This window comes from Triticum aestivum, chromosome 5B, assembly GCF_018294505.1.
Source record: "Triticum aestivum cultivar Chinese Spring chromosome 5B, IWGSC CS RefSeq v2.1, whole genome shotgun sequence".
NCBI classification, from domain to species: Eukaryota; Viridiplantae; Streptophyta; class Magnoliopsida; order Poales; family Poaceae; genus Triticum; species Triticum aestivum.
In genome coordinates, this window is record NC_057807.1 from 346,020,370 (window position 1) to 346,092,458 (window position 72,089).

The 72,089-nt window shown below is 44.8% G+C and overlaps 1 protein-coding gene across 1 annotated transcript; it reads left to right on the forward strand.

Moving 5' to 3' along the window:
* The first annotated feature begins 12,048 nt into the window (after nucleotides 1–12,048).
* On the forward strand, nucleotides 12,049–25,053 carry LOC123111784 (uncharacterized). Its single transcript, XM_044532661.1, has 14 exons — nucleotides 12,049–12,298; nucleotides 14,226–14,320; nucleotides 14,435–14,489; nucleotides 20,981–21,075; nucleotides 21,193–21,250; nucleotides 22,195–22,226; nucleotides 22,570–22,638; nucleotides 22,825–22,890; nucleotides 23,000–23,137; nucleotides 23,221–23,333; nucleotides 23,410–23,685; nucleotides 23,854–23,983; nucleotides 24,606–24,647; nucleotides 24,741–25,053. The coding sequence occupies exons 1-12, from the start codon at nucleotides 12,237–12,239 to the stop codon at nucleotides 23,962–23,964; spliced, it is 1,170 nt and encodes a 389-aa protein (XP_044388596.1). The 5' UTR covers nucleotides 12,049–12,236; the 3' UTR covers nucleotides 23,965–23,983; nucleotides 24,606–24,647; nucleotides 24,741–25,053.
* The last annotated feature ends 47,036 nt before the right edge of the window (nucleotides 25,054–72,089 follow it).

A 72,089-nucleotide genomic window follows, 5' to 3' on the forward strand; every position in this document is an offset into this window, starting at 1 on the left:
ACTACGTTTGCTTTCCCTGGATGGTAATGGATACCAACATCATAATCCTTTACCAATTCCAACCAGCGGCGTTGCCGTAAATTTAGTTCTGGCTGCGTAAAAATGTATTTGAGGCTTTTGTGATCCGTATATATCTCACATCGATTCCCAAGTAGAAAATGCCTCCATTCCTTGAGTGCATGAATAACTGCTGCCATTTCTAAATCATGAGTGGGATAATTTTCCTCGTGTTTGCGAAGTTGCCTTGAAGCGTAGGCGACAACCTTGCCTTCTTGCATCAACACGCATCCGAGACCCTTTCTGGATGCGTCACAAAATACTTCAAAATTCTTGTGTATATCGGGTACAATTAATACTGGTGCTGTTGTTAATTTCCGCTTTAGCTCTTGGAAACTTTTCTCGCAGGCTTCTGTCCATTCAAACTTCTTATCTTTCTTGAGTAACTGTGTCATAGGCTTGGATATGGTGGAAAATCCTTCAATAAATCTGCGGTAATATCCTGCCATTCCCAAGAAACTTCGTATGTCTGTTACGCTGGCTGGTGACTTCCAGTCAAGTACGGCCTTGACTTTCTCTGGGTCCACTGCTATACCGTCTTGAGTCAGCACGTGGCCTAGAAAACCTACTTGTCTTAGCCAAAATTCGCACTTGCTGAACTTGGCATACAATTGGTGTTTCCTTAGCTCTCCTAGTACAATCCTGAGATGTTCTGCGTGCTCTTCTGGTGTTTTGGAGTATACCAGAATATCGTCGATGAATACTACGACGAATTTGTCCATAAACTTCATAAATACTTTGTTCATGAGGTGAACAAAATATGCCGGGGCGTTAGTTAATCCAAATGGCATCACTGTGAACTCGTACAGTCCATATCTGGAGGTGAAGGCTGTTTTGGGGATATCTTCCGTTCGTACCTTCAATTGATGGTATCCTGACCTTAAGTCAATTTTTGAGAATACCTTGGCCTGAGCAAGTTGATCAAACAAATCGTTTATCCTTGGCATCGGGTATTTGTTTTTGACTGTGACCATGTTAAGTGCTCGATAGTCGATACACAATCTCAGCGTTCCATCCTTCTTCTTGGCAAATAAAATTGGTGATCCCCAAGGTGAGGAGCTGGCCCGAATGTATCCTTTATCCAGTAATTCCTTTATTTGCTTCTTCAATTCGATCAACTCGGATGGTGCCATTCTGTATGGTTTCTTGTATATGGGGGTGGTTCCTGGTGCTAGCTCAATGCGGAATTCTATTTCTCGATCTGGTGGCATGCCTGGCAGCTCTTCAGGGAATACATCTGGAAATTCACACACTACTGGAACCTTGTTTAGCTCAGAAACGTCCACCTTATTTAATCTCGGTTGCCGGGGTCTTTTTCCTTCCTTGGCTGATACTCTTATTGTCTTCCCTTGGTGGTGTGTGAGAATCACGGTCCTGTTGAAACAGTCGATAAAACCTTTATTGGTGGTTAGCCAATCCATCCCTAGGATGACATCCAGTCCTTTATTTTCCAATACAATAAGATTTGCGTAAAACTCCAATCCTTCAAACTCAATGACCACATTCTGACAGTAATTCTGAGAAACTTGCTGAATCCCGGGGGACTTGATTATTATGGATTTCTCCAAAGGAAGCATCGAAAAATTATTTTGCAAAGCAAAACTTTTCGAGATGAAAGAGTGAGAAGCTCCAGAATCAAACAAAACCATTGCAGGTATTGTGTTGACAGGAAACGTACCGAGTACGATATCCGGAGCATTTTGTGCCTCCTCTTTGGTTACGTGGTTCAGATGACCCTTCCTGTGGTTATTGTTGGGATTGAAATTGTTTCGTTTGGGCGCTGAATTATTGCCGCCGTTGTTCGGCTTTGGGGTTGAGTTCCTTGGCTTGGGGCACTGTTTGGCATAATGCCCTTCTTCTCCACAAGCGTAACAAGTAACGCCGGGGCGATAGGTGAATTCCTTGTCCCTTGCATGAAAATTCTTGATTGGGCGTGAGACATTGGATGAGAATTTGGGTGTCCCACCCTTTTTAAAATCTATCTTGCTTCGGTGATTGCGAGTGTGATTAGTCTGGTCCCTTTTTCGCTTGCGGATATCTTCCAGACTGCGTCTCTCATTTTCCAGAGTAATGGCCTTGTCCACCAGCGTTTTAAAATCAGGAAAAGTGTGCACGACCAGTTGGCATTTAAGTGCGGGCGCCAGACCGTCAAGGAATTTCTCCATCTTCTTGATTTCAGTCATACGCTCCTCATTGGCGTAGCGGGATAATAGGGTAAATTGACTGTTGTAATCTGACACTGTCATGTTCCTTTGTTTGAGGTCATCAAATTCTCTCTTCTTGATTTTCATAATACTCTTAGGAATATGTGCACCACGGAAACCTTCCTTGAAATCATCCCAGGTTATGTCATTTTCGTTGGGATGCATGTGCAGAAAATTCTCCCACCACGATGCGGCTGCTCCTGTGAGATAGTGTGGAGCATATAGTACTTTCTCGAGATCTGAACACTTTGCAATAATTAATTTCCTCTCCATATCTCGAAGCCAGTCCTCGGCTTCAAGAGGCTTGTCAGTGTGAGAAAATGTTTGAGGACGTGTCTTCTGTAGCTCAGATAACTTGGAATGTTGCTGATACTGTCCATGATGATTCCCCATGTTGATGACTTGGTTCATCATCTCGCGATGTTGTTGCTGACTCTGTTCATAAAGGCGGCACATTTGTGAAAGTGCCGATTCACTGCCTTGTTGGCTTGACTGTCCCTGAGTGAACTCATTGTTGGGTTGAGTATCATGAATTTCCTCTGGTGGAGTTGGCATGGAACGTGTCCAAGGACGAGACATTTTTCACTCTGGGAAAAATATTTTTGTAAAACTCTTAAGAAAAGCGGAAAGAGTCGCAAAAATAAAACCATAAATGCATAAAGCTGGCAGATATTATTAAATACCCAAGCTTACTTAAGAAAAACAAATCGACTTGCGCACGGAGAAGGACTGCTCATTACATATCTTACACGCGGGCGGTAATTATACAGTACATCACTCAGGATATGCGTACATAATCCTGACATGTTATTAAGGCTAGTGCACTTCTCCAGATCCTACATGATGCGCAAACAGGCTACTTCTCACAACCTATGCACATATCTTACAAAGCGGTACAATACATGGCAGCTAAGCGTACTCAGGCAGAGATGTTGACGACCTCCTTTGCCCTGCCGAGGGCGAGGCGTAGCGAGGTTGGGGACTCGACTTCCTCCTCGCTAATGGGCTCCATACGTGTAGTGTTGCGCAGAGCGGACGGAGCGGTTGCCAGGGGCGGAGCAACACGTACAGGAGTGGGCGCGAAGGTTGGTGTAGTGCGCGCTGGAGTGGGTGCAATGACTTGGTTAAATTCTTCGGTAGAAGGCAGGCGACGAGTAGGCGTAAAAGATGCTGATGACGAGACAAAAGTCGGTGGCGGAGCGATGGGTAGGAGCTCCCTCCTGTTGGCAGCACAGCCATGGACTGAGTCCATGCGGGTAGCTACGAAGTCGTCCACCAGGTTGTCGAAGGCTGCCTCCAGGGCCCGGAGATACTCAATGAGCATCTCAAAAGCCTCGTCTCGTTCTCCTCTGGGGCAGGAGTATGCGTAGTGACAGGTGTAAGGCACATGGCACGGAAGATAACGGTAACGACGAGTCTTCATCACGGGAAGGACATCCCTGAGACGAGCTATCGCCTCGCGGGCTGCCATCTGCATAGCATGCCTCTCCGTAGGCATGGCTCTTCCCACGAACCGGAAGCGGCGTAACTCACCACGCCCTCCCCTGAACTGCACCGCGGCCTGGTGCATGGTCAGACTGTCGTTGACTCGGTGCTGGTAGAGTGTGAAGACTGGGCGCACGGATGGCCCCATCGCGACCTGAACGATGGAAGAAAGAAGCTTGACGAACCCATCGGGCACGTTGGCGAAGGTCTGAGACTCGCAGCTGACGTCGGCCATCTACAAAAGTAGGCAAAATTCTGCAGGGTCAGATCATAAATTTATGCTGACTGACAGAAAATGACTACAATTGCAAAAGCATAAAATAGCCCTGTCATGCTAATAACTAATTAGCGATCGCACCTAGTGGCTTCCTACAGTCAGCCTGGCTCTGGTACCAAGCTTGTCACGGCCGGTTTTCCAATAAAAATATTTATTGATAAACCAGTCTTTTGAGTCCAGTATGAGAGAAATCCTCCTCACTGGTAGACAATTTCTTGATACAATAAGCCAGTAGCATAAAATATATTACAGGGTTGAACTGCGGTCGCTCAACCAAATTATTACAAGCACGCCAATAATCATACATAATGGCGGACAGGACACAGTGGTGTGGAGACATACTACTGACTCATGGATAGGTTGGTGGTGGAAAAGCACAGCGGGAAGGGAAATACAAGACTCTAAGAATATCATTTCATCGAACGTCGAGGTGAGGCTCGATAAATTTATTTGGTAGCGGAAGCGGATATAAAACAGTGACCAAATCCAGGGTCGCACGAGACTGACTGGGACTCCTCTAAGTGTCGGACTCGCTATCGAACTCTTCATCCATGAGATCGCCTTCGTCAGCATCTGGCCAAATCAACAAGCCAGTGAGTACTTTGAAAGTACTCGCAAGACAGTTCAGACGTAAGATATAACAAATGCGTGCATGGATGCAACATGATTAATTCCTTAATGCACAATAAATAAAATTGGCATAACGGGTAAGTAAAAAGGGAAACGGCGGTAGTCCGCCTGAAATTCCACAGAGCATAAATAAGGACCGATCGGGTGTCTGAAGCGACGCCTCGAAAGGTGAACAAATAAAAATAAGGAAATGATGCCACAGTCGGGCATCTTAGCGACACCACATAAAGGGCTTTAAAAGAAATGCCACGGTCGGACGTCTGAGCGACATCGCAGAAAGGGCTTTAAAAGAAATGCCACAGTCGGACGTCTGAGCGACATCGCAGAAAGGGCTTTAAAAGAAATGCCACAGTCGGACGTCTGAGCGACATCGCAGAAAGGGCTTTAAAAGAAATGCCACAGTCGGACGTCTGAGCGACATCGCAGAAAGGGCTTTAAAAGAAATGCCACAGTCGGACGTCTGAGCGACATCGCAGAAAGGGCTTTAAATGAAATGCCACAGTCGGACGTCTGAGCGACATCGCAGAAAGGGCTTTAAATTCACCAGTAAACAATACTCATAATAAACATTCAATCCATGAGAATAAACGGGTTAGTCCATCCACAGGGATAATCATTCAATCGGACTTAGCACTCATGCGATTCACCGGAGTCTCTGTCATCAAAGCTGACAATTGATTAGGATAAGATGGAACGAAACTTGACATGGAAGAGATGATTCGGAGGAATATATGACTCTGCAGAGTTTGTACAAAATTTTCCCACAGCCAACGGATTTCCGTAGTCACGAAGGACTAGTTCCGTTTATGGTATTTCGGAAGAAAACACAGCTAACCGGTACACACCCATCCTACCTCTCGATGCTAGGAATCACCCTAGTCATCGTCCAAGAAAAACTTTTGAGACGGGGAGATCACAATCTCGAATAGCATGGGATCAAATTTATATACGCGCGCTCTAAGGGGTGCCCCCCTCTCGGTCCCAACCGGAAACACCCATGCCCCCTGACCGGATGACTGGCTTTAATCCAGGGCCATGGAACCATCATCACGGCCTCTCCTCTTTGGTGTGTACCATGAAAGCGGTTTGCAACTTACTAAACCATATTCCTTGCGGAAAACATGTGGTAGTACAAGGAAGGAAATGATAGGTACTGGACCGATATGGTTTGACACTGAAGTCACATAGTCTGGCGTAAGACTGGCATGCTACAACACTGCCATCGTACCCATCCTCATGCCAACACATGGCCATTCATATTCACATTCATCCACGTATGGATCATTGAACTCACTCACCTTATTATCACATAAAATAACGTTCATCGGTATGCTCACCAACATGCCATGAAACTAACTAAATGCAAAACATGCCAAGACACTCATCATATCAAAAGTTCAAACATGCTTGCCTGGTTCAGAGTAGTCGGAGCCTAGCTCGGTGAAGTTCGCGGCTCCGTCACCTCCTTCGGTATCTACGGTTTAAAGAAAATATATGCGCTAACGTAAATACCAAGGAGTGCACAGAAGGTAAACCAAATATTTTTCAAATAAATCTGATAAAAAACTAGACAAAATTTTAAAGAGAACAGAAAAAGAATCAATCAAAAATACTTTTCTGATTAAAAGTTATAAGGGTTTTTGTCCAGGGACTTATCTGTAATGAAACAGAAGATTTCCAGGGGCTAGTTTATAAAAACAGAAAACGCTTCGGTAGCGACTACGCCAGCCCGAAGAGAAAACGCATTCTGCCCGAAGGCGCTTCCAGAAAACGATTCGAAAGAGAGAGCAGAGAGGCTGACGGTGGGGTCCCACCCGTCAGGTTCAAATGTTCAAACGGGGCGGCAGAGTTCGCCGGCGCCCGAGAGCCGCGGTGGTCGCCGGCGGCGATCCACGGCGAGGCAGAGAGATCGGGGAGTACCTCCGTGCTCAGGGCACCCTTCCGCGTCAGTTGATGGTGGTGGAGTCGGTCGGCGAGCACCACGTCGACGGCGAGCTTTGCTCCGGCGGACGGCGGCTCGGGTGGTCGAGGGGCTCGTCGGAGAGGGCTGCAAAGGTTAAATTGAAGAGGGGGTCATGCTCCTGGCAGCTAGAGAGGGTAACGAACGGGGTTTGAGCGCCGGAGATGGCCTCACCAGAACGAATCGGGCTGGAGGCCGAGGCGGGGCGAGGCGGCCGGAGCTGGGGGAGGAGACCTCCTCGAGGTCCCCCTAGTGGCCTGGCGGGGTGTTGGTGAGTAGTGGGGGTGCTGCGTGCACGAGAGTGAGCTCGGGACCCCTTTATATAGGCGGTCCGAGGCGGTTGCCGTGAACGAGGATCACCGGCGAGCGATTACGGTGGCGCAGTGCTCGGTCGGGGTGGTTAGGGGGTCGAGCGTCATCACGGAGGTTCAATGGGTCCGTTTTGGTGTTAAACTGGCCGGGGTTTGGGTGTTAAGGGCGAGCTCGACGGAACGGTGATGGCGCGGGCCCGTCGGCGGCGGAGAGCGCGTTCCGTGCTTGCCGGCCACGGTGGCTGTGCTACGGTCGTGCGCTGGCGTGCATGAGGCCACGCGGAGAGCCAGGGAGCGATGGGCGGCGCGGAACGGCGTTCTGCCGTGGTGTGCCTCCTGTCGGCCGCCACGGGAGGTCCCGACGCCGCAGAAGACGCCGGCGAGGGCGAGCCAGCGCGCTACCGACGCCAGGAAGGCTCCACGCACGTGTGTGCAGCTTCGGACAAGAGGAATAGGCGGCGAGGAACGTGCCAAGGGCACTGTGGCCGCGTGACTGAAACTGACGGACGGAAGATGACACTGAAACTGAATTTTCTGAACTTTGAACAGTAACAGTGCCCACCAGGTGTTCGACCGAATGAAATTGGCCTCTGGTGATTTTTCCTTGAGCTGATTTTTGGTGGAGTGGCTTCTCCTTGCTCAAGTAGGCTGCATGATTTTTGTTGGAATTTTTGGAGCAGTGTGGATATGAATTTCACCAAATTTGGCAAATCTGGTCCAAACTTGCAGAGACTGTATTTTGAAAAATTTGAGAAGAGGAGGAGTGGATCAAGATGGTTCTGGGTTGTGGGTTCAAAGGACAATCCAGGAGAATTGGTTTGAGTTCAAAACTCAAATGAAAAAGTGTACTTGCTTTGAAAATCCCTCAGGCTCCAAATAATTTTCAGAATTGAATTGAGGGGAAAAATAATTAGAATAAAAATCCAAAACCAGTCTGGATTAGTTGGGACAGAGAATTTAGGTTGATCACAAGGGGGAGGGGAGGTTTTGGAGGGGTTTTATCTCATGGGCAAAAATACAAAGCCAAGGGTGGCTTCAAAGATAAGAAAAACCCAAATTTTCATAGAGCTTCACTTAAAAAAAATCTCTCCTCAAAACCACAAAGTTTTTGATAAAAACCAAATAAAATTTTTGGAGTGTCACAATATTTTTTGGGTGAAATTCCAATTTCAAGCGATTGCAGTTCCAAGATCCAATATCATCGCATAGCCTATAACATGTCAATGATTTTCCCTTCAAAGATAAAGGGAAAACTTTCTTCTTAACTTCATCTCCGGGTAAACCTGCAAGCTTAAATTGTCCACGAATATCATCCACATGTATAAGATGCATGTCAGGATGTTCAGTTCCATCTCCTGCATAAGGATTAGCTAACAATTTCTTTATCATACCCGAAGGACCTTCATAACCAATATTTTCAGTAGGTGCAGTAGGTTGAGAAGCAACTAATTGTGCTTCTGGTCGAGGTGAAGATACCCCGAACAAACCCCTCAAAGGATTGTTTTCCATAGTAACAAGTGACAATAAATTTCAGCATGTAATAGAAATTTTTCCTTACCGATTTCCACTTACCAAGAGCGCTTCACTCCCCGGCAACGGCGCCAGAAAAGAGTCTTGATGATCCACAAGTATAGGGGATCAATCGTAGTCCTTTCAATAAGTAAAAGTGTCGAACCCAACGAGGAGCAGAAGGAAATGACAAGCGGTTTTTAGCAAGGTAATTTCTGCAAGCACTGAAATTGTCGGTAACAAGTAGTTTGATAGCAAGATAATTTGTAACGAGCAAGTAGTGGTAATGGTAAATAAAGTGCAGCAAGGTAGCCCAATCCTTTTGTGGCAAAGGACAGGCCAAAACGGTCTCTTATAATAAGCAAAGCGTTCTCGATGGCACACGGGAATTTCATCTAGTCGCTTTCATCATGTTGGTTTGATTTGTGTTCGCTACTTTGATGATTTGATATGTGGGTGGACCGGTGCTTGGGTGCTGTTCTTACTTGAACAAACCTCCTACTTATGATTAACCCCCTCACAAGCATCCATAACTACGAGAAAAGTATTAAGACATAAATCTAACCACATCATTGAACATATGAATCCAAATCAAGTCCCTTACGAAGTAGCGCATAAACTACGGTTTAAGCTTCTATCACTCTAGCAACCAATCATCTAATAACTACTCCACAATGCATTCCCTTAGGCCCAAAGATGGTGAAGTGCCATGTAGTCGACGTTCACATGACACCAGTAAAAGGGAATCACGACATACATATCATCAAAATATTGAACACATATCAACTTCACATGATTACTTGCAACATGATTTCCCCCGTGGCCTCAAGAACAAAAGTAACTACTCACAAATGATATTCACGCTCAAGATCATATGGGTATTAAATAGCATAATGGATCTGAACATATAATCTTCCACAAATAATGAAATATACCATATAGTAATCAACTACAAGATGTAATCAACACTACTAGTCACCCACATGTACCAATCTGAGGTTCCGCTATAAAGATTGAACACAAGAGATGAACTAGGGTTTGAGATGAGATGGTGCCATTGAAGATGTTGATGGAGATTGGCCTCCCAAAGATTAGAGGGTTGTTGGTGATGATGATAACTTCGATTTCCCCCTTCGGGAGGGAAGTTCCCCCGGCGGAATCGCTCCGCCGGAGGGCAAAAGTGCTCCTGCCCAAGTTCCGCCTTGAGATAGTGACACTCCGTCCCGAAAGTCCCCTCCTTACTTTTTTCTAGGTCAAAAGACCTTAAGTACCAGAAGATGGGCACCGGAGGTGGGTCGGGCTGGCTACAACCCACCAGGATGCGCCTGGGGGCCTGGCACGCCCTAGTGTTAGTTATTTGCTCCAGTATTTTTTTATATATTCCAAATTAATTCTCCGTGAAGTTTCAGCTCATTTGGAGATGTGCACAATAGGTATCTCTGACGTAGCTTTTTCAGGTCCAGAATTCCAGCTGTCGGCATTCTCCCTCTTTGTGTAAACCTTGCATATTATGAGAGAAAAGGCATTAGAATTACTCCATAAAGCATTATTATGCATAAAAACAATAGAAATAACAATAAAAAAACATGATGCAAAATGGACGTATGACATGTCATGCATCCCAACGATTTTAGTTAGTCACATAGTAGATGTACTAGTGCTGCTACCATTTGCATATGTAGTGCTTCTTGTGGCCATGAGATCATCCATTTTTGGCAATTGTGACACCAGAATGGGCCATGATGTGGTGTCCTTCTCACTGGTTCAGTTCCTTTGTTAGGGTGAAAGCTACTTACTTTCAAAATTATCAATTTTGTATAGAGAATTCAATCTGTTACCTTCATCTTAACTTTAATAGTGTAGAATTGATCTTGTTGCTACTATTTGTTTTCATGAGATATGAAGTACTAAAAAATGTTGTTGTTATTTCCTACTTAACAAATAAGCTGCACCAGTCCCATTCAAAAAATAGGAGACTAATGCAGGGCTAATGACGAATCTACTTCTCTTATCTATTTGTCATGTGGTGTGAATGCCTGCCCTATGTTATAGAAGATACTTTTGGTATAACATGTTTGTTGGCCTATTGAAACCTGGTAATCTTCCGGGTGCGGGCATGACTTTTGGTCGTTTGTCCATCTTTCTGTATTTGTATATTGTAATTCGTTGAGCGAACTGTTGTGAGTACAGGGTACTGGAACATAATTAACGTATTTATGTTTCTAGTACCAGTCATCTTTCTGGCTTGTTGGCCTACTGAAAAATCTCATCTCCTTTTGTTTTATTAGGTTCTCACACAACCAGAGAAGAAAGATTAAACAAGCTGGACACATTTTTGGACATTCAAAAACTGGATGATCATGACATCATAAGAACAAATTCACCTGTATGACAACACCATTTTCGGCCTTGCTTGGTCTGTAAAAATATAACTAATTGTGAGCTATTACACAAGTACCATGTATTGCATTATATTTGTTGCTGTGAAAAATCATGTTGCTATGAGATACTATTGGTCCAAGTCATGCTGCTGTGAGAGATTATGTTGTTGTGATGCAACTGCAAAATTATGTGATGATATATTTATTCCAATTCAAGAAAAAAATATGTTGTTGATGTGAAGAACTGCTGCAAAATTATTTTCATATAGCAAGTTTCATCACGTCACATTTTTTAAGGTGATATTTACAATTTTTTTGAGGGTTAAGACAGTAGGAAAGGCTCCTACTACATGTATATATAAACAAACAAAAGAACAGTTACATGGTGATTTTTACAATGAAGTATATGGGGGGGGGGTAAGGGTTAGAACCAAGACACAATCCTAACTATGTTGAGGCAGACTTTGCAAGAAGGAGGAGACAACATGTCTCTTTTCACTAGGCAGCCTTCTAATATTGCCAAAGTCTTCCTTGAATCTGTTGAACCAAGAAGGGATAGAGGGTGACACATGTGTAAAGTAATTATTATTGCGTTCCTTCCAAAGGCTCCAAGCAGCAGTGAGGAAAATTTCCATGATCATTTTCCTTGGGTGTTGTGTCTTTAGGTTTTCCACTAGCTGCAATCTATCTCCATGTGTAGCCCAAGACATGCGTAGCAAGCCCCAACATTCCTTACTGAAGGTACAATGAAAGAAGAGATGCTCCACCGTTTCTTCTATGTGCTGCCCGCAAAGAAGACAGTCAAAATTGTTACCAATATTGTAGTGACGCCGTTTGAGCATATTTCTCGTGTTGAGCCGGTCCGAGAGTAGAAACCAACCAAAGACTTTGATTTTGGGTATGCATTTAGTCTTCCAGAGCCACTTGAATGCCACGTGTGCAACCACATCACGGAAACAAACTGATAGTATGCTGTGGTTTTGAACAAAGTTGATCCCCAACAATAGGACCAAACATCGTCACGATTAACTTGTAGTAAGGTTGTCTTCCTATGATGCTATTTTAACTTGTGAAGATTGGATTTTTAAACCTTTTTTTACACCATTTTAATTTAACATGACAATCACACCTTGTCAAACGGTGTTTGTATGGAGGGGTGGAGGGGGGCGTCGTTTGAGGTTTCAAGGGTATCTAAGGAAATTTACTTCAAAAGAAAAAGGGTATGTAAGGAAATTGTTTGGAAGAGGGGAATTTGATGAATCCCCCGAAATCCCCACCTCCCAAAACCTCCTCAATCCACTTCGAGGCCTCAAAAAGAATCCTCGTCTCTCCCCTACATATAAAAAAAAAAGCTTCTCCGCCGCTTGCCGTAGTCAGCGAGGTCGTCCCAAGGCCAGTCCTTCTCGATCCTCGGGACTCCTGATGAAGCTCGCGCCGTCCCCGGTGTCACCCGGCTTGGCCGCCGACGGAAAGCCTTTCCCTAGGTGCGTCCCCACCTCCACTCCGGGTTTCGCGGATCCCTTGTTTGGATCTAGGTTTTGTTGCTGCCGCGTTTGTTGTCTGGGACCTGGGACTCTTAGAATTTTCTTAGTGTTGGTTTGATGCTGTTTAATTTGTATCGATGCCATGTCTTGAGCTTGGTTTCGGCAGTTTTTAGGTAAATCGGGGCAAAACACTTGCTATGTACCTAAAGGATGATAATTACAACTCAGTAAGTACCCAAATTTCTCTTCATGCCATCGCTGGTAATCATCACGCACCCGAGACGCTAGATGCCTGGCACCAGAAGATGACGAGAGACCTTCTCATCTGTCTCCATACATAATGAGTTTCTTCAGATTCTGGCGGTTTTCCTCTCTTTCGCGCGGCTGGTAATAAGCTTAGCTTTTCCTCATTCGCGGGAGGCCTGATTGCATCGAATCCAACTCAGATCACCTGACTTCTTGGCTTATGCAGATTTGTAAAAATGCTGCTCTGCAGATTTGTAAAAATGCTGTTCTGCTTGGGATGGGGTGTTATGCCTTTTGATTCATGCTCTTCTACCTTTCAGTGTTGTCCTGAGTAATCGTCCCTTTTGGTTGCTACTAGACATGGGTGCTTTCGTTCAGGGTTAATCTGCCCTATTGGTTATTTTGGGTCTTTTTAGTGTCGGATAGTTCATTTCGATTGATGATTTTGATGGAATCACTGTCAATTTTAAGCCTGTAAAGCAAGGTGCGGGTATAAACCTGTAGTCACGTTTCTTAGAGAAGCCACATTTGCGGCAACTGCTAAACACTTCAACGTATTTTTTGAATTGGCACCAAGTTTGTTTAGTCTAAAGTGTATAGACAACTATCCCTACTTTGCTAGAAAAAATCATCTTGCAAAACGTGAGTTAACGGAAAATAATTGGGCCTAAGCTGCTGTCCATAAAGGACAGACCCAGTGCATAGAAGCTCCCACACAAGGTGGAGTCTGGGGAGGGATTATAGGAACCTAGTCTTACCCCTGCAAAGTGCAATGCAGAGAGGCTGGTTCGAACCCAGGACCTCTTGGCACAAGTGGGGAGGACTTCACCACTGCGCCAGGCCTGCCCTCTCCTAAGCTGCTGTCCATGTCTTACCAAATAGACCTGAATTGTGCAACTCTCTTGTGGTGAGGATGCCGCAATGAAGTGGCTCTCAATCTGTCTAAAAATGATAATAGTATTCAACTTCATGCATGTTTGACATAATGTACAATCAACTGTACTCCTGATCACTTTAGTTGGTCCATCTGTTGCCACTTCAGATAAGGCCTTGATGATGTATGAGCATCTGCCAAACATTGTTTTTGGTGCCATAAAATCACTTATACCTTTGCGCTACAGAGTCCTCATTTAAACAGAACAAGAACTCATGGTTAAATCACCAAATATCCAATACTCTTTAAAATGTTAAATATTATTTAAATCCAGATTGATTTACTTGAGTCAACTTTTAAATTTCCTTGTCTCTTTCACCCATCCAATTATTCAGTTTTGTAGTCTTATCCTTGCTTGCACAACCCTGTTTTTAACACATACTAGCCAATTGGAATTCACTACACTATTCATGTGTTATGCACTCTTTCTTCATTGTAACTAATGCACAAAATGCCATCAGGAAACTACTTGCCTGTAATCTCCTTGCAAGGTTAGAGCAGAGCACTCTGCCACTTTACATTGTTTCACACTGAGTTGTAGACTTGCTGCCCATTTTGTGTTGACATTGGCCACCCTTAGTTTCTTTCCTTTCAGGAGCAAACACACTGCTTGAGGTTTCTTTTACAGGACCAATTAAGTTTGTCTTGTATTCTTGCCCTCTGACATATCGGTGTGTCTGATATTCCATACAACCTTTGGCTTGCTGGTTATGATATGAAAATTGCATATTGTTTGTTATGCTGCAGGTCGGGGAAGGAGCTGAAGCGAAAGCAAGAACATGATAGCACAACAGCAAGTAGTGAGAGTAGCAAGCTAAAACATTTCATAACAGGAAGTCCAGGTGAGTCACTGTTAACTTTGTCACTCTCCTACTTCCTTTCCATGTATTGTATTCTTCCTCGGTGCTTTGTTATATAGCACTCACAATTGTGCTATATCATGCTTGTTTCTCTAGGGCACGATGATTTGAATGATAGTTTTGATGAGCAATTTGGCTTGAAGACTTCTGGGTATGTATCCTACTACTTTATGAGCTAAAGCTTCTCTATCTGCTTACCCATGCATCCTTGTGAGTAGATTGATTTACTTGAGTTAACCTTTTGTTTGATTTAAATTTCCTTGCCTCTCTCAGCCATCCAAGTATTCAGTTTTGCAGTCTTATCCTTTTTTTTTTGAACCTCTGGACCGTAGAACAATTGTTCTACGGTATTTTCATTAATAAAGAATATTTACAAAAGTGTCAAGCTACATATGAGGCATGAAGTCCTCAGCCAATTCATGTTCTAGGGAATAACAACATAATATCACAGTTTAAAGATTATTCTCTATCCAATTCTTGATCTTGTCGGCGGTACTGGCATTAGCTCTGATCATAGCCATATCTAGGCAGTCCTTAAGATAACATGTCCAGCTTTGAAGGTGAGGTACAACACTTCTGAAAATCTTGTCATTGTGAACCGACCAAATGCCCCAGCAGCTTGCAATAAGAATAGTCAAGCCAATGTCTCCTGGTAAATGGTTTAATGATAAGCTGAGCTCATCGAAGCGAGAACTTCCTCTTGGTTTCTGTGGCAAGATGTATTTCCAACAAGAGAGTGCAAAAGGGCCATCCCAAAACAGACGGAGGAGAGTTTCCTCAGAGTTCTCTGAACACAATGCGCAGCTGTAGCTCGCCAAATACATGGATTTCCTGTGGAGAAGATTCCTGGTGTTGATTCCATCATACAGATGGAGCCAAAAGAAGATTTTGTGCCTGAGTCTGGTAGGGCTTTTCCATATAAGGTTGAATATGTAGTGCGCAGAATTCTCCTCCCTTAGGCACTTATACATCTTAATTGAAGAATATTGATTGGATCCCCAACTGTATCTCCATGAACCCCTTTGATGTTGTAGTTCTTTGTCAGCAAGAGTGCATTGAGATGGGTGTACTGCTGATAAGCTTGCAAGGAGAGGGGTGTATGAAATAACTGGGCCAGATCATCAGTCAACAGAACCTCAATGAGATTGTAGAAGTCTTGTGCAACAATATCCCAGCAAGATTTCAGGAAAGCTGCATTAAAACCATCAGGCCCTGGTGCTTTTTCAGAAGGCATATTATGGACCACTGCATCAGTCTCTTGTCTAGTGAAAGGAATTTTCAAATCAGCTAGATCCTCATGAAGACGAAGGAGCTGGTGGAGGATTCTGTGAGTCAGATCTTGTGCCCATTCTCTCCTTAAATGCTCTATAAAGAATAGCTGCTTTAGCATTATGTTCCTGGTGCTCCACACCCAGTTCATCTTGGAGGATGGCAATTTTGTTATTCCTGAATTTGATAGTAGCCTTGGCCTGAAAGTATTTTGTGTTGGCCTCACCCATCTTAATGTTTCTGATGGTGGCCCTTCGCCTCCAAATAGATTCTTTGCTAAGATAGGATTTTTTGAAGATGCTCTTTGATTATGGTCCTTCCATTGGCCTCAGCAGTGGTGAGGGATCTGTATTCCTCCAGGGTGTCATAGAAGTGGATCATATAATTTGTGTCCATAATGATCTGTTTCAAATCAGAGAACTTACTTGCCCAAATCTTGAGACCCTTTCTGAGTCTCTTGAATTTGGGTGCAATAACTTTGGCACTGTCAACCTCCTGTACTTGTTGGTCCCAAACATTCTTAACAACTTCTTTGAAATCATGGCGTTCTAACCATAAATTTTCAAATCTGAAGATAGTAGCTCTGGGGATACTAGTCCCAATCTTGATCATCACAGGTACGTGATAAGAAGTGGTTTTAGCAAGTGGGATAGCAGTAGTGTCAGGGAAAGCAAGTGTCCAGAATTCTGAAGTGAAGAACCAATCCAATTTCTCTAATACAGGTGCTTCCTGCATGTTACTCCATGTAAAATTTCTGCCTTTTAGTGGGATCTCAACTAAAGCAAGTTGACTGATGGCTTCATGGAAAGCAAACATGTCCTGAATATTCCCTCCCTCTCTGTTCCTGCTCTGTGGGTATCTGCTGTAATTAAAATCCCCTAAAATCAGCCATTTATCTTCATCCTGCATGTGAAGGATCTGAAACCAGTTGATGAAAATTACTCTTTCTGCTTGCTGGCATGGCCCATAGACATTAGTTAAATACCATTGCTCTCCATTATGCTTTGATGTGAAAGAGATCGTAATCGAAAAATCATTTTTGGAGACAGTGTGACCAGAAAATAGATGATCATTCAATGCAACTAAGAGGCCCGCTGATGCTCCAACAGATGGCACGAAATCAAATTTGTTAAAACTTTTGGGGCAGAAATTCTTGATATAGAAATTGTCAAAATGTTCTCTTTTAGTCTCCTGAAGGCATAGGATAGAGCAATTTGATTCCTCAATCTTATTGTGCAGGGCAGTCCATTTCTTAGGATCATTCAGTCCTCTAATATTCCAGTTTAATACATTCCAAGTGCTTGCCATAATAAAGAAAGAGCAGAACAGGAAAATAGGAAGTCTGGAATAACTTATGCATGATACTGTTTATTTCCACCAGATCAGGAGAGCAGCTAGGTACTATTACATCCAAAATAACCACCACATACTCAGGACAGTACCAGGTACTATTACAGCCAAAATACCACATCATGTCAACAGATAGGATCTACTATGAAGAGTTGTGATACAGATCTGGAGCATCACTTCTGGGGCTGACCCAAGCCCTTGCTTGCCTTGATATTCTTGTTGGAGATGTGGTGCTCTTTTGTTTTTTTGGGCTTTGCAGTGATCTTCTCCTCAGAGGTATCTTGTGCATTGACCTTGCAAAGTTAGATATTCAGATTCTTAACCACTTTGGATGGAATAGGTGGAGGTAATGCATGACAGGCCAAGCAGTTCTTATACAAACTTTTTGCTTAAATCCATTGTTCAAAGACTGTAATCTACAGCTCCTTCTTACCTCAGTCTCCACTAATGGGGCCTTCTCCTTTCTTTTCCTCTTGATATGGATCAGAGGTGGATGAAGCAGAGTGTTCCCCCTCAGTACTAGCCTCACCAATAGGTGTGGTGGCATTTTCCCGATCCAGAAGTTTCTGTTGATATGATTTCAAAGTACAAGGAGCATGATCAAAGGGACATAAGACAGGGATAGCAAAAGGCTTGAAACTAGCAGTAGATCCTTGAACAATGACATCCCACACTTTAGATTTAAGAAATTTCTTGGCCCAGGAAAACTTATCAGGGGACAGGAGAGCAACAGATAAAAATTGACCCAATCAATAGGAACTTGTATTACCTCCAGATTTTCCTGTTTAGGTGCACAGCGTGTTTCCCAAATTTGGGCCCCTTCTGCCCCTAATTGCTCAATATTCTCATCAATGTTCGGGTCCGTCACCACGTGCCCATGCTTTACAAGGGTGGCATTATCATAGACTTGATCATATTTAGCATAGATAGGACCAGGAAAACCAGGTGGGGCAATGTAGTCAGACTGAGAATTTTCACCTGTTTGAGAAGTGAGTGCTTTGTCTATCACGGCAGAAGTTTCATTACCCATCTTGTCCACTGCAGGGTGTGTCATAAGCTTATCATGAGTAGGCCCATCAGGGGCAGGTGGCATCAGAGTGATGTCATGTTCCTTTGCTGCAATTTTGCTTACAGGTTCAATCAGTTTGCAAACAGAGACTGGGAGATTATACTGGCTCGTTTCAAACTGCATAGGGTCCTGATAAACTTCCTCAGATGGATGTTGTTGGTGTTGCAAGATTGCCACCAAATTCCAGTCTTCCATGATATGTGCATGCTGTACTGTAAGATGGGCCTGATTGGGAGGCCCATTAAGTGGCAAATCCGGGCCCAGCAGAGGGGCTCCATCATTTGGCAACTCTAGCCCAGCAGCTTGGTTCAAATCAGGCACTGTCTGAACAATTGGCGCCAAAGGCCCATTAGCAGATGCTCCAGTAGCAATACTGTTTTGAGAGGGAACCATAGATAGAGTTAAGTTGCTGTTAATATCTCCCTCCTGCAATTCCTCAGTATTGTCAGCATTATCATCCACCATCATGGGTTCCATGAGCTCATGTAACTGAAGAAACTCCCCTGGATGAAGTTCTTGATCAATCTCTTCATTGCCCCCAGCCAGGTAGGTCCCCCTCCTCCTCCTCCATATCCAAAGGAAGGTCCAGATTTGGTACTTGCTGTTGAGCCACCTCCAGCTGAAGATTCAAATTGTTTAACTCCTGATTATCTGCATTATTTGGTTGCTCTTGCTCTGCTTCATGCTGTTGCACAGGACCAAGGAAATGGTTGTGCTGGTTGGGGTGGAAGTGAGGCTGGTGTGGCCTAGGATGTGAGTTACCATCAATAGGGATTGGATCAACATCCGGTGGTTCAACCCCAAGCATTTCCTGTTGCACAATCACTATTGGTACAGTCAGAGAGTGTTTGGAATTGTGTCCTTCACCAATCGCCACACTAGCTGGAATGTCCTTAAGCTCCTCCACCCTCACCTTGACCATCTGAATTAGCCCGGGTGCTCTTGTTCCTATCCTAGTGTAAAAAGGTCCCAAATCCTTTGACTGCATTATTGATTTCATGGAAACATCTTCTGTCAAAAGGGAAACTGCAGAGTAAAATCCATGCCTCTCTATTCATAATAACCTCCTCCTATTCATACCCTCATTGTGTTTTCCAAAGATAACATGGACATCTGTGAATGCATGAGGGCTCTGAAGAACTAGCTCATCTCTGTCAAATACACTGTCTAACTTGACATACGCTTGACCGACATGGCGAAGTTTCAGAAAAACCCTTGTGCTTGATTTCAGAAAGGAACTCAGCCAGTACCTCGCGGATCATGGAGAAAGCCACTGGAAGATTTGGCATGGGCACAATGGTAGCGATAGCCCATTCCTCGTGAACTGGAGTCACCGCCCCGGCCAGAGCATGAACCCTAGTCGGTCTGCCTTCCACTTCGATGGCTTGGTGATTTGGGGGAGGAAACGGGGTCGGATCGAATTGGGAATGTCGCCATCGTAGCACGCGAGGTTGAGAGAGTGGGGTACAACAAGTTGCCGGGTGGCAATCCAAGGCGGGCGGCGACAGAGTGGATGAGTGGGAAGGTGGAAGAAGCTGGAGCGGCAGCGTGATGAGGGTCACCTACCAAAGGTGGTAAGACAGAGGCATTGATGCTGTTGCCAAGGTGAATATCGGTATCAACGGCTGAGTGGCCTGATACGCGGGAACAGTGGATTCCTGCCTTGGAATAAGACTAGGGATGCCGCTTGTGGTGGGCTGTGGGCTAACATTGGGCCTATTAGGCCTATTAGTGAAGTAACAGTCCCTAGCAATGTGACCCCATCGGTTGCATGCTCTGCACCTGATACAATTTTTGCAATCGGGCCGAAAGTGACCCTTGAGTAGGCAACGAACATAGAAAGGCTCCTGGCCCAATTGGTGATTTTGAACCTGCCGAGATCCCGCTCTTGATTTAAGATGAGTATTGCCTTGAATGCTCCCAGGATTGAGCCACGATCCATCCAGCCATGATCCATCCGGGTTTGAATTGGATGGAAATCGGGGGATAGATCCCGATTGATCTTGGTAGATACGAGGAGATTGCAGAGCTTGCGCATAGGATCTATGTGGGTGTCGAGCAAAGATATGAGTCCAGACATCTGCTTTTTCTTTGAGATACTGATCAAGTTCCCAGGAGGAGCTGGGATCTCCATCTCCCCATAGAAGGAAATTCATATTGTACTCAGGCTACAAAACATTACCTTCCTTGATGATAGAAATCCCAACTTCTTTGGATGAAACGGTGAACTTGTATGGCCAGTTTTGCAAATGACGAACTTGGAACAGAGAAGCTCTTCCACCAAATCGCAAGAGAAGGATCATACCCACAGAGTCTTCGTTGAGGCGAATCTTGGATCTGGTGAACTCCGCCACGAGATGAAATTCCTCTAGATCCTTTCCTCCTTCAGTTGATTGGGACCCCCCACCTCTTCCAGATCTCATCTTCGAAAGGGACATGATGGAGCTGGACGGTGATCGCCGGGAAAGAAATGATTTTTGAGTGGCCGGCGGCGAGAGGCGGAGGGGCTTGTTAAGATGTGTCACCTTTGTAGCTTGTCCCACTATCAGGTAGTCTTATATTTGCTTGCACAATCCTGCTTTTAACACATACTAACCAATTGGAATTCACTACACTAGTCATGTGTTATGCACTCTTTCTTCATTGTAACTAATGCACAAAATGCCATCAGGAAACTACTTACCTGTAATCTCCTTGCAAAGTTAGAGCAGAGCACTCTGCCACTTTACATTGTTTCACACTGAGTTGACTTGCTGCCCATTTTGTGTTGACATTGACCACCCTTAGTTTCTTTCCTTTCAGGAGCATACACACTGCTTGAGGTTTCTTTTACGGGACCAATTAAGTTTGTCTTGTATTCTTGCCCTCTGACATATCGGTGTGTCTGATATTCCATACAACCTTTGGCTTGCTGGTTATGACACGAAAATTGCATATTGTTTGTTATGCTGCAGGTCTGGAAAGGAGCTGAAGCGAAAGCAAGAACATGATAGCACAACAGCAAGTAGTGAGAGTAGCAAGCTAAAACATTTCATAATAGGAAGTCCAAGTGAGTCACTGTTTGTAACTTTGTCACTCTCTTACTTCCTTTGCATGTATTGTATTCTTCCTCGGTGCTTTGTTATATAGCACTCACAATTGTGCTATACCATGCTTGTTTCTCTAGGGCATGATGATTTGAATGATAGTTTTGATGAGCAATTTGGCTACTTGAAGACTTCTGGGTATGTCTTGTCTCCTACTACTTTATGAGCTAAAGCTTCTCTATCTGCTTACCCATGCATCCTTGTGAGTCTGACGAGTTCGCCACCACAATGATTTAGCAGGCTTGTCTCAGTTGCTTCAGCCTGTCCGAACACATCATATAGTATATCAATGATAGGTCTTCTTCTTCTTCTTCTTCTTCTAAGCCTTTTGTCCCAAACAAGTTGGGGTAGGCTAGATGAAACCCTTTCACGAGGACTTCCCAGGAGGTCACCCATCCTAGTACTACTCTCGCCCAAATGGGTTTCATACCCAAAGGACTGGTTAGTTTTTACGTTGGCTCGCCAAGCCTATCACAACCCTTATATATGAAACCCTTTCACGAGGACTTCCCAAGAGGTCGCCCATCCTAGTACTACTCTCGCTCAAATGGGTCTCATACCCATGGGACTGGCTAGTTTTTACGTTGGCTCGCCAAGCCTATCACAACCCTCCTCCTTTACCCGGGCTTGGGACCGGCTATGCCTAAAAGACATAGGCGGAGTTTATATCAATGATAGGTGTTACTGAAGGTTAATCTACTCAATTGTTGTGGCAGTCGAGACTTTTTCTGATTCAGCATAGGCTCTTCATACAAGGAAAAGAGAACTCAAAATTTGCATGCGTTGGGGTATTTGTTCAAATTTGTTGGTGTGTTAGGTTATGTGTGAAACTACATATAGGGAGATATAGTTTTGGCATTTGTAGTTTCTTTGCACTCCCTTTAAAACATTTCTTGATAATAATTGGGTTATTTGCTAGTGTGTGCTCACATCACCTATCCCGTAAGCATGCACTTCCATTGTTGTACAGCTCTTCAAGCCTCTTATTCGTATAATAATGTTTGTTTGAACAAATATATGAACATACTTAAGTTTATGAGTTCTGTAGGTCTGCGGTGATTCTTTCTCTCCGTTTTATGCAGGTCTCATAATGAGCAAGGAGGTGGTTGTGCAAGTAAGGATAAAACTGCACCATCACTCACCTAGAACTTTCATTTTTGCATTATCACATGATCCGTGTTTATGAATCCTAACTGTAGTGCAAGGATGGTTTTACAATTTACTTACCAATGGCATGCTAAGTTGCATCTGTCTATGTGCTAATCAGTTCACCTTGTTCCTTGATGATATAAACCACTTTACGTTGTTTCCTAAAATAAGCCACTTCACCTTGTTAAAAAGACCACTTTCACCCTACTCACTTAGTTCGTTTGTATGCTGCATGAGAATATACTACTGCATGAGCTGGTGTATCATTGTTAGTTTGGCCAGTTCTTCACCCAACTTTTCCATCGTAGGTGGCATATTGGTGAGAAGCACAAACAATGATGTGAATCTCTTGAAAGATTCTTGCTTTGACCCACAAGGTGAATCTTTAATGACCGCTAAAATGTAAATTAATATGGAAGTTGCTGCAGCATCCAAATGTTACCTATTGATCATTCTTGTTCACAATAGTTACTAGTAAGCCAGACTGTTGATTTTATATTGGTGCTTGGGACCCTAGTTTTAATATATCAGCAATGCTAATTGGTTGAACCTTTGTTGCCTAGTATCTGTTGAAAGGATACATGAAAATCTGCGCTCACTTGGTTATCCCTTGCCAACAAAATATTGCCGTGAGTTGCTGCTTTCCTGTTTTGCTGATTCTCCCCCTCTTGTTTGCACCATCTGTTTCATCTTTGCTCTGGTTCTTACTGCTGTGTCGTGTAATATTTCTTTAACCAGGAGGCATGCGTTTGATTAATCATTGTGATGAGAAATTTGAGTATGTGGATGGTACTTGGCGAAATGTCCAGAAGGAGCTCAGTAAAGAAGTTGCTTTAAATTTGTCCTGCAGTGTTGTCTCACTTGCTTCATTCAATGGTGAAAATACTTTAATAATACATGGTTCTCCTAATTTGTATTTGATCATCGGCAGTTGATGATCTGAAATATGCCATGTGCAGGGACTACAAGGGTATTTGCATGCACAGGCATACTTATAGAATGCACGCGTGTTCTGACATCAGCAAGCTTAGTCAGATCTGATGATGAAAATAAGATCGATGATAACTTGAGGGTTAATATTGCTAATCTTCCTTATTCGTGCTGCTTATTGGTTAACGTATTACTTAGGGCTAACTTTACTGTTTCAGATTAAAGTATACCTTCCCAACAAACAATATGTCGAAGGAAATCTGAAGCATTATAATTTACACTATAATGTCGCTGTAGTAGACATCATGCCCTGCCCTGGTGTCCATACAGCAAATCTCTACCATGAAGTACAATTTGAGCCCTCTTGTAAGGTGGTGGCTCTAGGGCGCACTTTTGTAGGTGGCGCATTAACGGCCGCATGTGGAATGTTGACTGACGAGCCGAGCAAATTTGATTGCACAGAGCTTTTGACCTCCACATGTAAAATTAAAAAGGTACACGGGTGATTTCTCTTACTTCATTATTTGGCATTTTGGCAGATAAATAGTTGCATCAGTCTGTGAGTGCCTTAAAATGTCCTTTCTGGAAGAGAGCTCCTTAATCTGCTGGTGTGTCATCTTCTGATATAATCATTGTTCACTGTCACTAAATTTTTGTGTTAGGTTGGGATTGGAGGCCCCCTTGTTGATTTTGATGGGCACTTTATTGGCATGAACTTTTATGACGAGGGAAAACTCCATTCATACCTAGGAATACCATTCTTGAATGCCTGAGGCATTTTAAGACAGACAGGTATATGTCTTACAGTGTTAATTAATGTAGATTTTGCATGGCATGCGATTATTTTTTTCTTTGCATAAGTACTCAAGTTTCGGTGAACTCCACTTGCTAAAAACATCGGACAATCTAAATATTGTGGAAGCTAGTTCTGTTATAACTATCTTGGACCTCTGAACTACGTTAACTTGAAACTTGAGTCCTTGGGTTCTACACTTTCACGAACCATTTCGAAATTATATACGACTCATCTTGTTTGGAGATTTCACACTGTTTATGAACTGATGCTGTATGATTGCAATGATGTCCCTGTCATCCTTGGCTTGTTAAGTTGGCACTGCGGTGGAGAATAGAGCATATATATCTTGTAGCTCCAGCGCTCAACTTTAGGATCACTCCTAGGGTGAAATATGGGCTGCAGTTGCTTTGATGAGCTTTTCCTTGATCTCCATACCATTTCCGCTCCTACTGTTTTCACGACATGAATTCCACCCCTGTCCTATATTTTGTTTCTGTGACAAGTCCATACATTCATGCTAGGGGCTATCTTGCAAGTCAAATAGCTGAGCTTGCAAACTATGCATTGTAAATGCAATTATTTCGGATACTAAAGCTGTAATTTGGTGGTGTTTGACAGGAGCATTGATGCCAGTAGTACAATAAACTGCAAATTAAACAGGTCACTTTTTGAGAACGTCTCGGAGTTATTGTGGTTAGAGTGTTTTACATGAATTTACTCATTGGCTAACTTTGAAGGATCACTTTTTGACAGATGGCCAGTGCCGAAACCACAATGGGTTTATCCGGCGGGCGATTTGTTTTTCCTGAACGACCAGGCGGAATTGAAAGCATACCCTCCACTGTTGCTTTAACTTGCCTTGGCTCTCCTGGCCTATCGGCCCATAGTGTGATAACCACCATGCGACCCTTATGTTACGCTGGACCTGTTACTGCCTTGCCTAGCAAGCGTTTAAACTATTGATACACAAGGACTTGTTTTGCTGCTAACTAGCTGGCGGAAGCGCGGAAAGTATGAATGAGCCTGTTGGCTAAATTGTGCCTTAATTTATTGTTTTTTGTGTTTACTTTATTTGTTTTACTAAGTAGCGTGGGAAGATTACAAACTATCGAAAAGAGTATAAATTGCTGGGTTGATTAGATAATCTGTTGGATTCATACAAAGGTGACCTGCCAAAAAAAAAAGGATTCATACAAACGTGAACGGAGGAGTACAATGAAGCGAGCATTGGACTAAAAGGTTACACACTTCATAAAGTGAAAATGACCAAATTTTCTAGCTTTATAGCTTTCAGCGCATATTATCCTCGTGTGATTGCTCCCTCCCCTTTTCCTTATCCACTTCACTCATGATGTTGAATGCCGAAAGTATGATAGATGCCAATAATCTGAATGCTATCTATCATTTATTCCCCATTCATAATGCATCTTGAACAACACAAAGAAAAAGCAAATTTCATCAGGATTAGCATAGTATAGACTTATTCAGCACAAGCAAATAGAATTACTCGGTGTAGTAAGAAAAGAGCTGAAGGCTTTGAATATAAAGAAGATAATGCAAAAGCAATTCACTAACCTCAACTAAAGCTGACATGCAAGTATTTCTCATATTTTTAGCATTGGTGATAAGGTAGCGCGGTAACAATTAGCGGAACATGCATAGTAAAGCTACCAAGCATCGATAGTGAACCTCTTAGAACATCAAATCATGAACCTAACTTTCACTTGAATTTCTACATTGAGATTATGAGCATTCACGCATTTGAACTATAATACAATACCTTTACTACATTGTGTAGAGTCTCAAGTAGTCAAAACTTCTTTCGTTGCATATTATAAGGTTTGCTTTGCTGTATGCGGCAATGAAATGGGGCTTGCATACTCATCCTAATCCTTAATGAAATAGAGTTCGCATTCTCATCTACTCATCCTAATCCTTAATGAAATAGAGTTTGCATTCTCATCCCAGACAATTTGTCAATACCATAAGAAGTACTACCAAAGTTTGCTCATGGGCTTACGAGTTAGCGCAATATTTGACAACCTTTTTAAAATGATAGAACTATTATGTTAGCCAAGCAAGTCTATATGCTAACTATAAACTATCAATACTCATTCCACAAGGGATAAGTATCAAATTCAATGCACCTTTTTAAAATGATAAAACTATTATGTTAGCCAAGCAAGTCTATATGCTAACTATAAACTATCAATACTCATTCCACAAGGGATAAGCATCAAATTCAACATCTGTGCACGCCTTCTTTCTTAGGAAAGCAACATATTTAAATGTATATCCTACAAAACCTAAAAATTTGCAGCCTCTGAAGCTGACCAAACGTTACTTGCATTAGAACACATAGGAGGTGGGGTCGTAGGTCTTAGTGAGAAAAGAACCCGCATGTGGTCGAATAGGAGGAAGAGGTATCCGGAGTTGAAGTCCGGGACACATCCATCACGATGTAGTGGAGGCGGTCTGCAAGGTGGAAGCTGCCCATGCAAAGTGTTGGAGCCGGGGAGTCAGGGAGGTGACGAGGTAAGGTTGGTGTGGTAGGCGAAATTGGTGGGAGTCGGCGAAGGGGTTTCCAGAGTTGAAGTACTGGAGGATGGTGAGGCTTCCGAGTCCGTGGCGCTGGCTCCTACGACCAGCGAGGAGAGGCGTTGGCAGAGAGAGCGTGATGGTGAGGTCGGGTGTGAGGATGCCATGATGCTACACGACCCATCCCAAGAAATCCACGCAGGAGACCGCTGGCTCCCATAGCCAGCTAGGGTAGGCGCGATGGAGTGGGCGGGTCGGGGCATGCAGTGCTTTGTTGCCATGAGGAGAGGTAGGGCATCGTTGTCACATCCCTAGTCTGGTAATGACCTAGGTTAGCCTTTCATGTTTCCATCATGTCTAAATTCATTTTAATTTGAAATGGGTATTGAATAAACCCCAGCACCACATAAACAAACTAGGTTCTACTAAAATTAATTTCAGCGAACCCAAAACGTCCTTAAAAAATGTTCATAATTTCTGGGAAAAGGTGGAAACCTCTACAAAAAATGATGCACATTTTCCCATGGCATAAGTGGGATTTGAATGAACTCAACAAGTATTTGAATTGGAGTTATTAAATCATTTTTTTTGAAACTTGGTGAGGGCCACTGGAATAATTCATAGAGTGCCACACAAAGTTTCATAATTTTATAAAATGGTTTAGTGCCTAAACTAAATCAAAATGGAAAAATGAAAAATAGAAAACAGAAACAAAAGAAAGGAAAAGGGGTAATCCACTTTTGAGCCCAGGCTCAGCTGCACCGGCCCTGACAGAAAAAATCAAAACAAATACTAAAAAAATTCAAAAAATTCCAATTTTTCTGGTGTGGTAGATAATTTGATGCATGAGGTCCGCTCCAATTTTCAAATCATTTGGGCATCTGAGCAACTCTAAAAAAAGACAAATTCGACGTTTGTAAAAATGTTAACTGTTCACGCACTGTTCTGACCCGATTTGTCTTTTTTCCGAGAGCTAGTCAAATGTCCAAATGATCTAAAAATTGAAGCGGACTTCATGCAATAAGATTTCTAGCATGCATTTTTATGGAATTATTGGAATTATTTTGAATTATTTATTGTTTTTACTGACCGGGTGTAGATGAGCATGGGCACCGAAACGCCACACTCAAGCTTACCTGGGCCATTTACCTGGCAGCCCACCTGAAAGGATCGATATGGTTGACTAGAGAGAGGGAGGGGGGTGAATAGGCAACTACCATTTTTTTAGCTTTTCTTAACAAATTAAGTTTAGCAACAAATATGTTGTCTAGATGTGCAACTAGGTGAACAACCTATATGATGCTAACACAAAAGATAACACAATCAAGCAAGAGATAAGAACACAAGTAAACTTGCACAGAGTAAAGGTAAGAAGTAACCATAAGTGGAGCCGGTGAAGGCGAGGATGTGTTACCGGAATTTCTTTCCTTTGAGGGAAGTACGGCTCCGTTGGAGCAGTGTGGAGGTAAAATGCTCCCCAAGAAGCCACTAGGGCCACCGTATTCTCTTCAGGCCCTTGCATAATGCAAGATGCCGTGATTCCACTAGTGGTGCCCTTGAAGGCAACGATGAAACCTTTACAAACAAGGTTAGGGAAATCTCCACAACTGAATTGAAGGTTCCTGACACCACCATGGGGCTTCACCACAATGGAATGTGGCTCCGAGGTGACCTTAACCGTCTAGGGTGCTCAAACACCCAAGAGTAATAAGATCCGCAAGGGATTAGTGCGGGGAATCAAATTTCTCTTGGTGGAAGTGTAGATCAGGGCCTTCTCAACCAATCCCTAGAAAATCAACAAGTTTGATTGGTTAGCGAGAGAGATCGGGCGAAAATAAGCTTTTGGAGCAACAGTGGAGTTTGGGGAGCAAGAGGTAGTCTTCTTGGAGAAGAATACCCCCTTTATATAGTGTGGGAACAAATCCAACCGTTACCTAGTTTTCAACCTGCAACAAGCGGTACTACAGCTCATGGGAGAGTCAGTGCACATAGTGCAGTGCAACAGTGCAAGACCACGAGCCGGTAGTGCCACCGGGGCGGTACTACCGCTAGGGTTGCAGCACACGACGCTAAGGAAGCGGAGCAGAACAGGTGGGGAGAGTCAGTGCCACACCAGTGGTAGTACCATTGGGGACAACGGTACTACTGCCTACAGGCGGTACTACAGCTCACTCACTGCCGCTCTACTACCGCTTACGAGACAAGGAAGGATGAGAGAGCATAAGGGTAAGAAGAAGTGGTAGTGGTGGTAGGCGCGGTATAACCGCTTACAAGCGGTAATACCGCTCCTACTACCGCTGCTACTGCCGCTTGTCCAGCTGGATCAAAAGGGGATCAATAGTAGTGAGCCAGTGGGACTACTACTGGACTACCGTTGAGTCTGACACAAAAAGTCGAGACCCGAGCCAGAGCGGTAGTAAGCACAGAACTGGGAGCGGTACTACCGCTGCCCGCCGCAGTACTACCGCTGGCAGCTCTCCAATCCCCCTTCTAAATAACAAAAGGAGAAACTCCGATGAAGCGAAAAGATACAGGGGGTGCAAATGAAAGCGTGTACATGTTGATTCCACCCAAACCTTTCCGAGGCGGAACCCCTCTAATAATACAGTTCTCCTACGACTCAAATCCATTGAAAATGAAACAAAGGAAAAATAACCGTCTTCTCTTAGAACTCCGAGGGCTCAAATCGTCTTGTGCCATTTGATCAATTATCTGAAACACTCAATATGCACGATTAGTTTGCAAAAGCATTGTCATGAATCACCAAAACCTCCGAGGGAGAAATATTACCTAACAATATCCCCTTTTTGGTGGATCGATGACAATGCAGGATTTGCACAAGAATAACACAAGGTAATATGCAAACCCAAAACCTACAAAATATAGACGCCCCCTAGATGTGTGCACTATTTAAGTATGCTTTTGGAATGCAAAGCACACACACACTAGGATCAACACCCACCCCCCACATTTTATAGGTCGGCAACACTTGTATCAACAATATAAGAGAGATAATCAAGGATGCAAGGAATATCACAATAAAAAAACACTTCCGTGATGATACGTGTTTGTCACAGTAGGTCGTGTTTTCTGTCATGCGTGTACATCCATGAAGATTTTATGACAGAATCAAGATAGTCATACCTGTGCTGTCGTAGAAGTGTTCCATGACAATACTGAAATTATCATCACAGAAGTGTCCACTTCCATGACAATAAATTACGCGTCATGGAAGTGTTTTTGTCAAGGGTAACCGACACGTGGCATCCACCATAACGGGTCATCGTTAAGCTATCATGTCCGGTTTTGGATTCGATAACCCGTTAATAGCAATGATCAATGGCGATTTTCCATGTGTAAAATTCTCATTGGCCGACAGAACCATGTGTCAGCTCCGCGCCGCGACAGATGTCAGCCGTCCAATGGACAGCATGCGCGTATGATACGTCGACACGTAGCATGGCCCAACAGTGGCCCGTTTAGGTTAAAAGGCCGGGCCTGTCAAAATAAGCGGGGCCGACCCATTAGCAGGCTACTTGCGTTAGGCCCATTCACAACCATGACCCATACGAGTTACACAAAATCATCCCGCCAAAGGCCCATTCTAGATTTGACAATTTCCAGCCCATCGTCGGTTCCAGCCCGTTAACAGCCCGCTACGTCTTTGGGCTCAATTATGGCCCTACCTTTTTTGGCCTGTTAGCAGCCCATTATAGATTTGGAACATAATCCCGCCGGTACGTCTTTCACCCTTTTCTCGGCCCATTCTGTAGTTGGGCCAACTTGTAGCCCGTTGTGACTTTCGGCCTTTTCTCGGCCCATTTTGTACATGGGCCAAATTCTAGCCCGTTGTGTCTTTTGGCCTGTTAATGGACCGCACGACAGTTGGGCCACCTGATTTTGGGTCCATTAGCGGCCCACGATCTCCAGGGCACACTTTTGTACACTGGGCCTCTTTTGGCCCAAGACACTTTCGGCCCCTTACAGGCCCGTAAAGTAAATGTGCCGAGACAAAATTGACGTTTATTTCGGCCTGCTAGAGGCCCGCGAGCCGTTTCCATTTTATACGACCCTATCAAGCTTTCGGCCTGTTAACGGCCTGCTAAGAGCCCTTGTTACGATGGGCCACACGGGTGGGCCGGAATTCACTAATTGTAACGGGCCTTGTTGATTGGGCTGCCTGAGGAATTATGAGACCACATTGATTAGGATATACTAAATATTAGTTGACCAGCCTAATTAAGGCCTGCTTTGACTACACATGGCATCGAGGTAATGATTGGGCGTGTTGGCCCCCGTTTCAACGATATAGCACATACAAAGAATTATCCTACTCTATACTATCGCCTCTAAAAAACCTACACTACACAATAAAGAGACTAAGGCATAGAAACGAAGAATAATCCTATACTATACAATAAAGAAATTACATCAGATTATATTCACTGGGCATTATAGTTCGGCACCAGTGATAATAAACCGTACACAAACAACAAATTACATACACTGGGCAAATAAAGCTCATACATCATGGACACGTATCAACAGAACTTACAATTTGAACTATAATCTCTTCAGAAAATAGGATTGGCCAGATTCAGATAGCACAAATTTTAGTCTGCAAAATCTCCATTCCTTTGTGGTTACCTCAGTGTCTTGTTTCCTTTTTTGGACTCTTGCATCTAATACCCGCAACTCCAGTCTCAACATGTTGATTACATGTTGAGACTCATATACACATTGTCTTGCCACCTCTAGTTGATGCTCTAGAAAATCATCACATTCCAATTCCAGTCTGTCACATCCTAGCTAGTCCATGCATTAGAGTGTTGCATCATGTTTACCTTTCATCAGAAATTTGAAATGGGGAAGATAGAACCCCCAGAACCCTTTGAATCCAACTAGGGTTTACTAAAAATATTTTCAATGAACCTGAAATGCCCTTCTAAAATGTTCATCACCTTTGCCTTGGTCCTAAACCACTGTCAGAAGTGATGCACAGATTTCTAGGTCACTCTAAGGTCACTGGATTAAATCTCTAACTATTTGAATTTGGTCATTTAAATTATATAAAATATTTCAAATGCTCAAATAATCCCAAACTAAAATGTTCCATGCTGGAAATATTCCATCTAAGGACCAGGTGCAGTTTGGTGATTTTTGGAGTTGCCTAGGTATTTTTAGAAATGCAACAACCTACAGAATATTAAAAAAAACAGAAACAAAAGAGAAAGTCTTACCTGGCGCCACCCAGCAGGCCCACCTACCGGCCCAGCCCAGCCACCGCTCCAGCGAGCTGCTTGACTTGGCCAGGCAGGCAGGCAGCTGCTCGACGACGAGCACAGCATGCGTGCCATGCAGCCGCCCGCCGCCTCGCTGCTCCCCTTGTCCAGCTGTTGACGTGGGACGAACCCTCTCCCTCTCCCCGACCCCGCAGACACCCGCTCCTCCCCCTGGCTCCTCTCTCTCGCTCTCCCCGACGTCGCCCGAGACGTCGTTGTCGCCGCCGCTCGCCACAGCCGCGTCCAACGCCGTCCCCGCGCCCTCTCACCGTGTCCGGACGGTTCGTCGTCGTCGGCTATGTCGACTAGCCAAGCCGCACGACGTCGGAGCCCCTGCATCATCCCCGCCGCCGTCGTATTCAACCTCGGGCCGCCCAGATCGCCGTCGCCGTTCCGACCGCACCGAGCCCTCCCCGAGCATGCTGACCATCCCTGCGGTTTCTCTGTGAGCTGCTGAACCTCCCCGTGCTTTCCGTTTCGCCCCTAGAGTACCGTAGACGCCGCGTCTCCTGTGCCCGAACGCGCTGCCGCCTGACCTCGTCGCCGGTGCTGCTCCGGTGACCATTTGGTCGCGGGCTTGTGCCCGTCACACTCCTCGCGCCGCGTAGAGGCCGTAGGTGTTAGCGCCACACCGCCTAGGCCACTGCAGCCTCGCGCACGAGCTGGCCCGAGCTTCGGCCTCCGCCAAACTCGTCGCCGACGATGCTCCGGCCACTCCCCGGTCAAGCCATCACCACGGCTGGATGCGGGCGAGCACCGGCTGCCCATAGCTGCTCTCCGCGTAGCAAATGGAGCCCTGTGGGCAAAACCCGTAGCACGCCGCCGCGTCTGGCCTCGCCGGCGGCTAAACGCCGGCAGGCTTTGACCCGTTGACCGGCGGGTTTGACCCCGCTGACTTAGTTGACGAGGTGGGGCCCTCTGCTAATTAACCTAGTTTAGGTTTAATCAAAATTAGTTAGTCTAATTAGCTACTAACAAGCGGGACCCACTGGTCAGGTTGACCTGGACGCCCCCGTTGACCCCCTGACGTCACCCTGACGTAGTGCCGATGCATTAATTCAATTACTGGAATTATTCTTATACAGGAAATTCCAGAAAATAACCAAAACTTCTAAAATTCATAGAAATTCAACCGTAACTCCAAATGAAATAAATTATATATGAAAAATGATCAGAAAAATCCAATCTATCCATCTGTACCATTTTCATGCATGTTAGAACAACTTATAGCTGCTGTTTAGCACAAATCATATAAATGGCATTTAAATATCCACATATGGAGTTTGAATTTGAATCTTGGATTCAAACCAACTTCATTTAATATGGTTGCTAGTTGCATTAGCTCAATCAACAACATATTGCCATGACGTTATCATGCATCATATTTGTTGCATTGCATTGATTGTGTCCCTCTTTGTTTGCCGGTAATTGTCCCCTCTCGATAGACGTGGTTTCGACAACGAGTTCGATGACACCGATGAAGAACTATAATATCTTCAGAAGTGCCAGGCAAGCAAAACCCCCTTGTTCATTCCGATACAATCCTACTCTCTCGCTCCTGCTCTCTTTTACTGCATTAGGACAACAACGATTCATCTGTTATTTGCTGCGGTAGCTGAACCCCTTTATCCTCTGCATGACCTGTCATTGCCACAGTAAATAGATGAAACCCACTAGCATGAGTAGGAGTTGTTTGAGCCCTGTTGTGCCTACTCATTCATGTTTGTTTGTCATGCCTGCTATTGCTTAGAGTTGAGTCGGGTCTGATTCATCGAGAATGAATCAGAGGTGTGTGAACATGTCCTACTGTGTGTGAGCTAAGTGTGTGAATACGATTTGGTAAAGGTATCGGTGAGAGGCCATGTAGGAGTACATGGTGGGTTGTCTCATTGAAGCCGTCCTCAGGAACTGAGTTCTGTGTTTATGATCCATGATTCAGCTACTACCATGCATTGGCCCTGAAATATGACCCCGCTCGACTTCTTAATCACCCTTGTCCTCTGTCCAGGAGTTGCAAGTAGTTTCTGGTGTTTGTAGTATGCTGGAGGCCGTGCACAGCGCTGACCGAAGGGGTGGGCTGTGATGCGGTAGGCACGTGGCACGGTGTACCGGGCGCCCGTTTGGTGTCTCAGGAACCCTGCACACATCGTTTGGGGCTGTGAGCGAAACTCCGGCCGGATCTCCTCATGGATGGAACCCGAATAGGCGATAAACCTGGACTAGAGACTTGAGTGTTTAGGTAGGTCGTGGTCTACACCCACGTCGGCTTTCGCTTGAAGTCTGCCGAGCACATGTCGTGTGCAGACGCTAAGTGGTGGAAACATGTATGAAGAAGTACACCCCTGCAGGGTTAACATCATCTATTCGAATAGCCGTGTCCGCGGTAAAGGACTTCTGGGTTGCCTATAACAGTTCATAGACAAGTGAAAGTGGATACTCTAAAATACGCAAGATAAGCGTGAGTGCTATGGATGGCGTTCTCGTAGGGAGACGGGAGCGGATCCATAGTGGTGTATTGATATGGTGAATATGTGGACTCGTGTGCGCCACCTCAAAAGAGTTACTTGCAGTCGTAGTTCAGGATAGCCACCGAGTCAAAGCTGGCTTGCTGCAGTTAAACCCCACCATCCCCTTTGTTGATAATGATGCATATGTAGTTAGTTCTGATGTAAGTCTTGCTGGGTACATTTGTACTCACATTTGCCTATTTTATGTTTTTGCAGAGAGACTTCGGTCTCGCTAGTAGTTCCGCGTGGACTTCGACGTTTAGCTTGTTACCTCAGCTACGATCTTGTGCCCTCGGCAGGATCTGGTAGATAGTCAGGCTTCTAGCCTTTTTCATTTGTAGATGTCTGTACTCAGACATGTTAAGCTTCCGCTTGTGCTTTGACTTGTATGCTCTGAATGTTGGGTCATGAGACCTATGTTTGTAATATCTCGCTCCTCGGAGCCTATTGAATAAATACTTGAGTCGTAGAGTCATGTTGTGATGCCATGTTGTATTTGCACATATCGAGCATATTGTGTGTATGTTATTGAAATGCTTGGTATGTGTGGGATCTGACTATCTAGTTGTTTATCCTTAGTAGCCTCTCTTACCGGGAAATGTCTCCTAGTGTTTCCGCCGAGCCATGGTAGCTTGCTACTGCTCCGGAACACTTAGGCTGGCCGGCATGTGTCCTTCTTCGTTCCTGTGTCTGTCCCTTCGGGGAAATGTCACGCGATGAATACCGGAGTCCTGTTAGCCTACTATAGCCCGGTTCACCGGAGTCCTGCTAGCCCAGTGCTACAGCCTGGATTCACTCGCTGATGACCGACACGTTTGATGCTGGGTCATGGATGCCTGTCCCTGTAAGTTTGTGCCACTTTGGGTTTACGACTAGCCATGTCAGCCCGGGCTCCTTATCATATGGATGCTAGCGACACTATCATATACGTGTGCCAAAAGGCGCAAACGGTCCCGGGCAAAGGTAAGGCGACACCCGTGGGAATACCGTGCGTGAGGCCACAAAGTGATATGAGGTGTTACATGCTAGATCGATGTGGCATTGAGTCGGGGTCCTGACAACTTTGGTATCAGAACCTGACTGCCTGTAGGATTACCAAGCCAAACTGGTCGAAGTTGAGTCTAGAAATGCTTTAGTTATATGTAGGGGAATTGATTGTGGGAAGGGAACGTAAGGCTCTTTTCACTCCTTATACCTCATGGCCTTCTGATCTGAGTCAACCTCTTCTCTTCTACGGGGATTAAGAACTAGGTCTTCCCATCTATCTATTAGGATGACGTGTTACTAATCCATAGACTTATAGGATTGATAGTTTCAAGCCTCAATTCAGTCTCTACTACTTTTAATATGTTCTCAGTTGAACCAGAACCTTGATATGATGTTGTTAAGTGACTATGCAAATCCTTGTGAATGTCTCAAATCTCTTCTGAGCATTTACAGCCGTTATGCTGTCCGAGTCATCCCAGGTTTCTAAATAGTCTGAAGCATTTGCAAAATCCCTTGCTCCCGTTCCGATGTCCCTTTGGGCCAGATTAACCACACTAATCGGTGAGTTGAGGTACTGTGTTGCCTTAACATATATGTCGGAGTTATTATTATGACCCTAGGTGTCTAGAGTATCACCTAGTAATCTAGCCACGTTTTGTGTCCCATTGTGATGACTCTGGCCTTCATTCTCGAAAGCATCCCGTGATGCAATTTAGTTAGTAGGTATTCTACTCCTGGGTTTCTGAACCCGAGATTCACACTACTTATCTCATGTTGATAGTGTTTGCTAGCTCCCTTAGGTTATTAGTAACCTTTGTGTTAGTCCTCAAGGTCCATGGTATTTCCTTCTTCCAAATACTATGAACCACTTACGGCAGATGTTTGTTGGATCAAGGATCACAACAGGAGTGCTCTCGATGGGTTCTCCATTCTATATTGTGAATCTGCCAGTTCTACCTTCTGCATGGGTTATCCGGAAGAGATGTTGAGCTTTGCTCGACATACTAATCTATGCATCCACAACTCAAAAAAATGATATGTTCTTTTGAGTTGTCCCTCTTAGTTGTCTTCTGACCATAGTCTATCAATTGATAGTCAGGACTAGTTGTGCATTCATGTTATCGATGCCTACTATTCTTGTGGTTCATCAAGCCATTCTATTCAGAATGACCAGGAGAAACAAACTCCAGCACCTCATCCATTTCTTGGAGTGGTCAAAGTAGTCGTGTTCTGCAGATCAAATGCCAATCCAGCTTTTGCTCTGTTCTACCCTGGAGTATTACCCCCTTTATGTCAGGGTTGTCATGATAATTGCACCATCTCTTATGAATTCTTGATGTAGTGATACTTCTCGCCATCATTATTCATTCCTCGGTTCCGTGTTATTGTAACCGGGACACCGACAAGTGGATCGTGATGTGTGAAATCTATACTCCTAGCAACTCTATTGCTTGGCAGTTAAATGGACAACAACCTCATTCTTAGCGTGCTGATTATTAAATCATCATTCTAAGACAGATCGTGCTACCTAGTCCTTATTTCTGGTGCACCCTCCGATCAATGAGTTAGGATTGTGTCAATCCCTCGCTCTGTTGATCATATCATCTTGCCCTAGAAAGCAAGATTGCTCTCGAGCTTAGTAACATATCGGTGGTTCGTGATTTTCTGAATATCTTCTCGGAAGTATCACTAGGTCGTCACCTGACCGCTATGTTGAGTTCGTAATCAAGTTGGTTTCTTGTAACCACCCCTTCTCCAAGGATCTGTGTCGGGTATCCCTGAGCTAGTTGGGTAAGCTGAACAACAACTTGGAGAGTTGGGAGATAAAAGCTGCCTGACTTAGTTCATGTTAAGGGATATCTTGTGTGTGTGTTGAAGAAAGATGATATCTTCATCAATTGATCCTCGAGGCCAGTTCTTGGAGCTATTGTCTTGCCAAAACTTTGATTTGAGTGTGGGCTATTCTCAAATCAAATCAGAACCAACGATGTTCGTAATGTTGTCTTACTCGTGGATTTTCCTCAAGCATACACCATTATGTCTTTCGGGTCTGACCAATACTATCACCTTGTTCACATAGTTATGGAATTCCATCTCCATGGGAATTTGGATGAATTGTTGTTGAGCCCATCGACAACACCCTTATCTCCTCCATGATTTTGTTGAACATTAAGCTAGTGTTGGAAACTTCTATAAGCATTATCTTCATGTCCCGTTCATGAAGCATATGTTCAAATGTAAGAAGTGACTTCCTCATATTCACGTGCATTTAATGTAAGTTGCCGCCGTGAATTCGATAAAGTCAATGTTGCTTCCTTGGAATCATCCCAAGTTAGTCACACATGTGCAAAGTATACTATGGTTTGGTAGATTAATTACCTCCACTCCATATGTATTCCGTAGCACACCAAGCCACTGATTGATTTGTTCAAGGAGAAGAAGTTCCTTCTTAAGAGCGAGACTTATGCAAGGACTTCGATATCCTCGATGATGGTTTCCCTCCTGAACTCGGTAGTGTTTTATTATAAGACTACTGTGTGGTCATGCTTGTCTCGAACAACGTGTTCACATGTTGTAGCAGAACCAGCTCATGTTTTGGAGCTTGCTATCATAGTTCATTTCCCGAGAATCTCGCGATGCCATCTCGTCGATTTGTGTTGCAAACTTTCATTTCTCTTTCTAGACCTGATGAGTCTGGAATGTTCTGACACCAACCAGATCTGAATCTCAGGCAGATGTGATGGTTGGAACATTTCCCCAGAACTATAATATTGGTCTCGTGATAACCGGTAAAGTGGATGTCGTGGCCAACACACCCCGCCGGAAGACCTATTATTGTAGTATCTTGATTGAAGAAGTTAGTCACCTCCCCATAAGGACTTTGTAGGATTTACTCCTTAGTTGTTCCTTATGTATTCTTAAGTTCCCGAAGTCCGATCTTTTACTTGATGTTCTGGGAACCAAACCATTTTAATTAATGGGTTGCACTAGAACATCAAGGAGAACATTAGAAGCGGAGTGCTAAATGTCTCTCGGTCGATCATCCAGATTTAGTCCCCTTGGCCCGCTAAGGTGAAATCTGAGAAAGTGTTGTCTTCCTTTGTATCTGCATCCTCCACCGGCATTCGTCATGGTAGTATGTTGTGTTGCCAGGATCCCTGGCACGGATATTGGTAAAACCTTGATGAATATGGAAATGCTCAAGTTCTTGAAAGCACGCACAAGAATTAGGTGCTATCATAGTTACTAACCGGGATTGTTCTCAGTTTCCCCGGTTATGCTATAACCATTCCAATAGTGGAATCACTCTCTGCTATTGAGTTTCTCCCCAGTTACTAGAATCATTCCCAGCACTTGTATTTTGTTCCCAACTTGCACTGTCATTGTGCCATCCTATCTTGGGTCCCATCCATTTCCGATGATAAGCAAAATCATCCCTTGTGTTGTCTTCAACAAGGTAGTCCACCTCATCCATTCTGGCCCGAGAATGTCTTTCTTTCGGACTCCTTCAAATGATCGATTGTGATTTGCCTTAAGCTGGCATAAAGAGCCTCAGTGATCTTTGAATCAAAGGTAATTCTTTTTGCCACTTAAGGGATGATTCTACGAGCCACCTTCCCTAAGGTGCCCCGTTATGGAATCATGGCAGTTTATCCTCGCTACTTGGAACCCTCGTCAAATTGCTTCCTCCGTCCCTCCTGATGCATGTTTTGCCTCTCAGCTCCAGAGATGTTTCTATGTCTCATTACGTGAATTGATCTTGTGATCATTAATATGATCCTAAGTTGCTCGAATCTCAGGAAGATCGATTCTTCTAAAATTCTTCCTTTCTACTTGTTGTCATGTGGGATGGAGTTCTCAGAGCAAGACTTCGAGACAATGATGGTGATCGAATCAACGTTCATTTGAAGTGCAACTTGGATCGTGAAGATTATATTAGTTTGCGCTTCCCTTTCATCTTACCCTACGCTTGAATCTCGGGTCGAGATTCTTGTTTAGTGGGGGTGAGTTGTCACATCCTAGCTAGTCCATGCATTAGAGTGTTGCATCATGTTTACCTTTCATCAGAAATTTGAAATGGGGAAGACAGAACCCCCAGAACCCTCTGAATCCAACTAGGGTTTACTAAAAATATTTTCAATGAACCTGAAATGCCCTTCTAAAATGTTCATCACCTTTGCCTTGGTCCTAAACCACTGTCAGAAGTGATACACAGATTTCTAGGTCACTCTAAGGTCACTGGATTAAATCTCTAACTATTTGAATTTGGGTATTTAAATTATATAAAATATTTCAAATGCTCAAATAATCCCAAACTAAAATGTTCCATGCTCGAAATATTCCATCTAAGGACCAGGTGCAGTTTGGTGATTTTTGGAGTTGCCTAGGTATTTTTAGAAATGCAACAACCTACAGAATATAAAAAAACAGAAACAAAAGAGAAAGTCTTACCTGGCGCCACCCAGCAGGCCCACCTGCCGGCCCAGCCCAGCCACCGCTCCAGCGAGCTGCTTGACTTGGCCAGGCAGGCAGGCAGCTGCTCGACGGCGAGCACAGCATGCGTGCCACGCAGCTGCCCGCCGCCTCGCCGCTCCCCTTGTCCAGCTGTTGACGTGGGACGAACCCTCTCCCTCTTCCCGACACCGCAGACACCCGCTCCTCCCCCTGGCTCCTCTCTCTCGCTCTCCCCGACGTCGCCCGAGACGTCATCGTCGCCGCCGCTCGCCACAGCCGCGTCCAACACCGTCCCCGCGCCCTCTCACCGTGTCCGGACGGTTCGTCGTCGTCGGCTACGTCGACTAGCCAAGCCGCACGACGCCAGAGCCCCTGCATCATCCCCGCCACCGTCGTCTTCAACCTCGGGCCACCCAGATCGCCGTCACCGTTCCGACCGCACCGAGCCCTCCCCGAGCACGCTGACCATCCCTGCGGTTTCTCTGTGAGCTGCTGAACCTCCCCGTGCTTTCCGTTTCGCCCCTAGAGTACCGTAGACGCCGCGTCTCCTGTGCCCGAACACGCCGCCGCCTGACCTCATCGCCGGTGCTTCTCCGGTGACCATTTGGTCGCGGGCTTGTGCCCGTCACACTCCTCGCGCCGCGTAGAGGCAGTAGGTGTTAGCGCCACACCGCCTAGGCCACTGCATCCACGCGCACGAGCTGGCCCGAGCTTCGGCCTCCGCCAAACTCGTCGCCGACAATGCTCCGGCCACTCCCCGGTCAAGCCATCACCACGGCTGGATGCGGGCGAGCACCGACTGCCCATTGCTGCTCTCCGCGTAGCAAATGGAGCCCTGTGGGCAAAACCCGCAGCACGCCGCCGCGTCTGGCCTCGCCGGCGGCTAAACGCCGGTAGGCTTTGACCCGTTGACCGGCGGGTTTGACCCCGCTGACTTAGTTGACGAGGTGGGGCCCTCTGCTAATTAACCTAGTTTAGGTTTAATCAAAATTAGTTAGTCTAATTAGCTACTAACAAGCGGGACCCACTGGTCAGGTTGACCTGGACGCCCCCGTTGACCCCCTGACGTCACCCTCACGTAGTGCTGATGCATTAATTCAATTACTGGAATTATTCTTATACAGGAAATTCCAGAAAATAACCAAAACTTCTAAAATTCATAGAAATTCAACCGTAACTCCAAATGAAATAAATTATATATGAAAAATGATCAGAAAAATCCAATCTATCCATCTGTACCATTTTCATGCATGTTAGAACAACTTATAGCTGCTGTTTAGCACAAATCATATAAATGGCATTTAAATATCCACATATGGAGTTTGAATTTGAATCTTGGATTCAAACCAACTTCATTTAATATGGTTGCTAGTTGCATTAGCTCAATGAACATCATATTGCCATGACGTTATCATGCATCATATTTGTTGCATTGCATTGATTGTGTCCCTCTTTGTTTGCCGGTAATTGTCCCCTCTCGATAGACGTGGTTTCGACAACGAGTTCGATGACACCGATGAAGAACTATAATATCTTCAGAAGTGCCAGGCAAGCAAAACCCCCTTGTTCATTCCGATACAATCCTACTCTCTCGCTCCTGCTCTCTTTTACTGCATTAGGACAACAACGATTCATCTATTATTTGCTGCGGTAGCTGAACCCCTTTATCCTCTGCATGACCTGTCATTGCCACAGTAAATAGATGAAACCCACTAGCATGTGTAGGAGTTGTTTGAGCCCTGTTGTGCCTACTCATTCATGTTTGTTTGTCATGCCTGCTATTACTTAGAGTTGAGTCGGGTCTGATTCATCGGGGATGAATCAGAGGTGTGTGAACATGTCCTACTGTGTGTGAGCTAAGTGTGTGAACACGATTTGGTAAAGGTATCGGTGAGAGGCCATATAGGAGTACATGGTGGGTTGTCTCATTGAAGCCGTCCTCAGGAACTGAGTTCTGTGTTTATGATCCATGATTCAGCTACTACCATGCATTGGCCCTGAAATATGACCCCGCTCGACTTCTTAATCACCCTTGTCCTCTATGCAGGAGTTGCAAGTAGTTTCTGGTGTTTGTAGTATGCTGGAGGCCGTGCACAGTGCTGACCGAAGGGGTGGGCTGTGATGCGGTAGGCACGTGGCACGGTGTACCGGGCGCCCGTTTGGTGTCTCAGGAACCCTGCACACATCGTTTGGGGCTGTGAGCGAAACTCCGTCCGGATCTCCTCATGGATGGAACCCGAATATGCGATAAACCTGGACTAGAGACTTGAGTGTTTAGGTAGGTCGTGGTCTACACCCACGTCGGCTTTCGCTTGAAGTCTGCCGAGCACATGTCGTGTGCAGACGCTAAGTGGTGGAAACATGTATGAAGAAGTACACCCCTGCAGGGTTAACATCATCTATTCGAATAGCCGTGTCCGCGGTAAAGGACTTCTGGGTTGCCTATAACAGTTCATAGACAAGTGAAAGTGGATACTCTAAAATACACAAGATAAGCGTGAGTGCTATGGATGGCGTTCTCGTAGGGAGACGAGAGCGGATCCATAGTGGTGTATTGGTTGGTGAATATGTGGACTCGTGTGCGCCACCTCAAAAGAGTTACTTGCAGTAGTAGTTCAGGATAGCCACCGAGTCAAAGCTGGCTTGCTGCAGTTAAACCCCACCATCCCCTTTGTTGACAATGATGCATATGTAGTTAGTTCTGATGTAAGTCTTGCTGGGTACATTTGTACTCACGTTTGCCTATTTTATGTTTTTGCAGAGAGACTTCGGTCTCGCTAGTAGTTCCGTGTGGACTTCGACGTTTAGCTTGTTACCTCAGCTACGATCTTGTGCCCTCGGCAGGATCTGGTAGATAGTCAGGCTTCTAAGCCTTTTTCATTTGTAGATGTCTATACTCAGACATGTTAAGCTTCCGCATGTGCTTTGATTTGTATGCTCTGAATGTTGGGTCATGAGACCCATGTTTGTAATATCTCGCTCCTCGGAGCCTATGAATAAATACTTGAGTCGTAGAGTCATGTTGTGATGCCATGTTGTATTTGCACATATCGAGCATATTGTGTGTATGTTATTGAAATGCTTGGTATGTGTGGGATCTGACTATCTAGTTGTTTTTCCTTAGTAGCCTCTCTTACCGGGAAATGTCTCCTAGTGTTTCCACCGAGCCATGGTAGCTTGCTACTGCTCCGGAACACTTAGGCTGGCCGGCATGTGTCCTTCTTCGTTCCTGTGTCTGTCCCTTCGGGGAAATGTCACGCGATGAATACCGGAGTCCTGTTAGCCCGCTACAGCCCGGTTCACTGGAGTCCTGCTAGCCCAGTGCTACAGCCTGGATTCACTCGCTGATGACCGACACGTTCGATGCTGGGTCATGGATGCCTGTCCCTGTAAGTTTGTGCCACTTTGGGTTTACGACTAGCCATGTCAGCCCGAGCTCCTTATCATATGGATGCTAGCGACACTATCATATACGTGTGCCAAAAGGCGCAAACGGTCCCGGGCAAAGGTAAGGCGACACCCGTGGGAATACCGTGCGTGAGGCCACAAAGTGATATGAGGCGTTACATGCTAGATCGATGTGGCATTGAGTCGGGGTCCTAACATAATCCATAATCATTTGGTAACTACCATGCCGCACTACTCTCAGATCTTTGTGTTGATGTCACTTCATCCTGAATTGTTCCTGTAAGTACACATGACTAGGGCGAAAATATAGTTACGACGGTGAAGCGAGCAAGACAGACTATCTTGTACATGGCAAAATAGGATTAACAATAATGTTATAGGTCATGAAGCATAAGTATGTGATATTTTAAAATTTATAAAGATGGTAGTCTGTGCAACCCGTATATAGAAATCTCTCTTAGCTCACCAGAGGAGCATGATGTTGGGGCCAAATCCAAAACACAGAGGTTACAAATTTAGACCACACACCGCTATTCTGTTATCCAACCCGAACTGACGCTTTCAGACGGTTGTACTGACGTTTTCCGAGCGGTTGAACCGATGCGTACTCTTGTAGGTGCGGAGGTCTGCACCAGATTCCGCATGTCCCGCAATCCAGCAATCGAGCAGCGATGGAGGTCTGCCTTGTTGAGCAATCGAGCAAATCCACCACTACATCGGCATCCCACCCCCTCCCCCCAACTCCTCGCCGCGAGGACACGAAGGGAGAGCGACGATGCACCGGCGACAAGGCGAGCTGTGCCGTCCTAGGGGCGTCGCGGCTTGGGGCATGGGGGAGGAGGCGGAGAAGACTCCCGAGTTGTACTCCAGCGAAAGCCCACAGCCCCACGGATCCCGGCTGGAGGTCGAGCGCGAGCGTGGGGGAAGGTGATGGTGCGAGAGCTGGCACTGGCCGCGGGGGAGAGGGACGCGACAGAGGAGATGCGCCTGTAGATGGTGGGGCTTTCTAGGTGTGGCGGTGGTACAGTTGCGGCTGAAAAAACTACGCGCCGTAGTGGCGCTCCTCCCGCGGCGGCGCAGGCCGTGCACTTCCTCGTGGCGGAGGATGGGGCGGCTCGCTTGACTCGACCGCGGTCGTCCACCAGGCCTCTTCTCTGGTGTGTCCTCTTCCTGTTTCTATCCATCTGTAGTGGCGACCAAGTCAATTAGAGGCGACATGAACACTCGCGAGCTCAACATAGGCATAGCTTTCCACCGCTGCTGGTCTCTGCTTTCTCGTCTACTTTTCAGTTAAGCTGTACTGTATTTTTGGCTTCAGTTTTAGCAGCGATTCTGCATTACTATCACTCTGTCTGCCCTTGTGACATTTGGACTTTAGTTCAGCGTATTATTCGGCTCAGACGTCACTTTGTTTAGATGTATGTATATGCGTGTTGGCGGAAGAAAACTTGCTAGAGGTGATCTCTAATTCATGGCAAATTTGTTGGCAACAAGTATGGTGATTCATGGAAAGTAAAATGGTTATTTTCTCTAATCTAAACATGTGATAAATAAGATAGCAATTTCTGAAACTTTTATTTGTACTAATCGTTTGTTTGTAGTTTAACGGTTTATCATACCGTGTTCGAACTTATATATATATATTTTATTCATGGAAAGTAAAATGGTTATTTTCTCTAATCTAATTCAAGCTGATCATTTCTTTTATTTTGAACTGATCATTTTTTATTTCGAATGCTCATTGTTTTTACTTCAAACCCATTTTTTAATTTGAACCGGTCAATTCTTTTATTTCACACTGATCGTTGTTTTAAATTCGTACTGATCGATGTTTTCATTTTTATTACAAACCATTTTTTTCCTTTCTTGCACAAACATCGAACCGTCATGCACACTCTTTATATAAGCTCAATAATTTTTTCTCGTAACTTTTCAATGATTTACGGTATCATAGTCCTCGAACTTGCATGGTTTATATCATTGAACTGAATGATGTTTTTTTTAAAGAAAATATTTTGTGTGTTTCTTTTTCTCAACTCAATTTTTTTACAACGATGTTTTGGACTTCTCGCGTTTTGCGACTTGAACTTTTACCATTTGAATTTTCGTGGGTTTTTATTTTGTTTGAGCTTTTTCCCAAACTTATCTGAGACGTCATGTTTGAACATACAACTTTTGTAGTTGTGAACTTCTAGTTTTTTACATTTATGAAATTGCTTTTTTCCTCCAAAGTTTTACTGCTACCAATTTTTTTTTTGCAAATTTATTGTCCCTTGAGTCAGATCTGATGCAATTTTTAATTTTTAATTTTTAATTTATGGTACTTACGGTACTAGATAGTTTGTATTGATCTATGCGTGTGTGTACTGAGCTATTTTCACAGACTAGACTTTATTCTGTTTTTTTCAGTATGGTTATCCTCATAACGGCTTATGTTATCATCGTCCTTGAACTTGTATGGTTTATATCGTTGAACTGAATGATATTTTTTCAAAAAGAAAATGTTTTGTGTGATTATTTTTTAACTCTTTTTTTGCAACGGTGTTTTGTACTTCTCTCGCTTTGCGACTTGAACTTTTACAAATGAGTTTTTGTGGGGGTTTTGAATTTCCTGGATTTTTTGCATTCAGTCGTTGCTGGAACATCAGACATGTCATTATTTGCACTTCACACTTCCGCATTTCTAATTTTTGGAAACGGTTTTCTCTTTCTTATTTTTAATTCAAACTGATAATTGTTTCTTGTTTGAACTGATCATTTATTTATTTTTAATCCAAATTGATCATTTTTTTAATTTAGATTTTTTTAATTCAAACTGATCATTGTTTTTAATTTGATCCGATCATTTGTTTTTAATGCAAACCATTTTTTAATTCTGATCATTATCTTTAAGATTTGCAAATTATTAGGTAGACTTCTTTAACCTTTTGGCTATTGAACTTTCTTCTATCTATCACAAGAACTGATACAACAGATTTCTGTTTGAATTGTTGCTCACAAAAAAGGGCCAATCTTGCTTTACAAAGTTTTACGAAGAGCTACAAAGATTACTATAAGATTTGTGAACTCAAGACCGTACATAAGTTGTACTGATCCACATGGGAAGATTTGCTACGTACACCTTATGGAATCATATAAGACACCATTTTTTTCGTCTTTTTTATGCCATAACTACACATTAGAAAGTCTAGCAGTGCCATCTCTCGACATGGTCTCCTTTGCGCTAGTTACCAGTCTTGTTCCTTGGCGAAGCCTCAATTCCTATAAGATCAAAAGGGCAGGCATGAGAGAAAGATAAATGGAACCAAACCAAGCACACACTTCCATATATGCAACTAAAAGAACAATGACAATGACATCGAGTAAGCGGTTGCATCATACAATCAAAGAACTAATAATTACAAGAACCTTCCCTAGAAAAATATAACAGAAAACAGGAAAATGAGACATCGAGTAACAATGAAAAAAAAAGACATCATATAACCAGGTTTGCATGAACTAATAGTAGAAACAGACTAATCAGGCTCTGTCTTCAGAGTGCAAAAGATGCACAGTGCACCATTGAGGCATTAAAGCAAACATTAGCAAGGCAAGTAGAGCGGAGCAAAATCTGCAGCTTCCATTGCAGTGGAGAAGACGTTGACATGCACTGGAGCATGGCATGCTGAAGTGATACACTTCGCGCCTACTCAATGTCACGGTACCCTGCACACACACCAGCCAACAATTAACCACGTGGACTAAAGTGGAGCTACAATACGAATTGAACTGGCTGAAATTTAGAAATTGAACTGAAAGAAAAACTAGACACCACAGGTACATCAAGAAAAAAACTGGAGTAGTTAGTACCAACTACTAAACTAATGTACTGGATATTGAATTTATAGATTGTATATTGGCGAAATTTTACACTTGACAGGAGTAATCAACATGAACGTTTTCTCTCGAAGTTACAACATGTATTCCTCCTAGATGATAATATCTGAACATCAGGGAAATCAATGTTTGAATGTCTGAGACAGTAGTGTCAGTGTGTGAACTTGTAGATGGAAACATAAAACATGCTACAATATTTCAGGAAACATGCTAAAATTGGTCTTGTTTAGTGATCAAGAAAATATTTAGAGATTGCAAGGAAGTAAGGTTGCAAGTTCAGACAGTCAATGGACCAAGAATTGTTTAAACACCAATGTAGGATACACATTAGTTTAGAATCAGCCAAAACACAAGTTCAGTATCAACACAACACAAGTTCAGCTACAGTTACCTTGAAATGAACGGAAAGAACAGAAGACCACACCATGTAATTTGGACATTTGGTATAGTCCGAACTCTGGCCAGAACCTGCTACCCATACTCCTGCGCACTGACGACTCCGGTGAAGTGGAGCTGATGGAGGCGGGGTTCACGAGCAGTGACTGGGCGCGCCTGGATTTGGCCGCTGAGGGTGATCCACGCTGGGGCTCGTGGTGGAGAGAACCAGTGGAGCATAGAAACTAATATATTGGACCCATGCCCCAGAGGCCCAGAACATCAGAAGAATTTGGATCAGGTTCATAATAAATTTGCATTGACAAGGCCTAGCTCTATATTGGGGCCTGCTCACATATCCACAAATTCAGACACCAAAACTAAAAGAAAATAATAGAATGTTAAATTTGACATCTCAGTTTTTAGCATCACTTCTAAAGTATGTGTTGGCCACGCTTGCTTTACATAGTACTACAAGATTTTTATTAAAAAAATGTACTACAAGATTTGTGAACATGAGGTCATAGAGAAGTTGTACTGAGAGTGTGGACTAGAGCGGCCGGACGAGGATGTAGCAGCACACACACACACAACACTAGATAAGTTCTTCTCTCTCCATAACACATGTATACATACACACATCTCCAACTACAAGGAAGGATAGATGAGGTATTCCCCTCTATAAAGAAATATAATATCATTTAGTTCACTAAAGTAGCAATCTAAACGCTCTTATATTTCTTTACGGAGGGAGTAATTGATAAGAAAAAAAGGTATGCTAGAACGTAAACCTGGAAAGGGAAAAACAAGAACAAGAGATAAATCTTGAAGGCAAGCGCTCCATGATGGCGTATACTTAGGTTGTTTTTATTTATTTTTGAACTGATGTTTTTCTGACATTTGAACTGATGTATTCTTTTGTAGTTGAACTAGTTTTTCTGTCGACGAAGGGAAAAATGACACAAGCAAGCAGAACCATGCTTTTTAACCTCCTTTAGTGCTTTTTTGGGAGGAACTGAATCCAACAAAACATGTGCAGAACATTTTTCAAAAGCATCTATGTGCCACAAACCAAAACAACAATGTAAAGCTATGAAAATCCCATCTTATACCTGCGAACCACCATGAGATACAAAACCAGCAGCAATCAAAACCACTAATCTTCATTTGTTTTTGTTGGACACGCACTGATCTTCATTTGTTTTTGTTTATTATGAACTGATGTACTGAACTGTATAGGTTGATGCATATATAAAATACGTATGAGTGTGTTTTGATGATACAATACATGTTGAACTGATAGACTAGATCAAATTTGGAAAATTTCACAACCAGAAAAAGTGATTTTTTGTAACTTTTTTCTACACAAAGTATGTTCGCTGGCAACATCTTCATCACAAAGAAATTGAAGCAGTAGTAAACATGAACACGGACAGTGAGTGAGAGAGAGAGAGAGAGAGCTCACGAGGGAGAAGATTACAATCCTTGCATCACCGAGTGAAAGCACCTTGGTGGAAGAAAGTTGAAGCCGACAACCATGTACTGCTGCTCGCGACGAACTCGACCTCCCTGATGCCATGGGGTTGGACTGAACACATCTCTACTGTGCATGCAGAGACTACAATATACACATCCATTGATCAGATTGCAACACATAGTTACAGATTACATTTAGGTGATATCTCTGTACTTACAAAGTTATTGAAGGTGAACTATAGCAAATGTTTATAGCCCAAGTGTCCATATAAAGATTATCTCTGTACTTACAAAGTTATCGCAAATTCTCTAGTGGACTTATCATTATTGTCAAAAATAATCAACATGAATGATCTCCACCAGTCACATATTTACTCAAACCATTCACACTCATCTGAGCTTTCCATTCAAGATTTCCTGTCCTATCTTCTTCTAAACAAATTGAGAACTTGAACCACATTTTTTTGGAAGCTATACTAAATGCTAGCACATATACTACTTTACAGTAAATAGCTTTCGAACAAAACATAATTGAAAGTTGCAAGAATTTGAATAGGAGGCAGCCCAACTCAGATGCATGCACAAGGTTAGTCAGAGCATTAGAACAAGTGCAGTTAGCTGCAAGCATAAGGTCAACCAGAGCATCAGAATAAGTACAGTCAGCTTCAAACAAATTTGAGATATTGAGGGAGTACAGGGGGGATGCCGGACCTAGAACAGGAGCTAACAGCCGAACCGAATATAGGGGCAGAGCACGGGGGGTGGCGTGCACGTGATTCATTGAGCGACCGGAGGCGGAGCTTGAAGTTGGACTGCAAAACCATGGAAAAGCTCGATTCCGCCAAGCACGGACAGGTGAGCGAAGCCGAGAGCGGACGGTCGGTGACGGGACTCGAGCTCCCCCGGCGCGAGGCATGTCATGCTGCAGCAGGCAGGAGGCAGTGGTCGCGGTGCCTCCCTCGGAAATGGTCGACGCGCAAGATTCAGGCCACGTGCTGGGCCTCGAGTTTCTCGCACCGCAGGGGGAAGGTGAGTAGAGGCACGGCCGCAGGGGGAAGGTGGCCGGAGGCGTGGCCGCAGGGGGAGAGGTGGCCGGAGGCACGGCCACCGGGGGAAGGTGGCCGGAGGCGTGGCCGTAGGGGGAGAGGTGGCCGGAGGCACGGCCGCAGCGGGGAGGTGGCCGGAGGCGTGGCCGCCGGGGCAAGGTGGCCAGAGGCGCGGCCGCCGGGGGAAGGTGGTAGGTGGCGGCGCGGCGGTCGGAGTCAGGGTGGGTTGGCCCGATCCAAATTTAGTGGGGCTGGCCAGGAGGGAGTTTTTTCTTTTTTAGTTTTTGTTCACGTACCGGTTCGGGAAAAACACAGCCCGTCCTATATAGGGTGGCAGGGTAACAGAATATTATTCTGTTACCGGTAACAGAATAGTCCAGCCCTATATATATATATATATATATATATATATATATATATATATATATATATATATATATGGAAAATCCATCCTACCACCCGGTGTTAGTTACCCCACATATCTCATATACTACCATGTGGTACTATATATACTATTTTATGATTTTAAATATGTTCATATACTATATCTAAGATATTTCAAAGCAAGTTACATGAAAAAAATGCATATGAGCCCATAATTTTTGTTATATTTGTGAAATACGTACATATTTGTACGTAAAAAAGAGCATACTCAAAACATGGTACATACTACCTAAAAATTAGTATATATACCACCTAATCATTGTTATATAATACATACTACACGTGCATACTCTCGGTTTCGTTAGATACTACATACAATATACAAAACACAAGTGTTGGTAACTACCAATGCTTGTAGAAAACATTTGTCCTACATATATATATACAGTCTATTCTGCTAATATTAGCAGAATAACTATTCTGCACACCACTTCTGCACTGCACGCTGAACGCAAGTGCATGTCATTTTTTGAACCAAGTGTGCTGCAGTACTCACACGAGTGAACTTCTCGTCGGAAAAAATTGCACGAGTTATTTTTTCTGGTACTATTTTCGCTCTAGTTTTTTAATCGTTTATCGGAACGAGGCGTATAATATATCATTAGAAAGCTATGGATTAAGCGCAACTTCGCCATGTTGAACACTTTTCGAGATTCCTTGCGGTTTAAGAGCAGTTTAAAAAATGGCGCAGCAGACGACGAGTGGCAGCGAGCGTATTTTCATGATTTTTTTCTAAACCGTTCATCAGAATAAAGCAAATGATACGCATCTGGAAAAATATGATTGAGGCGCATCTTTTTCATATCTATTATTTTCCGTAATTCGTTACGGTTTAAGAGCAGTTCCAAATTTGCTAAATCACGGAATTCTGTTTTTTTTTCGAATTTTTAGCAATTTTCGTACTGTTTTCGCTTCAGTTTTTGAACTGTTTATCGAAACGAGGCGTGTGATACGCCGTTGGAAAGCTACGAACGAGGCGCAACTTTCATATGTTGGAATGTTTTTGAGAATCTTTATGGTTTTTAGTTAATTTTGAAAATCGTACGGCTGACGACGAGAGGCAGCGTCCTTTTTTTGTGAATTTTTCACAAACCGCTGATCGAAATGATTCAAATTATACGCCGTTGGAAAGATATCAACGAGGCGCAACTTTTTTATGTAGAACACTTCCGTTAATTCCTCATGGTTTAAGAGCAGTTTCGATTTTACAAAAATGCGGACACTCTGTTTTTTGCGACACCCAAATCGTCGTATGCATTGCATCAGACAGACTGCTTCAGACTGAAAACAACACTGTATCTGATAGACTGAAAATTGTCATGCGTACGCGACGAACGAAGTGCACTGCTTCAGACAGATGAGTGCACTGCATCAGACCGAAACTGCACTGCATCAAAACGAAGTGAAAATCATCGTGTGTACGCAAACAATGAAGTGCGCTGCATCAGATAGATCAATGCACTGCTTCAGACCAAAACCGCACTGCATCAAACAGATGAAAATCATCGTGTGTACACATGTTTCACTTTGGATTGAAAATCGCACTGCATCAGACGGGCAAGTGCACTACATGTTTTTGCCTGAAGTGACGGGCAAGTGCACTGCATGTTTTTGCCGGATGTCAATTTTCTCTGATGACGGATGTCAATTTTCTCTGATGAAGAAGTGAAGTGCGCTTCACATCGACTTTTTCATGTTAAACATTTTTTTGGGAGAGTGTTTCCCATTAACATGTTTTTGGGATTGTAGCGGCGAGCCAAGTGAGCTTCAGAACACTTTGGATCAGAGTGCACTTTTTTAATACATTTTTTATAAATGGTGTACTGTAGACAAGAGTGCACTGCATTTTCTTTTGTAGTCTCTTACTGCACATGGCAAGCGAGTGAAATGTGTCAAAAAATAATGCTTCCAGACACAAAAAAAAACTACACATCCAAACTGCTTTCCCTCTAGGACACAAATCTGTACAACTCGCTCTTGAACACATCAAATTCACAAGTGGTCTTCTAAACAAGAATATTTCCTTTCTTGTTTTTTGCCTCCATAGTGGATCAAAGAAGGAGTGCAGAAGGCAGTAGCACCTATCTGAAAACTGCACTAGAGATACATCAGCAATGAACTTCACCAGAGCACATCTTTTGTAGGAAAAAAAATCAAACCCCACACTCAGCACCAACTGAGTTGATTTTGGGGGCTTTTTTGCAAGCTGCACGCGCGCACACACACGTCGGCGTGGCCGTCAGAATGCAAGAAACTGAACCTCATCTTTTGGAGTAACACTGATGTGAGCTGCAAGAAAACTGGATTAAGCAATGCAATTTTGAAGACAAAAAAGAACTAATAAAGATCTGCACCCCAACATTGCTCACTCGGGAGGTTCAGCAGCAACAGCACAAGCGAACTACTCACCAGCGGCACCGGTGGCGATGCAGTTCATCGAGGGGAGGTAGATGGTCACGGCTGAAGCCGTGGGACTGACGCCGACAGAAGGTTGGTGGAAGAGGGGGTTCAGAGAGGGGGGGACCAACCGAACTGCACCACTCTTTCTAGGTTGAGGAAGTGCACTCGTCGGGGTCGAGGAAGAGCGCAACAACAGAAGAAATCACGAATCCTTGGCGGTTGAGCTCCGGGACGGCATGGGACATGCCGCTGGCTCATAGATCCGGCGTCTCCGCGGGAGGTAGGGGAACAGAGAAGGCTGGGCCGTGAAGGTGCGGGCCCAGGCGGGACGACGGTGCGGGTCTCCTCCCGGCCTTGAACCACCACCACCCATCCTCGCCCCCCCGAGGACACCACCGCATCCCTCCCCGGCACCGGACCCCGTGGATGGGCGGCGCGACGGCGGCCTGTGGAGGGGAGTAGGGGCCCTGGCGGCCTAGGGAGCGGCGGAGTCCGGCGGCCTTGGAGGGGCGGCTACATGCACGACAGAGGCCAGATCTTACGGGGCGCCATGGCTGCTCTCGGGGACCCGAGGGTGGAGGCTGTGGGGTGGCGGCCGATGTCGATCCAGTGGCCGACGCGGTGGGGCGGGAGGTGAGGGCGGCGGTTGGAGGCCGGGGTAGGCGTGGGAGAGGGAGGCGGTTGGAGGCCGGGGTAGGTGTGGGAGAGGGAGGCGGAGGAGGATCCCCCCGATCCGGTGTTGGTTGGGCCGGGCGTGGCCGAAGGTAGGTGGATGGGCGGGAAGGGTAGGGGGAATCGGGGGTGGGGTGGGAGGTCGTCGTGGGTGGTGGCCGTGGTTGGGGGAACCGGGAGTGGGAGGGAAGGTGGGGGTGAGGTTGACTCGGTGTGGTGGGTGGGTGGTGCCGGGTGGTAGTGTTAGCAGAATAAGCCCGTGTGTTATCAGAATAAGGATGTTAAGGGTGTTATCATAATAGACCCACCCTATATATATATATAAATATATATATATATATATCTTGTGTATAAGCAAGCAGTTAGCCATTCTGTAGCAGCTCATATTAACTAGTTGAAAAATTGTGTGCCATGTTCCAGAAGAGTCTTGGGGAGCATAATGAACTGGAGAGGGATTCATACAAACCTACTACAACAAGCAAAACTATGCAATCGTTAGCCTCGTATAAACTAGATTATAAGCCTCATGTAGTAATAATTGGTTAATAGACTTCAAAGCTTCAGACACACTTCGCCAGAGTAATTAAATGGTATGGCCTTTAATTATGTCAATTAATAGTTATACAAGTACCCTACATCATGCATTATTGTTTGGGCATCTCAGTAACCGAGGACAAATAAAGCAATTGAAAAGAGCAATTTAACTATGCCTGAAACAACAAGCAATTGAACTGTTGAGTTGGAAGCATGTATACATGCATGCCTCAATAACATCCTTGGCCTAGCTACATTTGAATCAACTGTTGTATCATCTATATAAAGGAACAAGTAATGTAATATTGTTTCCCCCCTATGAAGTATCTCGACTAGTATGTAATCAAGATCCTTGTAATGATAGGGAAGCTAATGATGTGAACATGTGTTTGGTTATGGCATTTATGACATCGACAACTCTAACATAGCAGGAAGCAGTTTCACACTGTTCACTACTATAAGATGTTTTAGCTATTTAAAAGTAGACTACATCCGTAATGAGTGAACAGACACTTTCAAATGTGTTTACATACATCTGATTTACAAAAAACATAGAACATCATATAGTAGTGAGCGGCGGGAGTTTTAATCAATGGCCCAATGACTGGGTTATAGGTGAAGAACCCTAAGCAAGCACAATGTCAAAAAATAGGATGTCCTGGTAATTGTAATACAATGACTTACCATAACTGGTTGGACAGGCTCAACGCTACTCCTCCTTCTGCCGCAAGGCTCCTTCCTAACATCTTGTACTTGGAAATCCTCAATCTTACCTTCATTGCACCACCTCTGCGAGGTGACACAAACTAGTTAGTGGTCTCCTTGGAAGATAGGTATGCATACTTTCTAGTCTGTGAATAACACCAAAGGATGAGTTTATAACAAAACACCACCACATAATTAAACATGCCACATCTCTTGCACACAATCAAATGAGCATTTACTATGTGTGCACTACGTAAAAACTAGGCATACCTTCGAACTGGACCTCCAGGTACTCTTGGAGAGCCTAGTTAAGTGTACATCCAAACTTTTATGTCACCTATGAGTTATACAAGCCCCCACTACAACAACCCCTAGTGTTTAAATCATTGACAAGCTCTGTTAGGTCAAGAACAACAAGTAATCAAAGCAAACAGTTCTAGTATGGCTTGTTGATACAAACAAGCAATTGAACAGATGTGTGAGCAAATCTTGCACAACACCGAATTACATATCAAGAAAACAAGCATAGAAGGAGGCTTAAAGACAATCACTTGACTGACCAGATTTAAGAGGCATTTAAACATCATGTGCAACGTATGAACTAACATAAACATTGCATATTTTAGATTCTATAATGAATGCACATGTATTAGGTTATGCCATGTATGATGCCTAAATGTACCCTACACTAGGCAAGAGTGATTCATCATTGCACGCACAACTGAATTGCAGGTTAAGGGCCAGTTCTATTCCACCTTTTGAGAGCTTATTGTCACAATAAGCTATAAAAGATGTAAAGAACTCGTTTTTGAGGTATGGGCTTGGGCTTAACTTATTTCCATGGGGGGGGGGTGCTTCACGTAGAAGCTAACTAAAAATTGAAGGGAAGGGGAATAGCGAAATGACTCTGTTGTCTGCCTATATTACACTCAAAATGCCACTGCTCACGCCCGCGTCACACCTGACCCTCAAGTAAAAACAAACACGCAACCATTCATTACCCTGCCTGCTTGCATCTCCTCTCCCCTTTCCCTCTACCTCGATCCACTGCCCGCAGCGCTAGGGTTCCTCTAGCGAGCCGCCGCCATAGGTCCCATCTGGCCTGCTCCTCGATGATGCACTGTCCAGGTAGGCTACATGGACGGCGGGTAGGGCCCAATCTCCCTGGCCACTCCCCCCTCTAGAGCTACCCCTCACTCTCATTGTCTCCAGCAACTATTCTGCTATGGTCCGTCCAACGCTCTACTCCGGTGGTCGCCGCACAACTACGGCCGATGCCCCACTTCGGCAGAAGACACCTCGTTCCCCCTCCCCTCCTCCCAGGCCGTGGCCTTGAGGTGCTGTCACGGTGGAACACGGTCACCTATGGGGCCATCAGCCCCTTATGGTTTGGCAAGGGGGAAGGTCGCGTTGCACAAAGAGCAGAAGCCATGAAACAACACGACAAAGGTGATGCTGGTGGTTTTTACCCAGGTTTGGTCCGCTGGGAAGCGTAAAACCATCTCCTGCTTTGGTGGATTGAGTGAAGGACCATGATAAACACACAACACTCAAGCCCGACAAGGTCGCCTCGAGGAGAGCAGCTAAGCGCATATGAGTATACAAGGGTCTGAATCCTTTTCTAGGTTGCCATGGCCCTCCATTTATAGGCTAAGGGGTAACCACAATGGCAAAACAGTCATTATCTATTGATTAGATAGACAACAATGCTATCATACCTAACTCTGGCAGTTAGGACAAAGTGCATTAAATGCACTGCTAGGTGTCACCCTGAGGATGCAGCCCAGCAAGCCTGCTGCGCCGCTTAGTCATCTTCTACCTGTCTGCTTGACACGCCTCTTGAAAGTGCAACTAATCCCTGGGTGGTTTTGGTAATTCTTAACAACATGTAGCTCATTGAACTAATGCTCTTTCAAGATGATCATTTCAGGAAGTTCAATGATTGGCATGGCATGGACTAGAGATGTGGACCCCTCAAAATGCTAAGGACACATATTGGCAACAAACTCAAGACTCTACATTTTCTTTTTAGTGATCCAAGATCACATTGAGTCCATAGGAAAGCAATACTATTAAAAGGGGATGAGGTGTTTCTTAATGGCTTACTTGCTCAAAATGCTTAGTGATATGCTCCAAAAACCCTCAGCCACTCTCTCATTTCCACATATGTCCTAAACCTAAAAGTCAAACTCGGCCCCACCGATTTGATCTATCCGGCGCCACCGAGTTCATTTGACATAGCCACTGCCACAAACCCTAATCACTTTGGTTTCACCGATAGGGATCTCGGTCTCACCGAGATGGGATTGCAAACTCTCTATTTCACTTTGTAACATTTCGGTCCCACCAAAATGAGCATTCGGTCCCACCGAGTTTGCAATGCAAACTCCCTGTTTCCTTTTCGTAACGTTTCAGTCCCACCGAGATGAGTGAATCGGTCCCACCGAGTTTGCCTGACCAACTCTCTATGTGCCTTTTACTGAAATCGGTCCCACCGAGTTCATGTGATCGGTCTCACCGACATTACGTTATGCCCTAACCCTAGCGCATCGGTTCCACCGAGTTGATCATATCGGTCCCACCGAAAAGCCTAACATTCATATTTTGACCTGAATCGGTCTGACCGAGTTTCACCATTCGGTCTCACCGAGTTTTGGAATCTGTGTGTAACTGTTAGATTTTGTGTGGAGGCTATATATACCCCTCCACCCATTCTTCATTCGTGGAGAGAGCTATCAGAACGTGCCTACACTTCCACCATTCATTTTCTGAGAGAGAACCACCTACTCATGTGTTGAGACCAAGACATTCCATTCCAACCACAAAAATCTTGATCTCCAGCCTTTCCCAAGTTGCTTTCCACTCAAATCATCTTTCAACCATAGCCAAATCTGTGTGAGAGAGAGTTGAGTGTTGGGGAGACTATCATTTGAAGCACAAGAGCAAGGAGTTCATCATCAACACACCAACCATTACCTTTTGGAGAGTGGTGCCTCCTAGATTGGTTAGGTGTCACTTGGGAGCCTCCGTCAAGATTGTGGAGTTGAACCAAGGATTTTGTAAGGGCAAGGAGATCACCTACTTCGTGAAGATCTACCCAAGTGAGGCAAGTCCTTCGTGGGCGATGGCCATGGTGGGATAGACAAGGTTGCTTCTTCATGGACCCTTTGTGGGTGGAGCCCTTTGTGGACTTGCGCAGCCGTTACCCTTCGTGGGTTGAAGTCTCCATCAACGTGGATGTACGATAACACCACCTATCGGAACCACGCCAAAAATCTCCGTGTCAACATAGCGTTTGCTCCCTCCAAACTCCTCCCATTTACTTGCTTGCAGCTTGCATGCTTTACTTTCTGCTACTCATATACTCTTTGCATGCTTGCTTGAATTGTATTGTGATTGCTTGACTAGTGCTAAGTTGCTAAAATCTGCCAAGAATTAAAATTGGGAAAAGGTTAGGTTTTTATTTGGTCAAGTAGTCTAATCACCCCCCTCTAGACATACTTTCGATCCTACAAGTGTTATAAGAGCTTTGGTCTCCATTTGCCTTGATTTCCATAGCTTTGGTGATCATAGCCTTGGTTTCACAACCTAGGAGAGTATGGCGTCTAGCGAGGGAAATTACCACCGTAGAGGTCCTTACTTTGGTGGTACTAATTTTGCTAGTTGGAAACATAAGATGAAAATGCATATTCTTGGACATAACCCCACCGTTTGGGCTATTGTGCGTATTGGTTTGCAAGGTGAATTCTTTGATGGGAGAGAACTGAATCGTGAAACTACCGTGGAAGAATTGAAGATGTTGCAATACAACGCTCAAGCTTGCGATATCTTCTTCAACGGATTGTGCCCCGAAGAATTCAACAAAATCAGTCGTCTTGAGAATGCAAAGGAAATTTGGGATACTTTGATTGATATGCACGAAGGTACCGACTTCGTCAAGGAATCCAAGTTGGGTGTGCTTCAAAGTCAACTTGACAAGTTCGAAATGAAGGATGGTGAAGGTGTCGCTGAAATGTACTCTAGGCTTGCTCTCATCACAAATGAGGTTGCCGTCTTAGGAAGTGAAGAGATGACCGACAAATTCATCATCAAAAAGATCTTGAGAGCCTTGGATGGAAAATATGATACCATGTGCACTTTGATCCAAATGATGCCAAACTACAAAGATCTCAAGCCAACCGAGGTCATTGGAAGAATTGTTGCTCATGAGATGTCACTCAAGGATAAAGAAGAGCTTCACAACAAGTCTAGTGGTGCTTACAAAGCCTCATGTGATGCTCCTACATCATCAAGTGAGAAACAAACCTTCAATGAAGAATTGAGCTTAATGTTGAAGAACTTAAACAAATTCTACAAGAGTAGAAGCAAGGAAAGAAGTTCCAAGTCAAGGTCCTACAATGACAAAAGATCTTCTAGTCGTGAGTGGAATTGCTACAATTGTGGAAGACCCGGACACTACTCCAATGAGTGTACGACTCCCTACAAAAGAAGAGAAGAATCACCTAAAAAGGATAAGCAAAAGGGAAGAATCACCTCCACGGGAGAGAAGGAGTAGAGATGACCGCTATGAACGAAGAACCTCTCGAAGAGGCAAGGATTCGGAAAGGAAGTACAAGTCATGAAGGAGCTACACAAAATGAAGACATCAAGATCATGTTGGTGAATGGGTATCCGACTCTGACTCCGACCACCACTCTGAGAGAAGTTATCACTCTAACTCCGAATATACTCAAGATGAAGGTGTTGCCGGTCTAGCACTTGCGTCAACCAACTACTATGACATATTTGATTCACCAAATGAAGGAATTGGAAGATGCTTCAAGGCTAAAGGCCCCAAGGTAACACACCCCAAGTATGTTTATTTCAATAGTGATGAAGATGACTTGCTAGGTGATGATGATTTACTTGTTGACAACTCTAGTGATGAATACTATGATGAAAATGTCATTAATCATGCTAATCAAGATGAAACGAATGACAATGATAAGAAGGAGATTGAGCGTCTAACTACAAAACTAAACACTCTTAAGTTAGCTCATGAAACTACTTTAGAAGATCATCGAGAACTTTTAAAAACTCATGAGAAGCTACGCTTTGAGAAGCTTGAAAGGATCAATATAGTTTACTAGAGGGGGGGGGGTGAATAGGCAACTAACATTTTTTAGCTTTTATTTACGAATTTAAAGTTTGCATCAAAGTAGGTTGTTTAGATATGCAACTAAGTGAGCAACCTATATGATGCAACAACAACAAGCACACAAGCAAGCAAGAGATGCAACACAATATAAGCTTGCAAAAGTAAAGGTACGAGATAACCAAGAGTGGAGCCGGTGAAGACGAGGATGTGTTACCGAAGTTCCTTCCCTTTGAGGGGAAGTACGTCTCCGTTGGAGCGGTGTGGAGGCACAATGCTCCCCAAGAAGCCACTAGGGCCACTGTATTCTCCTCACACCCTCACACAATGTGAGGTGCCGTGATTCCACTATTGGTGCCCTTGGAGGCGGTGACATACCCTTTACAAACAAGGTGGGGCAATCTCCACAACTTAATTGGAGGCTCCCAACAACACCACGAAGCTTCACCACAATGGAATATGGCTCCGCGGTGACCTCAACCGTCTAGGGTGCTCAAACACCCAAGAGTAACAAGATCCGCAAGGGATTAGTGGGGGGAATCAAATTTCTTTTGGTGGAAGTGTAGATCGGGGCCTTCTCAACCAATCCCTAGAAAATCATCAAGTTTGATTGGCTAGGGAGAGAGATCGGGCGAAAATGGAGCTTGGAGCAACAATGGAGTTTGGGGATGGAAGAGGTAAGTCTTCTTGGAGAAGAAGACCCCTTTATATAGTGGGGGGACACATCCAACCGTATGCAGCCCGCATCCCGCATCTGGGCGGTACTACCATTGCTGGTGCGGTAGTACCGCTGCCACAACGGTACTACCACTGTGGCAAGCAGTAATAGGGCCACCAGGACTGAGGGAGGAGAAGTACACGCACTAGGGCGGTACTACCGCTGATAGGCGGTACTACCGCCGATAGGCGGTACTGCCGCTTCCTATAGCCGCTGGAAAACAAGGGAGGGCAGCGAGCTGAGCGGCAGTGGGAGCGATACTACCGCCGATAAGCAGTACTACCGCGCCCTACTGCCGTCCCTACTACCGCTCCCTTGCGTGGTCTTTTACGGAAACCCGACACAAAAACCGAGACCACAGTAGGGGCGGTAGTACCAGCGACACTAACAAGCGGTATTACCGCCGATAGGCGGTACTACCGCCCTGGTCGCGGTACTACCGCTTAGCACACATCACCCCTTGTGCACAACACGGAAACTCCAAAGAAGTTGGAAGAAGGCAAGGGTGCAAGGAGAATGTGAACATGATGATTCCACCCACACTCTTCTGAAATGGATCCCCTCTTGATAGTACGGTTATCCCTACGACTCAATTCCACCGAAAAGAAACGAAGGAAAATAATCCGTCTAAAGTGAAGTCCTCGAGGGGTAACAATCGCATAGTGCCCTTATATTAGATCACCTGAAACGCTTAGTGCACACGATTAGTCCGCAAACGTATTGTCATCAATCACCAAAACTACTAAGGGATAAATATGCCCTTACAATCTCTCCCACAAAAAGATGACAACACGGGATTTGCACAAAAAGAAAGTGGAATTTAAGCAAACCCTCTCCCACAAAATATAGACGGGCTCCCCCTAGAGGTGTGCACCAAGTAAATTAGCATGAAAGGCTATGTGCACATCTATAGGATCAAACTCCCCCTATATTTTGTAGACAGGCAACATCCTTGCATATAAGAATAATCAACAAGTACATCTAAGCAAGGACAAGCATGAGAGCAATACTATAAGTGATGGAAATGAAGCATCTCACAAGATAATAGGGTACTTGATACTCAAGTAGATAGGATAGGGTAGTTCACATATGTCTTAGACCATATGGTCTTGCTCACAGCTGAAAGAAAGCGAACGAAAACGAACAAACACAACGAACACGAGACACGAGGCACGAACGAACACGAACATGCAAACACAAGACCTAAGGCAAATACCTAACTCTCCCCCTTTGGCAGCAAGACACCAAAAGGGAAAGGGACAACACGACACACGATGGTAGTAGATCTCCATGGCATCACCAGTCATGCTCCTCCTCCTCCTCTTCCTCAGAAACCTCTGCAGCACGGGAAGAAGTGTGAACTCCGGTGTCCTCCTCAATGTCAGACCACGGACAATGCACTCTGATCCAAGACTCCTAATCAGTGATCCGCTCCTTAGATCCATCTGCAACCTCAAGGCCAACCTGTCTCATAATAGCCTTGTAACGACGATGAGCCATCTTGGCCTCCTTGTGAGCCTTGTACTGGCCCTTGGCCTGAAAGCAGAACAGACGCTTCATCTTCTCCTTGAGCTTCTTTGCCCAAGAGGGCTCCTCATATAGGGGCACATACTCCGGCCCATCATCATCCTCACCATCATCATCAGATAGGACAGTCTCCTACACTAGAGGTGCCGGTGTAGACATACTCCACTTCTCCTTCTAACGCAGCTCGATAGTGTCATGAGAAACCATGTTGTCTGTGACAAGCTCCTCATCTGGAAACTTGGCTGCCCAAGTGTCCTCAATAAGCTGCATAAGATAGGGTCCATAGATGATGCACTTGCACTCGATGACAGCAGAGTGAAGCTCAGACCACATCACATGTGACACATCCAGCACCTGCCGAGAGCCCTGTTGTTCTTGACAAAATAGAAGCATGTCAACTAGGTAAGAGTGCACCTGATCCAAGTTGCCAATCCGAGGAAACAGGGTGTTCCAGAAGATCCGATGCATGATGTCTAGAAAGGGCCAGAGATCATAAGTAACCTTCCCAGTCTCAGACACCTTCCTGGTAGAATAGGGCCAAAGCTTTTCCTTGTGAGTAGCGGCAATCTCCTTATGAGGGAGAAACCCAAGTGGGGTCTGGGCACCCTCATCATTGTACGACAAGCTGACCATGAAGTCCTTCCATGTTGCAGACAGACGATGACCATTGGTCATCCATGACAGAGTACGGGCCTGATCATGACCAAAGTGAACGGTGGCAAAGAACTGGGCCACGAGCTCGGCATCAAAGTCTTTGCTGAAAGTAATGATCCTCTTGATGTCCAACTCCTCACACCTCTGTAGAGCATTCCCAAAAAAGGCATGTCCTTCTCCATGTGCGAGAGATCGATAGACTTGACTTTCACAAACAAATTTTTCTTTTGCTTCAAGACATCCCAATAGATGGATTGCTGAAACCTGTTCCAGAACGGACGCCTCTAAAGAGCAGGCTCCTGGTCCACATGGTAGGGATTGTGCTTCCTCTTGGTACAAAACTCCATCGCAGACATCTGATTAGCACGCTTGCGTCCAACGGAGGTCTTCAACATTGGGACCTTGGCCTTGCGTTTTGGTGGCTCAGACGAGCCACCCGCATCAATAGCAGTAGCAGACTCCGGAACATCCGACGAGCGATAACGTTTGGAACCTGTTGCACGGTCTGGATTCTTGCATAGAGCCTGATGCTCGGAGCTACTACCACCTGAAAGCACACGCACACAAAGACCACAAGAGCAAGAGATCATAGGCCAAGGAAAGACAAACACCAAAGATGAGAATTAGGTAGAGAAATAGGAGCATTGGCATCTCAGGGCGGTAGTACCGTGCACCAGAGCGGTAGTACCGCTTATAAGCGGTAGTACCGCTAGGGTACAACGGTAGTACCGCCGGAGCGGCTGTCAGCGGGCTGACACCTACCGTGGCAAGATCTAGTACTACCGGAGATGCAAAAGTTCATATTTCTACACCTAATCATCAAACAACCTAGTCTAGTAGTCTCCCAAGTCCTTCGTAAGCGTCGATTCAACAACTAAATCGAGCGATGCAATGAGTATAGCCCAAAACCTAGATTAAAGAAAGAGAACCAAGGGAGAGAAGAACGGAGGCAATACTGGCATCCATGGCAAGAGGAGAGGGTGGGGAAGGATCCCACTGGACGGAATCGAGGGAGACGGCCTGAATCCGGCTGCCTGGCGGCGGACCTCCGGTGCTTGGGGAGTCGCCTGAGAGAGGAGAGGACGAGGGGATGGGGCAAACTGAACGGGTATGGGGGAGTAGAAACCCCCCTGCCCGATACATACCCCACACGCCCAGCCATAAGCGGTAGTACCGCGCAAGGCACGGTAGTACCACTCTGGTGCAGATCTGGAGCACAAAGCGCCCAGTGAACCACTCCATGGTACTACCATGTCGGCAGGGCGGTAGTACTGCTCAGGCGCCCCAAAGCAGAAACAAAGGGGGAAAAGATGGCTTACGCTCGACTAGAGAAAAACAGAAAGACCACACAAGACACGACAAGCCAAAACCCGAACACGGCCACACCAAAACACAACTACTCAAAAGAGAGAAGCACAAGCAACAAGAAACAACACACAGATAAACTCTCGAGAAGAGAGGAGGCCACATATGTTTGAGCAAATGGTATGGCGCCGTGAAGAATTATCCTTGGGCCCATGACCATAACTCGTCTTTGAAGCACAAGTACCATAAAAAATGGCTAATGTGAAAGACTTGATCAATTTATGCATAATGGGGGGAGGGAGAGTTCATTGAGAGAACAACACTCCCCTTATATCCATGCCTACACCTAAACAAGACATCATGAAGAGTGTGGTGGGGTGTGCAAGAGTTCAAACCACATTGCTCGAATCAATGATATTTATCTCATGCCTTAACTCGCGAAACCTTGCTTCTTCCAAGGGCCTCATGAAAATATCTGCAAGGTTATCATGAGTGTTGACATACTTGAGCTTGATCTCCCCTCGCCTAATGTGATCCCGGATGAAGTGATACCGAATCTCAATATGCTTCATCTTGAAGTGTTGCACCGGGTTGAGAGAGATCTTGATGGCACTTCCATTGTCACACCAAAGAGGCACTTCGTCACAAGTGACACCATAATCCTTCAAAGTTTGCCTCATCCATAGAAGTTGAGCACAACAACTACCGGCAGCCACATACTCTGCTTCGGTGGACGAGAGAGACACACAACTTTGCTTCTTAGAAGACCAACTCACTAAGGAGTAGCCACGCAATTGGCACCCTCCGGAGGTGGACTTCCTATCCACTTTGTCTCCCGCCCAATCTGAGTCTGTATAGCCCAAAATATCAAAGTTGACTCCTCTTGGGTACCATAAGCCAAAGTTTGGGGTATGAGCCAAATATCGAAATATTTGCTTGACTGCCACAAAGTGGCTTTCCTTAGGTGCGGCTTGAAACCGTGCACAAATTCCCACACTCAACATGATATCCGATCTAGATGCACAAAGGTAAAGCAAGGATCCAATCATGGAGCGATATACCTTTTGATCCACCGCTTTACCATTGGGATCAGTGTCAAGTTGGCATTTGACGGGCATTGGAAGGGAGGCTGGCTTGACATCACTTAGCTTGAATCTCTTGAGCATGTCTTGAGCGTATTTGGCTTGGTTGATGAAGGTTCCTTCTCTTCTTTGCTTGATTTCGAACCCGAGAAAGAACTTCAACTCTCCCATCATGGACATCTTGAACTTTGAGGTCATGAGAGCGGCAAATTCCTCATTGAAAGCTTTGTTAGGGGAACCAAAGATAATATCATCAACATATAGTTGGCACACAAACAACTCCCCTTTGACCTTCTTAGTAAAAAGAGTGGGGTCGATTTTCACGATTTCGAACCCACGATCTTGTAACAACTCAGTAAGATGCTCATACCACGCACGTGGGGCTTGTTTAAGGCCATAGAGCGCCTTGTTGAGTTGGTACACATGATCGGGGAAATAATGATCCTTAAACACCGGGGGTTGTTTGACATACACCAACTCATTAATGGGACCATTAAGAAAAGCATTCTTCACATCCATTTGTTGCAACTTGAAATTATGATGAGAAGCATAAGCAATCAACAAACGAATAGATTCAAGGCGAGCGACGGGAGCAGAGGTTTCACCGTAGTCTATACCCTCGACTTGGGAGTAGCCTTGTGCCACCAAACGAGCCTTGTTGCGAACAATGATCCCATGAGCATCTTGCTTGTTCTTGAATATCCACTTGGTTCCAATGACATTATGATTCCCGGTTGGCCTTGGCACTAATTTCCACACTTGGTTGTGCTCGAAGTTGTTGAGTTCTTCATGCATGGCATTGAGCCAATCCGGATCCTCGAGCACCTCATACACCTTTTGGGGTTCGACACAAGAAACAAACACGTGATGTTCACAATAGTTTGCTATTTTTCTACGAGTGCTTACCCCCTTTCTTAGGCTTCCAACCACATTGTTCATGAGATGACCTTTGGTAGTGAGCTTGGAAGCGATCTTCGTGGCATGACGCTCTAATTCCTCCTCGGATGTGAAACAAGGAGGGGTAACTTGATCATCTTGAGCGCCGTCTTGAGCTTGTTCTTGATCTTGACTTTGGTCTTGATCTTGAACTTGCTCGAAAGAAAGAACTTGACCTTGGGCATCACTTGGTGGCTCACCACCTTCTTGAGGTTGATCTTGCCCTTGATCTTGTTCACATGGTTGAGGGCCTTCACTTTGTTCTTCGGAAGCGTGTGTGTCTTGGTTCGGTGATGGCTCCACTTGAGTGGAGCATTGTCCTTCTCCTTCGGACACAAGGGGTTCCTCAATGGGTAGGATATGACCAACACCCATTCTTCTTATGGCTTGGGGAGGAATTTCATCACCTACATCATAAGTACCACTTTGCTCCACTTGGGAGCCATTATTTTCGTCAAACTCCACGCTACACGTCTCCTCAATGAGTCATGTGGACTTGTTGAGGACACGGTAAGCATGAGAGTTTGTAGCATAACCAACAAATATGCCCTCATGAGCTCTAGCCTCAAATTTAGACAAACGAACACCTTTCTTGAGAATGAAACACTTACACCCGAACACCCGGAAGTACTTGAGGTTGGGCTTGTTACCGGTGAGTATTTCATAGGGAGTCTTGTTCAAGCCTTTGCGGAGATAGAGCCGATTGGATGCATGACATGCTGTGTTGATGGCTTCGGCGCAAAAGTTGTAAGGAGACTTGAACTCCGCCATCATGGTCCTTGCCGCATCCATCAACGTCTGGTTCTTCCTCTCCACGACAGCATTTTGTTGAGGGGTGTATGGTGCAGAATATTGATGCTTGATCCCCTCATCACTAAGAAACTCATCCAGGGTGTAGTTCTTGAACTCGATGCTATTGTCACTCCTTATTGTCAAGATCTTTGCGTCATGTTGACGTTGAGCTTCATTTGCAAAGTCGATGACGGTTTGTTGAGTCTCACTCTTCCTCTTGAAGAAATATACCCAAGTGTATCTTGAATAATCATCCACAATCACCAAGCAATACTTTCTACCCCCAAGACAATCAAAAGATGGGGGCCCAAAGAGATCCATGTGAAGGAGCTCCAAGGGTCTCTTCGAGTAGATGATAGTCGTGGGAGGGTGAGCCTTCTCATGTAGCTTTCCTTTGATACCATCACTGCAAGCACGATCTTTGGCAAAGCTAACATTTGTTAGTCCACGGACATGGTCCCCCTTGAGAAGACTTTGCAAAGATCTCATATTGATGTGGGCTAAACGGCGATGCCAAAGCCACCCCACATCAACTTTAGCCATTAGGCATGTCACGGTCTTAGTGGGTCACTTCGAAAAGTTAATCACATAAAGACCATTCTCGACATGCCCAACAAAGGCTACTTTAAGAGTCTTGCTCCACAAGAGGGCCACGGTATCAATATCAAATAATGTGGCAAAGCCCATGAGTGCAAGTTGACGAACGGAAAGTAGATTGTATGCAAGGGACTCAACTAGCATGACTTTCTCGATCGTGAGATCATGAGAAATGACAACCTTGCCAAGACCCAATACCTTAGAAGATGAGGCATCACCCCACTCGACGTTGGTGGGCATAGATGGGATCTTGTGCACGCCCACCACCAAGTCCTTGCTTCCGGTCATATGATTTGTGGCTCCACTGTCGAGCAACCATGATCCCCCACCGGAAGCAAACACCTACAAGAGATCAATGCTTGGTTTTAGGTACCCATTTTGTAATGGGTCCTTTGAAGTTAGTAACAAGGGTCTTAGGAACCCAAATACACCATTCAATGTACTCATAAGGAGAACCAACAAATATAGCATAAACATGCCCATCACTAGCACGACACAATACATAAGAAGGGTTAAAGTCGCTGGCTTTGTTGGAAGGGGTGGCATTGCCCTTTTTTACATCACCACCCTTCACATTGTTCTTCTTCTCCTTCGGAGCACTCTCTCCCTCCTTCACAAAGGTTTGCTTGAGAGGGGGAGGTCGTTTGGTCTTGTCGTTCTTCTTTTTGTTCTTGGAATTGGGTGCAAACCCAACTCCCTCTTTGGCGACAACTTCCTTTTGATTGCTTAAAAGGTCATTGAGGTTCTTATCACCTTGTATGCATGTCACAAGGCCTCTCTCAAGTTGTTCTTTCAAGTTGGCATTCTCCTCCACAAGATGCACATGCTCACAACATGGGCTAGTAGCATTTGCATTATCAATTAATACCATATGAGGAAAGGTGGCTTTCTCCTTGGTTAGCTTCACTTGGAGTTGATCATGAGACTCCTTGAGGCTAGCATGAGCACCCTTCAAGACCTTGTGAGCCTTGTCGAGTATATCAAACTCCTCCTTCAATCTAGCATGGTCAACCCCAAGTTTAGCCTTCTCGGAATTTAGCACACGAGATACAACAAGAGCATGATCAAGATCTTTCTTTAATTTAGTATGGTCATCATTGTGTGACTCCTCAAGAGCCAAACGATGCACACACTCTTCCTCAAGAGCATTAGAGAGATCCGATATCTCATCGGCATAGTCACGACTATGACCTTCCATCTTAGAGATGGTTTCTTCATGAGCCTCGATCATGTCATTGGCTTCACCAAGTTGTTCCAAGAGAGCAACGAAGTGCTTCTTGGATTTGCCCTTGAGCTTACTCATAAAATACTCAAACTCATTTACTTCCTCATTATACCCCTCAGTTTCATCAATGCAATCCGTCAAGGAGGGGTTAGTAATGATGGTGGTTTTGATGTTGGGGGTTACCTTGTTGTTGGCTTTAGCCATGAGGCACTTGGCGGTGATGTTCTCGTTGGGCGAGTCGAAGAGAGACACCCGTGGAGTTGTGGCAATGGCAACGGAGGCCATGGACATGGCTTCACTATCTTCATCACCATCATCATCCTCATGGTATTCTTCTTGAACCACCAACCCTCTAGTTGGAGTCTTGTTGGGGAAGGACTTGGCTTTGTCTTTTCAGATGAGCTTGCCACCATTGTCTTCCCTCTTCTCGTAAGGGCACTCCGCAACAAAATGACTCACATTGCCATAATTGTAACATGTTCTCACACGTTGCTTGGCCTTGAAGCTACTTGAGTTATGCTTGTTGAAGTTCGGCCTTGTGTTTTTCTTGCTCCAAAATTGCCTTGAAGCAAGAGCCATGTGTTCATGATAATTATACTTAGTATCTTCAGGGTTGATCTCATCTTCTTCCTCATCATCCTCTTCTTCCACACAAACCTTGGCCTTCAAGGCAAGGTTGGGTTTCTTTGCTCTTTGAGAACGTAACACCGCATTGCCGGCGGTCTTGTCCAAGATGCTCATAGCCACGAACTCATCCAACACTTCACTTGAGGACAAGGTGTGAAAGTCCAGCCTTTGATGAATGACGGAGGACATTGCCTTGTGGTAAGGCATCATGTCCTTGAGAAATTTGCGCTTGATCCAATTGTCATCCGTATCCTTGCTCCCATGATCTCGGAGTGAGACCCTGAGAGTAGTTAATCTCCGATAGAGCTCACGAGGTTCTTCATCTTCTTTCATTGCAAACTCATCGGCTTCATCTTGCACTACTTCATAGTTGGAGCGCTGAATGCTTGCGCTTCCCCTATAGAGAGAAACAACATGCCGCCATGCATCCTTGGCCACGGTGAAGGGTCGGAGATGAGCAAGATCTTCGGGTGGAATTGCATCTTGGATGATGAAGAGAGCATTCTCATTGAATTGATTATCCACGGCTTCTCGAGGGGTGAAGTTGCTTCGGTCATGCGGATAAAAACCTTCTTCAATGATTCTCCAAAGGTTAGTATTAACATGGTTCAAATGACGCTTAAAGCGATAAACCCAAGAATCAAAGTCCTCATTTTTTACAATCTTACGGGGAGGACCGGCATGATTCAAATGAGTGGAAGGAATCAGTCCACCATAAGTAAGTGGATGTTCCACATGGGCAAAGATGCCGTTGCCATTCTTACCACTAGAAGAAGGAGCCTTTTCATTAGTAGCTTCCCCCTTGTCGGAGTTAGCATCCGTCACCTTGTTAGTGGGATCACCCACTTTCATCGGCGCGGTAGATAGTTTAAGCCCTTGTAAGAATTTATTAAACATGCTTTCGACCTTGGTCGTCATGGAGGTTTTCAATGTGTCCAAAGCCGCATTGAATTCCTCACGAGAGATCGTGGTTCCCCCATCGGCCGTAGATGAGATCAGATTCACACTGGAGTGCTCCTCCCCACTGTCTATAGTGTCAACCATACTCTCCGGACGACAAAGTCCTTAATAAAGAGACGAGGCTCTGATACCAATTGAAAGGATTGATATAGTTGATTGGGAGGGGGGGGGGTGAATAGGCAACTAACAATTTTTAGCTTTTCTTTACCAATTTAAAATTTGCATCAAAGTAGGTTGTCTAGATATGCAACTAAGTGAGCAACCTATATGATGCAACAACAACAAGCACACAAGAAAGCAAGAGATGCAACACAATATAAGCTTGCACAAGTAAAGGTACAAGATAACCAAGAGTGGAGCCGGTGAAGACGAGGATGTGTTACCGAAGCTCCTTCCCTTTGAGGGGAAGTATGTCTCTGTTGGAGCGGTGTGGAGGCATAATGCTCCCTAAGAATCCACTAGGGCCACCGTATTCTCCTCACGCCCTCACACAATGCGAGGTGCCGTGATTCCAGTATTGGTGCCCTTGGAGGCGGCGACCGAACCTTTACAAACAAGGTTGGGGCAATCTCCACAACTTAATTGGAGGCTCCCAACAACACCACAAAGCTTCACTACAATGGAATATGGCTCCGTGGTGACCTCAACCGTCTAGGGTGCTCAAACACCCAAGAGTAACAAGATCCGCAAGGGATTAGTGGGAGGAATCAAATTTCTCTTGGTGGAAGTGTAGATCGGGGCCTTCTCAACCAATCCCTAGAAAATCATCAAGTTTGATTGGCTAGGGAGAGAGATCGGGCGAAAATGGAGCTTGGAGCAACAATGGAGTTTGGGGATGGAAGAGGTAAGTCTTCTTGGAGAAGAAGACCCCTTTATATAGTGGGGGGACACATCCAACCATTATGCAGCCTGCAGCCCGCATCTGGGCGGTACTACCGTTGCTGGAGCAGTAGTATCGATGCCACAGTGGTACTACCGCTGTGGCAAGCAGGCATAGGGCCACCAGGACTGAGGGAGGAGAAGTACATGCAGTAGGGCAGTACTACCGCCGATAGGCGGTACTGCCGCTTCCTATAGCCGCTGGAAAACAGGGGAGGGCAGCGGGCTGAGTGGTAGTGGAGGGGAAGTGGGAGCGGTACTACCACCGATAAGCGGTACTACCGCGCCCTACTGCCGTCCCTACTACCGCTCCCCTGCGTGGTCTTTTACGGAAACCCGACACGTAAAATCGAGACCACAGTAGGGGCAGTAGTACCAGCGGCACTAACAAGCGGTACTACCGCCGATAGGCGGTACTACCGCCCTAGTCGCGGTACTATCGCTTAGCACACATCACCCCTTGTTTTGCACAACACGGAAACTCCAAAGAAGTAGGAAGAAGGTGATGGTACAAGGAGAATGTGAACATGATGATTCCACCCATACTCTTCCGAAACAGATCCCCTCTTGAAAGTACAGTTATCCCCATGACTCAATTCCACTGAAAAGAAACAAAGGAAAATAATCCGTGTAAAGTGAAGTCCTCGAGGGGCAACAATCGCATAGTGCCCTTATATTTGATCACCTGAAACGCTTAGTGCGCACGATTGGTCCGCAATTGTATTGTCATCAATCACCAAAACTACTAAGGGATAAATATGCCCTTACAAAGCTCAATCTTGAGCAAGAACATGGGTTCTTAAATGCCATCAATGATGATCTTCAGAAGAGAAGTTCTTCTTACATTGCCAAGTCTACTTACATGCCACAAGTAAAATCTAGCAACAAGAGTAAGAAAGATTCTTCTTCTAGTAAGAACTATAATCATGCTAAATCCAATATTGTTGCTTCTAGTAGTTCT

Coding starts and splice junctions, on each gene's coding strand:
- LOC123111784 (XM_044532661.1), top strand. CDS start 12,237: ATGAAGCTCGCGCCGTCCCCGGTGTCACCCGGCTTGGCCGCCGACGGA. Junction 14,490..20,980: donor TTTGGCTTGAAGACTTCTGG/GTATGTATCCTA, acceptor GTTATGCTGCAG/GTCTGGAAAGGAGCTGAAGC. Junction 23,138..23,220: donor CTCACTTGCTTCATTCAATG/GTGAAAATACTT, acceptor TGCCATGTGCAG/GGACTACAAGGGTATTTGCA.